The 71,527-nt window shown below is 45.2% G+C and overlaps 1 protein-coding gene across 1 annotated transcript; it reads right to left on the bottom strand.

The window, feature by feature from the left end:
- Positions 1-22,603: 22,603 nt before the first annotated feature.
- ADORA2B (adenosine A2b receptor) lies at positions 22,604-70,677 on the bottom strand. The gene is made up of 2 exons (XM_058163841.1): positions 69,842-70,677; positions 22,604-24,649 (listed from the first exon to the last, which is right to left on the bottom strand). Exons 1-2 carry the CDS (start codon positions 70,675-70,677, stop codon positions 23,950-23,952), a joined length of 1,536 nt encoding a protein of 511 aa, XP_058019824.1. The 3' UTR covers positions 22,604-23,949.
- Between the last annotated feature and the right edge of the window lie 850 nt (positions 70,678-71,527).

Here is a 71,527-nt window from a genome sequence, read left to right as displayed (position 1 = left end):
GGTTAGTCAGAAGCGACCCAGCAATAAAACCCAGTTAATAGAAGCCATCATTCAATCTTGGTTTCACATGAGAACAGCTGCAGAACTCAAAGTCTTGGTTCACTCCATGGGAGGACGTTGTAAGGCCCTAATTCATGCTAAAGGTTACCCAACTAAGGATTAACTGACATGGGGATCATTTCTGTATATCTTGTTTTTTTTCTATGGTGATCATTTTTGTATATCTCGTTTTTTCTACGTGTTTCACTTTTCTTTTTTCTACGGTAACTGCTATTATAATAGCAAATACTTCATAAAAGTTGTTGCATTACATTCTGGATTAAATTATCTTTCCACTGATATATAATTTTATGGTAATATTCCAAAAAATAAGTGGTTTTATTAGCTAGTGTTAGAAAATACACTTTTCCCAAATGGTTTCCACAATTTTGGACATAACTTTATAGTAGCAAAGTCTCAAATTTTTACTCGTTCTTTTCCATTAATCCCAAAAGGAAAAATTCTGGTTTCATTTCGATCTCTTTTCAGGATTTTCTGTATTAAAATACGAATCATACTCCAATATTATTTTTTTTGCTTTGTCACATAGATGATAAAAAGTCCTTTATTCTTACACTTCCAACATTTATTCATCTTAGATGGCTTATCTGGTGTTAAATATCAGCAATATATCATCTTATAAAAGTTCTCTTTTAAATTATAAATGTAAATTTTCAATCCTTCGTCCACATATTTTTCCATTGTTCGAGCATCACATTACATCCAGAATTCCTTGCCCAGGGAAGTAAAAGTAAAAGTAAATAAAAGTATGATTCACACCAATACTTTTGTATTTTATAATACTTTATAACCTAATAAAAATGTGTTTTTTTAAAAAAAATAATGAAGAAAACAAACAAATGACTCATTTAACCACAGAAATTTTGGGCTCGATTGTGGTCATAAGCCAAGGACTACCTGTATAGGGTTTCCTGCTTGAGCAGAGGGTTGGACCAGGCCCCTTGTTATCAGTGGTGGGATTCAACATTTTTTACTATCGGTTCTGTGGGCGTGGCTTGGTGGGCGTGACAGGGGAAGGATATTGCAAAATCTCCATTCCCTCCCCATTCCGGGGGAAGGATACTGTAAAATCTCCATTCCCTCCCCATTCCAGGGAAGGGTTACTGCAAACCCCATTTCCTCCCCACTCCTGGGGGAAGGATATTGCAAAATCTCCATTTCCTCCCCACTCCTGGGGGAAGGATATTGCAAAATCTCCATTTCCTCCCCACTCCAGGGGAAGGATACTGCAAAATCCCCATTCCCTCCCCACTGCAGGGGAAGGTTACTGCAAAATCCCCATTCCCTCCCGATCAGCTGGGACTCGGGAGGCAGAGAATAGATGGGGGCGGGGCCAGTCAGAATTTTTACTACCGGTTCTCCGAACTACTCAAAAATTCCGCTACAGGTTCTCCAGAACTGGTCAGAACCTGCTGAAACCCACCTCTGCTTGTTATGTTAACTCCGGCCAGAGGAAACGGTTCTACCCCACCCAGTGCAGAGAAAGCTGCAAATTCAGATTATTTTTTTTAAATTTTATTTTGCAAAGTCCATTTTGCGGCTTTTGGGGGTTTTTTGTTTTTGTTTTTTTATTAAAAAATGTATTTTATAAACAAACGAACATTTAATACCTCATTCCTTCCTTGAGTATGACATCTCGGTGTTTTTTCCATGGCTCCATCTTTTTGTTCTTCGTTCTTTCTTCATTTCAATTTAATCTATTACAATTTTTTCACAAGTACAATATTCTAATTATACCATAATTAATCATAATAATAATACCATACCATCAATTGCTTATCTATATCTTTTTCTCTAACCAATGGTAAAATTGATCCCATATCTTAAAATATTGTGAATCCTTTCTTTCTATGATCATCAAAGTTTAACCTATTCATTTCTGCACAATTTAGAAAGTTTTTTAATAACTTCTCCTTCCAGGGGTATTTTCTCTATTTTCCAGTTTTCTGCAAAAACAATTCTTGCTGCTGTTATTAGATGTATAATCAAATAAATATTTTCTTTACTGGTTTTCTCTGGGAGGATACCCAATAAGAAAGCGGCTCTTCGTTGTGGCTTCTGCAAAAGACCCTCAGCTGGGGTGTGAAAGTACACAAAACAGGGCTGCAAGCTCTCATTCATGCTGCAAAGTTTTCATTGGTGTATATAAATCCCCGTGTGACTTTCGGTTATTGCGTGCGGCTGTTGCAACGGTAGCGACGGCTTTCGCCCTTCGAGGGTTGTTTTGCGATCAGCAGCTGCACAGACCCACAAACTAGGGAAGCTGTACACGTGGGTTTTAAGGTGCAAAGCGGAGATTGTGGCTTTCTGGGGTGGTCGGTCTCTCTCCGTTTCCTTCCTGGTAGCTCTCTCCTTGCAGAACGTTTAATTTTACGAAAAGGTGAGGTGGACTGAAGAATGTGAGGCCAAGAAAGTCAAGATACTCGCCACACCATTGAGCTTTGAGTGAATCAAGTATATATCTATATCTATCTATCTATTTGTATATATCAAGTGTGTGTACGTATATATGTATGTGTGTGTGTGTATATATATATATATGTAGGTCTTTGGTTATTCGGGTTTTCTCCCGCGTAAAATTGGAAGTGTCTTGGTGACGTTTCGACGAAGTCTCATTTGTCATCTTCAGGCTTCAGCTTCGTGCTTCTGGGAGCAATGTGTGATTGCAACTGTTTCTTCCTTTTTAACTGCTAGTGGGGGTTTGAACTGATTGGGTGGGAGCTTGGCTGTGCTCTGATTGGATGGGGGTTTTTTTGTGCTCTGATTGGATGGAGGTGTGTTCTGTTTGGGTGGGGGCTTGGTTCTGCTCAGATTAGTCTGAGTTGCAGGGGGATTTGAGCTGGTGAGCTGCACTGCTGCTGTTTGGCTTCGTGTTCGTGGTCGTGCTACATCTTCGTAGTGGGTGTCAGTCTGCTGCATGTATGGATTGGAGGGGTTTGAAATGGCTAATGTTGCAGCTGCGGTCTGGCTTCTGGTCCTTGGTTGTGCTTCCTGATCAGTGTGGGTTTGGGTCTGCTTTCTGGGTGGATGTGTGGTGGTGACATCCTGTGTGGACCTCGTGAGTGTGGGTCTGGTGTCATTCCTCGTGTTAGGGACTCGTTTGTCAATAAGGGCGGGTTTCCAAATGGCTGGTAGGCGGGAGGTATCATCTCGTTTGTTCATGCTGTGTGGGCGTTTTTCTATCTCAATGGCTTCTCTGATTATTCTGTTGTTAAAGTGTTCAGTTTTGGCGATAGTTCTGGTTCTTTTTAAAGTCAATATCGTGTCCTGTGGCTTTAAGGTGTTGGACCAGGGAAGAAGTTGGTTCCTCTTTTTTGACTGAGTTCTTGTGTTCTTCAATGCGTGCACTTATTCTTCTGTTGGTTTGTCCAATGTATGGGTGGGGCAGGCGGGGCATGGGATTTCATATACTCCTTGATTTTCTAACTGAACTATGTCTTTGGGGTTTCTTAGGATGGTGGATATTTTTTGGTTTGTGCAGAATGCTGTCTTGATGTTATGTTTGTGGAGGATCTTGCTGATTCTGTCTGTGGTGCCTTTTATATATGGGAGGAGGGCTGTGCCGTTTTCTTGTTCTCTGTCTTGGGTTTTAGTGGGGGGTTCTTTTTGGATTAGTTTGGTAATCTTATTTCTCTGGAATCCATTGGATGTTAGTACGTTTGTGAGAGTGTGTAGTTCGGTTTTTAGGTGTTGTTCGTCAGCTAAGCATTTTGTTCTAGAGATGAGTGTCTTGGCTACGGAGTTGATCTGTGCTGGGTGGTGGCCTGAAGATGACGAATGAGACTTCGTCGAAACGTCGGCAAGACACTTCCAATTTTACGCAGGAGAAAACCCGAATAACCAAAGACCTACATACAAACACCCGCGAAAACCTCAGAAAACAAATATATATATATATATATTCATAGGTTTTCACAGGTATATGTGTGCAGGTTTTGGTATGTTTGGGTCTTTTCCCGTGTAAGGTTGAAAGTATTTAGGCAACGCCAAAGTCTCACTGATCTTCAGGCTGAGTTTTGGCTTTGTTCTTATGTGTGCTTTCTCACATAAGAACAAAGCCAAAAACTCCAGCCTGAAGATGACGAGTGAGACCTCGTCGAAACGTTGCCCAAATACTTTCAACCTTACATGGAAAAAAGACCCGAACATACCAAAACTCGCACTTCACAATTGGGAGGATCCTAGGTAGAGGCAAATATTTCTCTCTCTGGACACAATGAGAATGTATCTGCTGAACAAAACTCCACACTGGCAACAGGAAGGGCATCCGGCCATTAAAACACTCTGCTAGCTCCGTTCAATAGCCCAGGCTCCACCCTGCAAGGGATTATGGGGTCATTAAATAATGATGATGATGATAGGCAGGCAGGCAGGCAAACACATACATACATACATACATACATACATACTGGCCAAAATTGTGGAAACCTTTTGGGAACAGTTGTATTTTTGAGGTTGGATGGCTAATAACACCACGTTTTTTAGGGTGAATTTCAAGATAATCCTATTCCACTGCTGGAATGGCCTGGGAATAGCTCAGTCCTTCACCCCATTGAAAATCTATGGAGCCGACTCAAGAAACTTGTTAGTCAGAAGCGACCCAGCAATAAAATCCAGTTAGTAGAAGCGATCCTTCAATCTTGGTTTCGCATGAGAACAGCTGCAGAACTCAAAGACTTGGTTCGCTCCATGGGAAGACCGTGTAAGGTGTAAGGCCGTCATTCATGCTATAGGTTACCCAGCTATTAACTGACAGGTGATGGTTTTTGTTACCTGATTCTCCTTTGCGACCTTCGCAAAGAAGCTCAAAGTGTTTAAGAAGATGTTGGACAACCATTTGTCTGAAGTGGTGTAGGGTTTCCTGCCTAAGCAGGGGGTTGGACTAGAAGACCTCCAGGGTCCCTTCCAACTCTGTTATTCTATTCTATTCTAAAGCCCCTGGGGAAGCCCGATTCACTGCGTTACTAACTTAACAACCGCAGTGATTGGCTTATCAAATTGTGGCAAGAAAGGCTGTAAAATGGGGCAAATTAACATATGCCTCGCTTAGCAACGGAAACTTTGGGCTCAACTGCGGTCAAAGCAACACTGCAAAAGGAAGGGCATCTAGAGTAAGCTAGGCATTCAACGATGCTCCTTTTCCTCAGCTGTGCAAACCTTGCAAAGCAGGGGATTTTGCTGAATTTCTCAATTCTCCATGCACTTTTCAAAGCAAGACAATGCTGAACTCTCAATTCGGCTGAATTCTCAGTCCTGAACTTTTCGTACAGGAAATTCTCAGTTCTCAATTTGCAGCTGAACTCTTGAATTTCCTAAATTCTCGATTCTTTCTGAGCTTTTCAAGCAGGCAGTTCTGCATTCGGCCGCTTGATTCTAAATTCTCAAGTCCGCTGAACTCCACTGAATTCTCCTAAGTTCTCGATTCTGCCAAACGTTTCAATTAGACAAATTCTCCATTCTGTTGAATTCTGCTGACCTCTCCTTAAAATCTTGAGTTCTGTTTAACTTTTTAAGCAGGCAGTGTTCCTTATGTCCCCTCGCTAGCCCCCCAAAAAACCCCGCTTCTCTAACCTTGCTTGAGTAGAAAAATGGAAGCCATTAGGTAATTCAAACCAACTTCTACATTTTTCTCATCGGTTTCCGGGCCAAAGTTGTTACTCATGGCCAGCCTCCAGAAATATGACTGCATTTCAAACCCAGGTTCCTTCCGGTTCCTTTCCTACCGCAGTATTGTAAGTTCTTTCGGTTCAGTTCCACTTTGCTTACCCCGTTATATCCAAGGGCTCCCCATTAAGGAAATACAATGTGGTCCTTGCACAATCCCAATGCAAAATCCTTCCCGAACTTGTGGGAAGCTCCCCAGCAGAACCCTTAAAACTCCTGGAGAAGAAATTTCTGGAATAACATCCCCCAAGTGACTAAAATAAATTAGTTAGACTAACTTTATTGTCACTTTGAATCAGGGGTGCTATTCATAAGGTTCTGACAGGTTTGGGAGAACCGGTAGCGGAAATTTTGAGTAGTTCGGAGAACCGGCAAATGCCGCCTCCGGCTGGTCCCAGGAGATTTTGCAGTATCCTTCCCCTGCCACGCCCACAGAACCGGTAGTCCAAAAAATTGAATTCCAGCATTGCTTTGAATGTAGAGTAACTGGCATACATTAAAATGAAATTTCGTTGCATACAGTTCTCAAAGAGTAGAGTAGAGTCGCATAGCATAGCGTAGAATGGAATAGAATATTTTGCAAAGCTGGCTGAGGAACTCTGGGAGTTGAAATCCACAAACCTTAAAGTTATTAAGGTTAGAGATCCCTGAGTCCCCAAGGTAGGTAAGACAAAAATCAATTCTGGCCCTGAACCTGTTAATTGGTGGTCCTTGACTTGCAACCACTTGTTTTGTGACCGTTCGGAGTTACAACAGCACTGAAAAGAAAAAGAAAAATACTTTTTCCACGCGTACAACCGTTGCAGAATCCCGATGGTCACGTGATCAAAATTCAGTCGCTTGGCAACCGGCTCCTATTTATGACGCCTGCAGTGTCCCGGGGTCACGTGATCCCTTTTTGCGACCTTCCACGGGGAAGCCAGATTCACTTAACAACCGTGTGACTCACTTAAGAACTGCAGCGATTCACTTAACAATGCTGGCAAGAAAGGTTGTAAAAATGGGGCAAACCGCACTTAACAACCGTCTGGCTTAGCAACGAAAATTGTGGGCTCTCCCCCCGCCCCCCCTTGTGGTTGTAAATCGAGGACTAACTATATTCCGTCGATGATCTTCTTTTTAAATGATGAACATGCATCTTGAAGAAAGGTTTTAAAGGTCTCTTCAGAACAGGAGGAGGGCGGTGTTAAAATGTTGATTTCTCTCTTCTCCCGTCTTCCTAGGCTGAGGTTCGTCTTTGGGACGTCTGTCATCCCTGCCCTGGATTTGGTGGATCGCCAGTCGGTCACACGGTTCGTGTCTCCAAGCGGCAGGATGGTATATCAGGTATGACTCCTTCCTCTACCTGCCAGCCTCTACCTGCCAACATACCTAGTGCACGTCCTTTGAGCCCAGAAACAGAAGAGCAGAAAGTTAAAAACACAACAGAATAGAATAGAATATGAAAATAATAGAATTAAAATATAGAATAAAAAATAAAACAACAGAATAGAATAGGAATAGAATAGAATATGAAAACAATAGAATAGAATAAAAATATAGAATAGAAAATAAAACTGAACAGAATAGAACAGAACAGAATAGAATAGAATATGAAAATAATAGAATAGAATTAAAATATAGAATAGAAAATAAAACAGAACAGAATAGAATAGAATAGGAATAGAATAGAATATGAAAATAATAGAATAGAATTAAAATATAGATTAGAAAATAGAATAGAATAGGAATAGAATAGAATATGAAAATAATAGAATAGAATAAAAATATAGAATAGAAAATAAAACAACAGAATAGAATAGGAATAGAATAGAATAGAATAGAATAGAATAGAATAGAATAGAATATGAAAATAATAGAATAGAAAATAAAACAACAGAATAGAATAAAACAGGAATAGAATATTAATATGAAATAGAAATATGAATAGAATATGAAAATGATAGAACAGAATAAAAATATAGAATAGAAAATAGAACAGAATAGGAACAGAACAGAACAGAACAGAACAGAACAGGTTAGAAGGGACCTTGGAGCAGTGGTGGGTTGCTCCCAGTTCTGTCCGGTTCTATAGAACCGGTAGTAAAATCGGTGGGAGGCTCCGCCCGGATGTCATAAATGACAATCTGCACAGGCACAAAAGCAAGCATACGAGCAAACGACGTGCGTGCGGCCCATCGCAAACCGGTAGTGAAGGTAAGTAGAACCCACCCCTGCCTTGGAGGTCTTCAAGTCCAACCCCCACAATGATAGATAATTTTATTTATTTATTTTGTCACACAGTATGTATAAGCATAAGCATGAAATAACTATACAATATATAAGCATATATATAAGCATAAGTATGTAATAACTATATTAATTGGACATAACGAAAGGAAACAAAAGGACAGGAACGGTAGGCACGCTTGTGTTCTTATGCACGCCCCTTACAGACCTCTTAGGAATGGGGTGAGGTCAATAGTAGATAGTAGTTTTTGGTTAAAGCTTTGGGGATTTTGGGAAGAGACCACAGAGTCAGGTAGTGCATTCCAGGCATTAACAACTCTGTTACAGAAGTCATATTTTCTGCAATCAAGATTGGAGCGATTAACATTAAGTTTAAATCTATTGTGTGCTCGTGTATTGTTGTGATTGAAGCTGAAGTAGTCTTTAACAGGAAGGACATTGTAATAGATGATTCTATGAGTTAAACTCAGGTCATGTTGAAGGCGGCATAGCTCTAAATTTTCTAAACCCAAGATTTCAAGTCTGGTGGCATAAGGTATTTCGTTGTATTCAGAGGAATGGAGAACTCTTCTTGTAAAATATTTCTGGACACGTTCAATTGTATTGATGTCAGAAATGTGGTGAGGGTTCCAGACAGGCGAGCTGTATTCAAGAATTGGTCTAGCAAATGTTTTATATGCTCTGGTTAGCAGTGTAGTGTTTCTGGAGAAGAAGCTACGCAAGATTAGGTTTACAACTTTTAAGGATAATGCAGCCGTCAAAAGTACATGCTAGTTGCCAAGCCTCTGAATTTTGATCACGTGACCACGGGGGCTGCTACAACGGTCCTAAGTGTTACAAACTGCCCCAAGTTGGGTTTTTTTGGTGCCGTTGTAACCTCGAACCGTCCTTAAACTAAGTGTCATAAGTCGAGGACTCTTGTAGCCAGCATCCGAAACCTAACCTCGTTGGTTCAACGGAAGAAACCACAGAGTGGGGACCCCAAACCGGTTCCCCAGCCTTGGGGGGAGGGGGTGCTGTGTTCCTCTTTCGAACTCGGCACTCTCCCTCCTCTCTTCCGACACTTCCCCCCCACCCCACCCCATCCTGGTCCACGACTGGCTGCTCTGCTTCCGTCCATTTATCTCCCTTATTCTATTTGGGATTTCGAGGTGATTTTCATCTTAATTACCCCTTGTTCATATGGCAGCCCACCCTGTAGGGCGGGATTAAATGGATTACATCTGCCAAGCTGAAAAATGAGTAGTCGGTCACAAAGAGAACCTTGGGGGGGTGGGGGGAGCGAGAGAGACGGGTTCGTTTCACGGTGGACGAAAAACACGAGGACCGTGTCGGTCCATGTGCCCAGTTAACTGGAATTCTCTCCCCATCTCTGCTTGAGAAGGGGAGCGCTGGATTATAAGGGGCTGCTAGGGGTCGCTGGGGCCAGTTTTCCTGCACTGATTCACACACACCCCCACACTCTTTGGGGATTCTCCTGTCTCCCCATAGCAATGTTTTCAAGCTTAAGATGGGAGGACTTCCACTCCCAGAATTCCCCAGCAAACATAGGTTGAAGTCCATCTGTCTTAAAGCATGCTGGCTGGGGGATTCTGGGAATGGAAGTCCTCCCCTCTTAAAGCAGGCTGGCTGGGGGATTCTGGGAGTGGAAGTCCTCCCCTCTTAAAGCATGGCTGGCTGGGGGATTCTGGGAATGGAAGTCTTCCCCTCTTAAAGCAGGCTGGCTGGGGGATTCTGGGAGTGGAAGTCCTCCCCTCTTAAAGCATGGCTGGCTGGGGAATTCTGGGAGTGGAAATCCACCCCTCTTAAAGCAGGCTGGCTGGGGGATTCTGGGAGCGCAAGTCCATCCCTCTTAAAGCAGGCTGCCTGGGGAATTCTGGAAGTGGAAGTCCTCCCCTCTTAAAACATGCTGGCTAGGGGATTCTGGGAGTGGAAGTCCACCCCTCTTAAAGCATGGCTGGCTGGGGGATTCTGGGAATGGAAGTCCTCCTCTTAAAGCAGGCTGGCTGGGGATTCTGGGAGTGAAGTCCTCCTCTTAAAGCATGGCTGGGGATTCTGGGAGTGGAAGTCCTCCTCTTAAAGCAGGCTGGCTGGGGATTCTGGGAGTGGAAGTCCACCTCTTAAAGCAGGCTGGCTGGGGATTCTGGGAGTGGAAGTCCACCCATCTTAAAGATGCTGGCTGGGGAATTCTGGGAGTGGAAGTCCACCCCTCTTAAAACATGCTGGCTGGGGAATTCTGAGAGTGGAAGTCCACCCCTCTTAAAGCATGCTGGCTAGGGGATTCTGGGAGTGGAAGTCCACCCCTCTTAAAGCATGCTGGCTGGGGAATTCTGGGAGTGGAAGTCCACCCCTCTTAAAGCAGGCTGGGTGAGGGATTCTGGGAGTGGAAGTCCACCCCTCTTAAAGCATGCTGGCTGGGGGATTCTGGGAGTGGAAGTCCACCCCTCTTAAAGCAGGCTGGCTGGGGGATTCTGGGAGTGGAAGTCCACCCATCTTAAAGATGCTGGCTGGGGAATTCTGGGAGTGGAAGTCCACCCCTCTTAAAGCAGGCTGGCTGGGGGATTCTGGGAGTGGAAGTCCACCCCTCTTAAAGCAGGCTGGCTGGGGAATTCTGGGAGTGGAAGTCCTCCCCTCTTAAAGCAGGCTGGCTGGGGGATTCTGGGAGTGGAAGTCTTCCCCTCTTAAAGCAGGCTGGCTGGGGAATTCTGGGAACTGAAGACCCCTCCTCTTAAAGCATTTAGGCTGGGGAATTCCCAGGCTTGAAGTCCACCCGTCATAAATTCCCCAAACTTGAGAAACTCCCGTGCCAGAGATAAAGGGAATAGGTTTTACACAATCCCAGCAGAAGTGAACCTTTCTGCCCAGGTAATTCCAGCTCCCAAACCACTGACGAAATCGTCTACTTGATGTCTCTTATCTTTGTTGTTGGAAATTCCTTTCCCAAAACGAACCCTCCGTGGCCGCAGAGATAGGACTCCGTTTTCCATGCGCCTATTTTGGACATCTTGATTCCTGTCCCCCCCCACCTCCATCCCCCCATCCTCGCATAGGGTAGCACCCAGAGGTGGGTTTCACATCAGGTTTTACCACCGGTTCGCCGCACGGCTTAGAAAACATGGCTAAATAGGACTGCATAGCGCCAGGGCCGCTACGGGTTCGCCCAAACCGGTCCGAACCTTCTGAATGCCACCACTGGTAGCGCCACTGATCCAGTGGAGCTACCCTATGCTAGGGCGGGGGATGGGATCACTGCCCCTTGGGTGGGTTTTCTTTGTTTGTTGATTTGCATCCCACCTTAATTTTTTTTTTTTTTTGTACAAACAACACAAGGCAAGGAATATATCCGATATTCCTTCTTCCGCCTAGTTTCCTCACCACCACAACAACAACACTTTGAGGTAGGTCAGGCTGAGAGAGAGAGAAGGACTGGGCTAAATTTACCAAGCCAGCTTGCGTGCCTAAGGAGGACTAGAACTCACAGTCTCCTGGTGATTGTCCTAAAAACACCCAGCCGGCTTTCACGGCTAAGGTGAGACTAGAACTCCCTGTCGCCTGGTGATTGTTCCAAACTCACCCACCTGGCTTTCATAGTTAAGGTGGTACTAGAACTCCCTGTCGCCTGGTGATTGGCCCAAAGTCACCGAACTTACCCAGCTAGCTTTCATGGCTAAGGTGGGACTAGAACTCCTTGTCGCCTGGTGATTGTTCCAAACTCACCCACCTGGCTTTCATAGTTAAGGTGGTACTAGAACTCCCTGTCGCCTGGTGATTGGCCCGAAGTCACTGAAGTTACCCAGCTGGCTTCCATGGCTAAGGTGGGACTAGAATTCCTTGTCGCCTTGTGATTGGCCCAAAGTCACCGAACTTACCCAGCTAGCTTCCATGGCTAAGGTGGGACTAGAACTCCTTGTCGCCTGGTGATTGGCCCAAAGTCACCGAACTTACCCAGCTAGCTTTCATGGCTAAGGTGGGACTAGAACTCCTTGTCGCCTGGTGATTGTTCCAAACTCACCCACCTGGCTTTCATAGTTAAGGTGGTACTAGAACTCCCTGTCGCCTGGTGATTGGCCCGAAGTCACCGAAGTTACCCAGCTGGCTTCCATGGCTAAGGTGGGACTAGAATTCCTTGTTGCCTTGTGATTGGCCCAAAGTCACCGAACTTACCAAGCTAGCTTCCATGGCTAAGGTGGGACTAGAACTCCTTGTTGCCTAGTGATTGGCCCGAAGTCACCGAAGTTACCCAGCTAGCTTTCATGGCTAAGGTGGGACTAGAACTCCTTGTCGCCTGGTGATTGTTCCAAACTCACCCACCTGGCTTTCATAGTTAAGGTGGTACTAGAACTCCTTGTCGCCTTGTGATTGGCCCAAAGTCACCGAAGTCACCCAGCCGGCTTTCATAGCTAAGGTGGGACTAGAACTCCCTGTTACCTTGTGATTGGCCCAAAGTCACCCAGCCGGTTTTCATGCCTAAAGCAGAACTAGAACTCACATCTCACATCTAGCCTTAAGCACTAGATCCGTGTTGGCGAACCCATGGAACGCATGTTGAAAGTTGCACGCAGAACCGTCCCACAAGGGATGTGTGGCTCCTCGTCCACATTCCTGTGCACACGCGCGCGCCGGTCACCTGGCTTTCATGTACGCGGGTTCACCAAAACCTGGAAGAGCAACGTTCCGTCGCGCATGCGCGAGCCGGCACCCAAACTTCCGGGTTGACATTGCGCGCACGCATGACGGCCAGCTGTTCGTTGGGCGTGCATCTGTGCCGGAAACTGGAAGTTCGGGTGCTGGCTCGCTCATGCACGACAGAACACTTCTGGGTTTTAGCGATCCCGCGCACACGAAGTCCAGAGAGACTGCGCAGTCCAAGCGGGATGGTTTCACGTGCCATTTCCGGCTCGCAGCCCAGCACGCGGTGACGTAAAAGGTTAGCCATCCCTGCACTAAATCATTCTGGGTGTTGTTTCCACCATTACCGCCTGAATGTGTGAAAATACCTCCGATGCACCCATGCGCCTAGCTATAGAATCGGTTCCAGCCCCACCCTTGTTAATTTTTCTCCATTGTGAATATCCCTTCATCTGTCCAGCCCTCGGCTTCTAATTACACTCCTCTCCTTCCCTTCCCCTCCCCTCTTTCCTTTCGCAGCCGCCAGTCACAGATTATCGTGAATCATCAGCCTCTTAAATCCCCGAAAAAGGGACTAGTTCAAATTGCATTTCCCACTAAATACAATATATTTCTTCCAAAGATTGCCTCCATTAATAGTTCTGATTGGATCATTCCATCCGTTTTGATTTAAGAGCCGAATGTCGGTTTGTGCACTCCGAAGGGATCCTGGTTTTTCTTTTTAAGTTATTTGGTTTGTCAAGGGGTAGGGTACCGTCTCCCCCACTGCCCTAGGATGATGGGAGTTGTAGTCTAACACCTTGGGAGGCCGCTAGTCCATCCTAGGGCGGTGGCGCTTCCTTGTCTGGGCTCCTAGGGATGATGGGCATTGTAGTCTACCACCTTTGGAGGCCACCGATCCGCCTTAGGGTTGCTGGCCTCCAACCCCAAGTTACGTCTCTCCTTCTCTCACCTGGGGAGGATGGGAGTTGTAGTCTTATCATCTTTGGAGGCTACGGATCCACCTTGGGGTTGCACCTCTCCCGCGCCTGCTCTCCTGGGGATGATGGGAGTTGTAGTCTAACACCTTTGGAGGCCACGGATCTGCTTTGGGGGTTGCACCTCTCCCCCGCCTGCTCTCCTGCGGGATGATGGGGGTTGTAGTCTAACTCCTTTGGAGGCCACCGAGCCATCTTAGGGCAGCGTCTCCCCACTGCCCTCCTGGGGATAATGGGAGTTGCAGTCTTCTTTGGAGGCCACCATCATCCTAGGGCAGCGTCTCCCCCGCCTGCTTTCCTATGGATGATGGGAGTTGTAGTCTTCCTTGGAAGACACCATCCTAGGGCAGCGTCTCCTGCCACCTGCTCCTGGGGATGACGGGAGTTGTAGTCCTAACACCTTCGGATGCCACCAGATCGAGGGGAGTCTAGATAAGCGACCCACGTGCAGTTTACAACACGAATCAGGTTCCTGCGCTGAGAGGCGTATTTTCCACTCGGATTGAACGGAATTAATTTTTTTCAAAGATTAATTTTAATGTTTCCTTTTTTAAAAAAAATAATCCACTTTCTTTCCCTCCCCCCCCCAGGTGGTGGGCAGCTCGGGCAAACTCTACACTTGCTACGCCTCCTGTCACTTCTGCAGCTGTCCGGCTTTTGCCTTCTCGGTGTTACGGAAAGGAGACAACCTCGTGGTGAGTCGGCAGGAAAAGGAGGGGCAGGGCAGGGCAAGAGCCGAGCCTGTGAGGGTGGGGGTGGGGGGTCTCTGTCTTGGAGGAAGCTGGCTTGTTCGATGGGGTGGGGTGGGGTGGGAAGACCACATGCTAGATGTCTTCCGATGACTCACCCTTTCCATTGTGTGTCTTTCGCTTCAGTTTGTGCAAGGGAAGAAACGGTGGTGTGTTGAAAGAAGGTGACGTGGTTTTTTTTAACGGGCTCTGGTTACCTGCGGGCAGAGCTTCCTCCCCTGTCGATTCAGACTAGGGCTGAAAGGGACCTCGGAGGTCTTGTAGTCCAACCCCCTCCTCGAGCAGGAGACCCCTAGACCAATGATGGCGAATCTTTTCAGGTGGATCAAACGAGGACCCATGAGGTTGTTGAGGGGGGCAAGAGGCTGACTCTGTAAACCGCTTAGAGAGGGATGGACAGCACTGGGAAGCGGTAGAAGTCCTAGTGTGATTGCCAAGGAAGGAAGGAAGGAAGGAAGGAAAGAAGGAAGGAAGGAAGGAAGGAAGGAAGGAAGGAAGGAAGGAAGGAAGGAAGGAAGGAGAAATGGGAGGGAGGGAGGAAGCAGGAAGGAAGGGGGAAAGGAAGGAGAAAAGGACAGAAGGAAGGAAGGAAGGAGAAAAGGGAGGGGGAGGAAGGAAGAGGGGAAGGAAAGAAGGAGGAAAAGGAAGGAGAAAAGGACAGAAGGAAGGAAGGAGTAAAGGGAGGGGAAGGAAGGGGGAAAGGAAGGAAGGAAGGAAGGAAGGAGAAATGGGAGGGGAGGGGAGGAAGGAAGCAGGAAGGAAGGGGGAAAGGAAGGAGAAAAGGACAGAAGGAAGGAAGAAAGGAGAAAAGGGAGGGGGAGGAAGGAAGAGGGGAAGGAAGGAAGGAGGAAAAGGAAGGAGAAAAGGACAGAAGGAAGGAAGGAGTAAAGGAGGGGAAGGAAGGAAGGAAGGAGGAAAGGGAGGGGAAGGAAGGGGGAAAGGAAGGAAGGAGAAAAGGGAGCGGGAGGAAGGAAGGAAGCCATGGTGGCACAGTGGTTATAATACAGTATTTCAGGCTGACTCTGCCCACTGCCAGCAGTTCGAACCTGACCGACTTAAGGTCGACTCAGCCTTCCCTCCTTCCGAGGTGGGTCAAATGAGGACCCAGATTATTGGGGGCAAGAGGCTGGCTCTGTAAACCGCTTGAAGTGGTCTATACATCTAAGGGCGATTGTTATTGCCAATACAAGAAGTCCTTGACTTACAACCGTTCGTTTAGTGACTGTTTCAAAATCACGACAGCACAGGAAAAAAGTGTCTTTATGACCATTTTTGACACGTGGTCACATGATCTAAATTCAGACGCTTGGCAACCGGTTCCTATTTATGACGGTCGCGGAGTCCCCGGGGTCATGTGATCCCCTTTTGCGACCTTCCGACAAGCTAAGTCCACAGGGGGGGGAGAAGCTGGATTCGCTTAATGGCCTTGCTACTACCGTAACAACCGTGACACAAGGGTGGTGAAATGGAGCACAGCTCACTTACACAACCGCCTTGCTTAACGATGGAAATTTGAGGCTCTTACTATGGCCGTTAAGTCGAGGACTAGCGGCATAAGAAATCTGCTTGTGCTTATACAGGATCCCGCTAAGAAACGGGAAAGGGTTGTTGTTCTGTTCATCGCGGACAACGGAAGCGCCCGTGAAATTTCCTCTAAAAGACAATGGAAGTCCGGAGCTCATCCTACACATAGGAATCCGTGGGGAACTATGGGGCAGCCGCCCTCCGAGGGGGTGTCAGGATGCAGACCCTTGGAGGAAGAGATTCCCACGCTTCCTCCCAGCCTCTCCCCACCTCCCCCCGGGAAAAGGAGCAGGGTGGAGCTGCAGGAGAAGAACCACGGTGACTTTCTGCTCGGACGGCTGTGGTTAGTTTAGGACCGGGGTCTCCAACCTTCGTCCCTTTAAGACTTGTGGACTTCAGCTCCCAGAGTCCCTCAGCCAGCAAAGCTGGCTGAGGAACTCTGGGAGCTGAAGTCCACAAGTCTTAAAGGGACCAAGGTTGGAGGCCCCTGGTTTAGGACAGAGGTGGCCCCTTTATGACTTATGGACTTCAACTCCCAGAAATCCTGAGCCAGCATGGGGGAACAGTGGCTCTTTTAAGACTTAGGACTTCAACTCCCAGAATTCCTGGGCCAGCATGGGGAACGGTGGCTCTTTTATGACATTTAGACTTCAATTCCCAGAATTCATGAGGCAGCAATGGGAACTATGGCCCTTTGATGACTTATGGACTTCAACTCCCAGAATTCCTGAGCCAGCATGGGGAACGGTGGCTCTTTTATGACATTTAGACTTCAATTCCCAGAATTCCTGAGGCAGCAATGTGAATTTTTTTTATTTATTTATTTACATTTATATCCCGCCCTTCTCCGAAGACTCAGGGCGGCTTACATTGTGTAAGGCAATAGTCTCATCCTATTTGTATATTATATACAAAGTCAACTTTTATTGCCCCCAACAATCTGGGTCCTCATTTTACCTACCTTATAAAGGATGGAAGGCTGAGTCCACCTTGGGCCTGGTGGGACTCGAACCTGTAGTAATTGCAAGCAGCTGTGTTTTAATAACAGGCTGTCTTACAGCCTGAGCCACCCAATTATGGCCCTTTGATGACTTATGGACTTCAACTCCCAGAATTCCTGGGCCAGCATGGGGAATGGTGGCTGTTTTATGACATTTAGACTTCAACTCCCAGAATTCATGAGGCAGCAATGGGAACTATGGCCCTTTGATGACTTATGGACTTCAACTCCCAGAATTCCTGAAGCAGCAGTGGGAACAGGGGCCCTTTTAAGACTTGGGACTTCAATTCACAGAATTCCTGGGCCAGCATGAGGAATGGTGGCCCTTTTATGACTTGGGACTTCAATTCCCAGAATTCCTGAGCCAACAGTGGGAACTATAACTTATGGACTATATAACTATAATTTATGGACTCCAACTCCCAGAATTCCTGAAGCAGCACTGGGAACGGTGGCCCTTTTATGACATTTCGATTTCAACTCCCAGAATTCCTGAGCCACATTGATCTAAATACATCAATGTCATTTGAATAGCTTTTATTCTGTTTAAAAAATAAATGTTAAATAATTTTTATTCGGATCAGTCATTCTGTTAAGACAGTGTAGGGTTTTCTGCTCGAGCAGAGGGTTAGATTGGCAGATCTCTTCCGACTCTTATTATTCCGTTCAGCAAATTTTATTTACGGCAAATAAGTATTTTTTTACAAAATTGAAATTCAGTTTCAATTGTTCCAATTTGATTTAAAATAAATTTTACTCCGGTAAAAATCAGTTGGCTGCAAAAGAGGCTTGCTTGTCTCCTAATTTTTTTTGCTGAATCAGTGATGTTCGTGGTATTTTTCTGCGCCAAACCGAGTGACTTTTCCACACCCAGCCACTAACATGGTTGTTCTCTTTTGTTGTATGTGTGCTTTTTTGTGTGTGTGTGTGTGCGTGTGTAGTGTAAGCACATCCTCGCCGTCTATCTGAGCCGAGCGATCGGGGCTTGTCAGGAGCAAAGCATCTCTGACCAACAACTGACAGCCCTGCTGCTCCCGGAGGAAAAATGAAGACAAAAAGAAGTTGAGAAAAAGAAGGAGAAAACATCAGTGGTAACCATGGGTGGCTGGAAACTCTTCTTTTCGCTCTGCCCCGCCGAGTCCTGCTCCTGTTTTCTGCTCAGAAATGACTGATGCCTGTCATTTGTGGGTCCCGTTGGGAACAATTTTATGCAGCTCTGGACTTTGTAAGACTAAAGACAGGACGTGGCGTTCGGAAACGATTAACCCCAAAAGTGGATTTGCGGCAAAACATCTTTAAAGCATCTTTCCGCGAGCATAAAAATGACACCAGTAAATTGGGAGGTCGGGTTTGATTTTTGGCAAGTATTTTATTAAAAAAAAGGAAGGAAGGAAGGAAGGAAGGAAGGAAGGAAGGAAGGAAGGAAGGAAGGAAGGAAGGAAGGAAGAAGGAAGGAGGAAGGAAGGAAGGAAGGAAGGAAGGAAGGAAGGAAGGAAGGAATAAAGGAAGGAGCGAGCTATGGAGGAAGGAAGGAGCTAGGAAGAAAAGAAGAAAGGAAGAAAGGAAGGAAGGAGCTATGGAGGAAGGAAGGAAGGAAGGAAGGAAGGAAGGAAGGAAGGAAGGAAGGAAGGAAGGACCACTTAGAGAGGGCTATAAAGCACTGTGAAGCAGTATATAAGTGCTATTGCTTGGGAAGGAAGGAAGGAAGGAAGGAAGAAGGAAGGAGCTAGGAAGAAAAGGAGGAGGAGGGAAGGAAGGAAGGAGCTATGGAGGAAGGAAGGACCACTTAGAGAGGGCTATAAAGCACTGTGAAGCAGTATATAAGTGCTATTGCTTGGGAAGGAAGGACCACTTAGAGAGGGCTATAAAGCACTGTGAAGCAGTATATAAGTGCTATTGCTTGGGAAGGAAGGAAGGAAGGAGCGAGCTATGGAGGAAGGAAGGACCACTTAGAGAGGGCTATAAAGCACTGTGAAGCAGTATATAAGTGCTATTGCTTGGGAAGGAAGGAAGGACCACTTAGAGAGGGCTATAAAGCACTGTGAAGCAGTATATAAGTGCTATTGCTTGGGAAGGAAGGAGGAAGGAAGGAAGGAAGGAGCTATGGAGGAAGGAAGGACCACTTAGAGAGGGCTATAAAGCACTGTGAAGCAGTATATAAGTGCTATTGCTTGGGAAGGAAGGAGCGAGCTATGGAGGAAGGAAGGAGCTATGGAGGAAGGAAGGACCACTTAGAGAGGGCTATAAAGCACTGTGAAGCAGTATATAAGTGCTATTGCTTGGGAAGGAAGGAGGAAGGAAGGACCACTTAGAGAGGGCTATAAAGCACTGTGAAGCAGTATATAAGTGCTATTGCTTGGGAAGGAAGGACCACTTAGAGAGGGCTATAAAGCACTGTGAAGCAGTATATAAGTGCTATTGCTTGGGAAGGAAGGACCACTTAGAGAGGGCTATAAAGCACTGTGAAGCAGTATATAAGTGCTATTGCTTGGGAAGGAAGGACCACTTAGAGAGGGCTATAAAGCACTGTGAAGCAGTATATAAGTGCTATTGCTTGGGAAGGAAGGACCACTTAGAGAGGGCTATAAAGCACTGTGAAGCAGTATATAAGTGCTATTGCTTGGGAAGGAAGGACCACTTAGAGAGGGCTATAAAGCACTGTGAAGCAGTATATAAGTGCTATTGCTTGGGAAGGAAGGAGGAAGGAAGGAGCTATGGAGGAAGGAAGGAGCGAGCTATGGAGGAAGGAAGGAGCGAGCTATGGAGGAAGGAAGGACCACTTAGAGAGGGCTATAAAGCACTGTGAAGCAGTATATAAGTGCTATTGCTTGGGAAGGAAGGAGGAAGGAAGGAGCTAGGAAGAAAAGAAGAGGAGGACTTCAGATCCCAGAATTCCCTGCCAGCCATGCTTTTAGAGGATGGACTTCAACCCCAGAATTCCCCAGTCAGCATGCTTTAAGAGGAGGACTTCAGATCCCAGAATTCCCCAGTCAGCATGCTTTAAGAGGAGGACTTCAGATCCCAGAATTCCCCAGTCAGCATGCTTTAAGAGGAGGACTTCAGATCCCAGAATTCCCCAGCCAGACTCCTTTAAGGTGGATGGACTTCAACTCCCAGAATTCTTCAGCCAGCAAGTTTTAAGATGGATGGACTTCAACCCCAGAATTCCCCAACCAGACTCCTTTAAGGTGGATGGACTTCAACTCCCAGAATTCCCTGCCAGCCATGCTTTTAGAGGATGGACTTCCACTCCCAGAATTCCCTGCCAGCCATGCTTTTAGAGGATGGACTTCAACTCCCAGAATTCTTCAGCCAGCAAGTTTTAAGATGGATGGACTTCCACTCCCAGAATTCCCCTGCCAGCCATGCTTTTAGAGGATGGACTTCAACTCCCAGAATTCCTGAGCCAGCATGGGGAACGGTGGCTCTTTTATGACATTTAGACTTCAATTCCCAGAATTCCTGAGGCAGCAATGTGAATTTTTTTTATTTATTTATTTACATTTATATCCCGCCCTTCTCCGAAGACTCAGGGCGGCTTACATTGTGTAAGGCAATAGTCTCATCCTATTTGTATATTATATACAAAGTCAACTTTTATTGCCCCCAACAATCTGGGTCCTCATTTTACCTACCTTATAAAGGATGGAAGGCTGAGTCCACCTTGGGCCTGGTGGGACTCGAACCTGTAGTAATTGCAAGCAGCTGTGTTTTAATAACAGGCTGTCTTACAGCCTGAGCCACCCAATTATGGCCCTTTGATGACTTATGGACTTCAACTCCCAGAATTCCTGGGCCAGCATGGGGAATGGTGGCTGTTTTATGACATTTAGACTTCAACTCCCAGAATTCATGAGGCAGCAATGGGAACTATGGCCCTTTGATGACTTATGGACTTCAACTCCCAGAATTCCTGAAGCAGCAGTGGGAACAGGGGCCCTTTTAAGACTTGGGACTTCAATTCACAGAATTCCTGGGCCAGCATGAGGAATGGTGGCCCTTTTATGACTTGGGACTTCAATTCCCAGAATTCCTGAGCCAACAGTGGGAACTATAACTTATGGACTATATAACTATAATTTATGGACTCCAACTCCCAGAATTCCTGAAGCAGCACTGGGAACGGTGGCCCTTTTATGACATTTCGATTTCAACTCCCAGAATTCCTGAGCCACATTGATCTAAATACATCAATGTCATTTGAATAGCTTTTATTCTGTTTAAAAAATAAATGTTAAATAATTTTTATTCGGATCAGTCATTCTGTTAAGACAGTGTAGGGTTTTCTGCTCGAGCAGAGGGTTAGATTGGCAGATCTCTTCCGACTCTTATTATTCCGTTCAGCAAATTTTATTTACGGCAAATAAGTATTTTTTTACAAAATTGAAATTCAGTTTCAATTGTTCCAATTTGATTTAAAATAAATTTTACTCGGTAAAAATCAGTTGGCTGCAAAGAGGCTTGCTTGTCTCCTAATTTTTTTTGCTGAATCAGTGATGTTCGTGGTATTTTTCTGCGCCAAACCGAGTGACTTTTCCACACCCAGCCACTAACATGGTTGTTCTCTTTTGTTGTATGTGTGCTTTTTTGTGTGTGTGTGTGTGCGTGTGTAGTGTAAGCACATCCTCGCCGTCTATCTGAGCCGAGCGATCGGGGCTTGTCAGGAGCAAAGCATCTCTGACCAACAACTGACAGCCCTGCTGCTCCCGGAGGAAAAATGAAGACAAAAAGAAGTTGAGAAAAAGAAGGAGAAAACATCAGTGGTAACCATGGGTGGCTGGAAACTCTTCTTTTCGCTCTGCCCCGCCGAGTCCTGCTCCTGTTTTCTGCTCAGAAATGACTGATGCCTGTCATTTGTGGGTCCCGTTGGGAACAATTTTATGCAGCTCTGGACTTTGTAAGACTAAAGACAGGACGTGGCGTTCGGAAACGATTAACCCCAAAAGTGGATTTGCGGCAAAACATCTTTAAAGCATCTTTCCGCGAGCATAAAAATGACACCAGTAAATTGGGAGGTCGGGTTTGATTTTTGGCAAGTATTTTATTAAAAAAAAGGAAGGAAGGAAGGAAGGAAGGAAGGAAGGAAGGAAGGAAGGAAGGAAGGAAGGAAGGAAGGAAGGAAGGAGGAAGGAAGGAAGGAAGGAAGGAAGGAAGGAAGGAAGGAAGGAAGGAAGGAAGGAAGGAAGGAGCGAGCTATGGAGGAAGGAAGGAGCTAGGAAGAAAAGAAGAAAGGAAGAAAGGAAGGAAGGAGCTATGGAGGAAGGAAGGAAGGAAGGAAGGAAGGAAGGAAGGAAGGAAGGAAGGAAGGAAGGAAGGACCACTTAGAGAGGGCTATAAAGCACTGTGAAGCAGTATATAAGTGCTATTGCTTGGGAAGGAAGGATGGAAGGAAAGAAGAAAAGGGAGGGAGAAAAGGGATGTAGGCAGGAAGGAAGGAGGAATGGAGAGGAAGAAAAAAAGGAAGAAAAAGGAGGGAGGAGGGAAGGAAGGAAGAGTAGGAAAGAAAGAAAAAAAAAGAAAGAAAGGAAAGAAGGAAGAAAGGAAGGAAAGAGAGAGAAGCAATTGTTTAAATCTGGCTTCCTCTTCGCCAATTTAAACCAATAATTTAGTTCAAGCAAAAAAAGACCCCCCTTAAAATTCTCTCCATTGCATTCACAATATTTTAATAAAAAAAAAAAAAAGCACATTACTGGCCTACTAAAAAAGGATTTCCCATACGAGAATACCAGCAGCATCAAATAACTGATGACAAACTTAAATTAATCTTTAAAAAAAAAATAAAGAGTTCAGTGGGTAAAGTTAACAGCTTCATACAAAAACACCAAATTATCACGCGTATTAAATTTCAATTCCATTGCTCCGGTGGTTTTATTTTTGGAGCAAGGCAAGGACCACAAGACATTTAACAGTTCCCACCCACACAGGCAGACAAACACACAAAGAGCAGCGTGGTTTCGAAAACCTGCCCTTCTAATGGAGGCAAAGATTAAAAGTCAGTAAATGTAAATTAAATCTCACCGTCATACAAAGGGCTCAGGTAGCAGGAGAAGCCCTTTAATTGTACACCAGTGTTTCCCAACCTCAGCAACATGAAATCGTGTGGACTTCCACTCCCAGAATTCCCCTGCCAGCCATGCTTTTAGAGGGATGGACTTCAACTCCCAGAATTCCCCAGCCAGACTCCTTTAAGGTGGATGGACTTCAACTCCCAGAATTCCCCAGTCAGCATGCTTTAAGAGGGGAGGACTTCAGATCCCAGAATTCTTCAGCCAGCAAGTTTTAAGATGGATGGACTTCCACTTCCAGAATTCCCCAACCAGACTCCTTTAAGGTGGATGGACTTCAACTCCCAGAATTCCCCAGTCAGCATGCTTTAAGAGGGGAGGACTTCAGATCCCAGAATTCTTCAGCCAGCAAGTTTTAAGATGGATGGACTTCCACTCCCAGAATTCCCCAGCCAGAATCCTTTAAGATATGTGGACTTCAACTCCCAGAATCCCCCAGCCAGCATGGATTGAAGTCCACCCTTCTTAAACATGCTGCCTGGGGAATTCTGGGAGTTGCAGTCCGCATGGCGTCCCATTGCTGAGGTCAAGGAATACTATTGCACTCAAAACAAAACCGAGCACTTGCAGAGCCGTTCTTGTTCCAACACTCCTGCGTATCTCAGGAAGTCACGCAGATTGTCCTTGACCTACGACCAATCAAAATTACAACAAACCTCCCCAGGGTTACCGAAGGCCCAGTTCTGAAGTCACAACGGCCTCATTTTAGATGCTTGTCCACTGGCTCACCTATACGGCCCTTCGCAGCGTCTCTGTTACGACCTTTCTACCCAAACCCAAAACGATTTCGCAAAACCAGCCCTTAACGAACGATTGCTTCGCTTAATGACTGCTTCCCACAAAAAAAAAAGTCGTAAAAGCAGGCCGATCATGTGGGGGGAGGGGTGCCCCGCTTTCCAACCATCACGACTTACAGTCGTAAGGGACGGTCGTAAGCTGAGGACTACCTGATTGTGAACCTCCTGGCAGCTTGTTTCCCACTGGACGGCGCGCGGTGCGTCCTGCCACGATTAAGGGGACGGAACAAAGCTCTACTGTCCGTCCCGCCGACCTCAAACGTAGGTGGGCGATGTGTTCAGGTTGTTCGCCGCCAGGTGACGGCAGCTGCCGCCGCCGCCGCCACCACCACCACCGTTGCTCCCTTTGGGAAAATCCTCGTCCTTGCACAGGACGTAACGCGAGAGGATCTTGCGGAAGGTGTACCGGAAGTCCCGGATGCGATAGGCGTAAATGATGGGGTTGACCACCGAGTTGGTGTGGGAGAGGATGATGGTTAAATACATGATCCAGTCGCGCTTGCTCGCCGCGAACGTCGGGTAGAAGAGCGTCAGGCAGTTGAGGATGTGCAGCGGCAGCCAGCAGAGGGCAAAGAGGCCCACAATGATGGCCAGCGACTTAGCGGCGCTGACCTCCTTCTGCAGGGTCATCCGGCAGTTGCCCACCAGCTCGATCTGGCGCAGCTGCTTGCAGGCCACGGCGAAGATCTTGATGTAGATGCAGAGCATGATGAAGAGCGGCAGGAGGACGCAGCCGAAGAAGTTGAAGTAGACCATGTAGCTCATGGGGACCACGTTCTCGAAGAGGCAGGTCACCAGGCAGTTCCCGCTGGGCGTCCATGTCTCGTTGGTGCAGTTCTTCACCACCTCCATCCTGTTCCAGCCCATCAGCGGCGTCAGGCCGATGATGAAGGAGAGGAACCAGAGGACGGCGATGAGTCCGCGGGCTCGCTTCCCCGTCACCAGGCTCTTGTATCTGCAAACAAACAAACAAACACACAAAGGACAAGAAGGACAGGATCAGAAAAAGGAGAGGGGGGGCAGGATCCCTTTTGTCCTCGGGGTAGGATGGTTGGGCACAGGCGGTCCTTGGCTTACAACCACGATGAACCCCCAACGTTCCTCTTGTCATTTGTTAAGGGAGCTTTGCTCCCGTGTTACAACTTTTCTTGGTTGTGAAGTGAGTCACTGCTGCTGTTTAAGTTAGTAACCCGGCTGTTAAGGGAACCCGCCTTCCCCACTGACTTTGGGTGTCAGAAAGAAAGAATAGAATAGAATAGAACAGAACAGAACAGAACAGAATAGAATAGAACAGAATAGAATGGAATAGAACGGAAGAGAGAGAATAGAATAGAATAGAATAGAATAGAATAGAATAGAATAGAATAGAATAGAATAGAATAGAATAAGAGAGAATAGAATAGAATTAGAATAGAGAGAGAATAGAATAGAACAGAATAGAATAGAATAGAATAGAATAGAATAGAATAGAATAGAATAGAATAGAATAGAATAGAAAATAGAATAGAATTAGAATTAGTCCGCTAGACTTAAAGTTGCCAAGATTGGAGATCCCTGCACTAAATGAACTCTTGTAAATCTGTATACTACAGGTAGCCCTTGATTTACAACAGTCCATTGGAAAAAGTGACTTATGACCGTTTTTCACACTTAGGACTCCTGCAGCATCCGCACGGCCACACGATCAAATTCAGATGCTTGCCAACGGACTCATATTTACGACGGTCTCAGTGTCCTGGAGTCATGTGATCCCCTTTTGCGACCTTCGGACAAGATAGGGCCTCTGTGGCTCAGACTGCTAATGCAGTCTGTTATTAACAGCAGCTGCTTGCAATTACTGCAGGTTCAAGTCCCACCAGGCCCCAGGTTGACTCAGCCTTCCATCCTTTATAAGGTAGGTAAAATGAGGACCCAGATTGTTGGGGGGGCAATAAAAGTTGACTTTGTATATAATATACAAATGGATGAAGACTATTGCTTGACACAGTGGAAGCCGCCCTGAGTCTTCGGAGAAGGGCGGGATATAAATGCAAATAAAATAAAATCCAAGGGGAAGCCGGATTCACTTAATAAGCACGGTATTAACTGAAGAACTGCAGCGGTTCACTTAACAACTGTGGCGTCAAACGGGGAAAACTCACTTAACGGATGTCTCACGTAGCAGCATAAATTTCGGGGCTCGGTTGTGGCCATAAGACGAGGACTACCTGTTGTCTTTTTTTTTCTCGCGGGGACAACAAAAGAGGGCTTAAACCTGCAGGACGCGCTTGGATGCTGGACAAGAACAATGAGGCGATATGAGAAAGCAGGAGGAGAAGGAAGGGTCGCAGCTGGACGTTGGGCCTTGACTGGAACGCCTGCTTCCCCTCCCAAAAATTCCACAAATTCCAAAATGTAACGGACCAAGAACAAGAGCTGCAAGTCGCCCTGAGCCACGGGTCTCCAACCTTGGCAACTTTAAGACTTGTGGACTTCAACTCCCAGAATTCCTCAGCCAGCTCTGCTTTTTTTTTTTTTTTTATTTGCATTTATATCCCACCCTTCTCCGAAGACTCAGGGCGGCTTACACTATGTCAGCAATAGTCTTCATTCTATTTGTATATTTATATACAAAGTCAACTTATTGCCCCCAACAATCTGGGTCCTCATTTTACCTACCTTATAAAGGATGGAAGGCTGAGTCAACCTTGGGCCTGGTGGGGCTTGAACCTGCAGTAATTGCAGGCAGCTGTGTTTTAATAACAGGCTATCTTACAGCCTGAGCCACCACGGCCCTTGCATTTATATCCTGCCCTTCTCCGAAGACTCAGGGCGGCTTACACTGTGTCAAGCAATAGTCTTCATCCATTTGTATATTATATACAAAGTCAACTTTTATTGCCCCCCCAACAATCTGGGTCCTCATTTTACCTACCTTATAAAGGACGGGAGGCTGAGTCAACCTTGGGCCTGGTGGGACTCGAACTTGCAGTAATTGCAAGCCACTGCTGTTAATAACAGACTGCATTAGCAATCTGAGCCACCAGAGGCTTGAAGACTTGTTGACTTCAACTCCCAGAATTCCAGAAGTCTTTATTCATTTATTTATTTATTTATTTATTTTGTCACAACAATATATGTAGGTATCATACAAAAAGATTATATAGTATATAAACACTTATATGAGTAAATATAAGGAGGTATAAGCATATATATATATATATAGGAAGAAGAAAAGAAAAACAATAGGACAGGAACGGTAGGCACGTTTGTGCGCTTATGCACGCCCCTTATGCTCCTCTTAGGAATAGGGTGAGGTCAATAGTAGATAGTCTTTGGTTAAAGCTTTTAGGATTATGAGAAGAGACCACAGAGTCAGGTAATGAGTTCCAAGCACTGATGATTCTGTTACAGAAGTCATATTTTCTGCAATCTAGATTAAAGCGGTTGACATTAAGTTTAAATCTATTAGTTGCTCTAGTATTATTGCAATTAAAGCTGAAGTCTTTAACAGGAAAGACATTACAATAGATGATTCTGTGAGTTAAGCTTAGGTCTTGTCGAAGGCGACGGAGTTCCAAGTTTTCTAAGCCGAGGATTTCAAGTCTTCAAGCAAAGCTGGCTGAGGAATTCTGGGAATTGAAGTCCACAAGTCTTAAAGTCGCCAAAGTTGGAGAGCCCTGGACTAGAACAGAATTGACCCAGAATATAGGTCAGAATCTAGACTAGATTAGACTAGGATAGAATAGATTAGAATAGAATAAAAGTTAAAATAGAGTAGAATAGAATAGGAACCTAGAACTAAGGAGAAATTTGCTGACAGTTAGAACAATTAATCAGTGGAACGACTTGCCTGCAGAAGTTGTGAATGCTCCAACACTGGAAATTTTTAAGAAAATGTTGGATAACCATTTGTCTGAAGTGATGTAGGGTTTCCTGCCTGGGCAGGGGGTTGGACTAGAAGGCCTCCAAGGTCCCTTCCAACTCTGTTATTATTATTATTATTATAGGATAGAATAAAAGTTAACATAGAATAGAATGGAATGGAATACAAAATAATAGAATAGTATAGAATAGAATTAAAGTCAGCATTAGCATTAGAAAAGAATTAGAATAGAATAATAAGAATAGAATAATAAGAATAGAATAGAATTGGAATCAAACGGAATTAGAATACAATAAGAATTAAATAGAATTAAAATTTAAAAAAAAGGGACTTAGGGCTGTTTTTCGAACCGTTGCAGCAACCTCCCAGGGTCACGTGATCAAAATTCAGATGCTTGGCAACTGACTCGTATTTATGACAGTGTCCCAGGGTCACAGCAAGCAAAGTCAATGGGGAAGCTAGATTCACTTAACAATCATGTGACTAAGTTAACTACTTAAAGCAGGCTGGCTGGGGGATTCTGGGAGTGGAAGTCCTCCCCTCTTAAAGCAGGCTGGCTGGGGGATTCTGGGAGTGGAAGTCCACCCCTCTTAAAGCAGGCTGGCTGGGGGATTCTGGGAGTGGAAGTCCACCCCTCTTAAAGCAGGCTGGCTGGGGGATTCTGGGAGTGGAAGTCCACCCCTCTTAAAGCAGGCTGGCTGGGGGATTCTGGGAGTGGAAGTCCACCCTTCTTAAAGCAGGCTGGCTGGGGGATTCTGGGAGTGGAAGTCCACCCTTCTTAAAGCAGGCTGGCTGGGGGATTCTGGGAGTGGAAGTCCACCCCTCTTAAAGCAGGCTCGCTGGAGGATTCTGGGAGTGGAAGTCCTCCCCTCTTAAAGCAGGCTGGCTGGGGGATTCTGGGAGTGGAAGTCCTCCCCTCTTAAACCATCCTGGCTGAGGGATTCTGGGAGTGGAAGTCCTCCCCTCTTAAAGCAGGCTGGCTGGGGGATTCTGGGAGTGGAAGTCCTCCCCTCTTAAAGCAGGCTGGCTGGGGAATTCTGGGTGGAAGTCCACCTCTTAAAACAGGCTGGCTGCGGGATTCTGGGAGTGGAACTCCTCCCCTCTTAAAGCAGGCTGGCTGGGGGATTCTGGGTGTGGAAGTCCTCCCCTCTTAAAGCAGGCTGGCTGGGGGATTCTGGGGGAAGTCCACCTTCTTAAAGCAGGCTGGCTGGGGATTCTGGGAGTGGAAGTCCACCTCTTAAAGCATGCTGCCTGGGAATTCTGGGAGTGGAAGTCCACCTTCTAAACATGCTGCCTGGGAATTCTGGGAGTGGAAGTCCACCTTCTAAACATGCTGCCTGGGAATTCTGGGAGTGGAAGTCCACCTTCTAAACATGCTGCCTGGGAATTCTGGGAGTGGAAGTCCACCTTCTAAACATGCTGCCTGGGAATTCTGGGAGTGGAAGTCCACCTTCTAAACATGCTGCCTGGGAATTCTGGGAGTGGAAGTCCACCTTCTAAACATGCTGCCTGGGAATTCTGGGAGTGAAGTCCACCTTCTAAACATGCTGCCTGGGAATTCTGGGAGTGGAAGTCCACCTTCTAAACATGCTGCCTGGGAATTCTGGGAGTGGAAGTCCACCTTCTAAACATGCTGCCTGGGAATTCTGGGAGTGGAAGTCCACCTTCTAAACATGCTGCCTGGGAATTCTGGGAGTGGAAGTCCACCTTCTAAACATGCTGCCTGGGAATTCTGGGAGTGGAAGTCCACCTTCTAAACATGCTGCCTGGGAATTCTGGGAGTGGAAGTCCACCTTCTAAACATGCTGCCTGGGAATTCTGGGAGTGAAGTCCACCTTCTAAACATGCTGCCTGGGAATTCTGGGTGGAAGTCCACCTTCTAAACATGCTGCCTGGGAATTCTGGGAGTGAAGTCCACCTTCTAAACATGCTGCCTGGGAATTCTGGGAGTGGAAGTCCACCTTCTAAACATGCTGCCTGGGAATTCTGGGAGTGGAAGTCCACCTTCTAAACATGCTGCCTGGGAATTCTGGGAGTGAAGTCCACCTTCTAAACATGCTGCCTGGGAATTCTGGGAGTGGAAGTCCACCTTCTAAACATGCTGCCTGGGAATTCTGGGAGTTGAAGCTCACCCATCTTAAAGCATGCTGGCTGGGGAATTCTGGGAGTGGGAGCTCACCCCATTACGCAGCACTGGGGATTCGAACCACTGAACGGCCGACCTTTCGATCGACAAGCTCAGCGTCTTATCCACTGAGCCACCGCATCCCTACTGGGTATGATCTAGTTTAATAGAAACAAACAGGGGGTGACATGATAGCACTCTTCCAATATTTGAGGGGCTGCCCCAAAGAAAATGGGGGGGGGGTGTTTCAACCTATTCTCCAAAGCGCCTGTTCAACCTTCACACAGGTAGTCCTTGACTTAGGATCACAACTGAGCCCAAGATTTCTGACGCTCGTTAAGTGAATTCTGCACCATTTTGCAACCTTTCCTGCCACTGCGGTGAAGTGAAATCACGGCAGTTCGTAAGTTGATCGCACGGCGGTTAAGTCCGGCTTCCCCCGCCGACTGCTGGTCAGACGGTCGCAAAATGGATCGCGTGGTCCCAGATACGGCAACCGTCATAAATACGAGTCACCTTGCTAAAGGTCTGAACTTTGATCATGTGACCGTCGGGAAGGGTGTTAAACGGTCGTGTGAAAATCGATCATCGTTCACTTTTTTTTCGGTGACTTTCTAACTTTGGTCACTAAATCAGGGGTCTGCAACCTTGACAGCTTTAAGCCTGGAGGACTTCAACTCCCAGAATGCCCCAGCCAGCTTTGCTGGCTGGGGAATTCTGGGAGTTGAAATCCGCTAGACTTAAAGTTGCCAAGATTGGAGATCCCTGCACTAAATGAACTCTTGTAAATCTGTATACTACAGGTAGCCCTTGATTTACAACAGTCCATTGGAAAAAGTGACTTATGACCGTTTTTCACACTTAGGACTCCTGCAGCATCCGCACGGCCACACGATCAAATTCAGATGCTTGCCAACGGACTCATATTTACGACGGTCTCAGTGTCCTGGAGTCATGTGATCCCCTTTTGCGACCTTCGGACAAGATAGGGCCTCTGTGGCTCAGACTGCTAATGCAGTCTGTTATTAACAGCAGCTGCTTGCAATTACTGCAGGTTCAAGTCCCACCAGGCCCCAGGTTGACTCAGCCTTCCATCCTTTATAAGGTAGGTAAAATGAGGACCCAGATTGTTGGGGGGGCAATAAAAGTTGACTTTGTATATAATATACAAATGGATGAAGACTATTGCTTGACACAGTGGAAGCCGCCCTGAGTCTTCGGAGAAGGGCGGGATATAAATGCAAATAAAATAAAATCCAAGGGGAAGCCGGATTCACTTAACAAGCACGGTATTAACTGAAGAACTGCAGCGGTTCACTTAACAACTGTGGCGTCAAACGGGGAAAACTCACTTAACGGATGTCTCACGTAGCAGCATAAATTTCGGGGCTCGGTTGTGGCCGTAAGACGAGGACTACCTGTTGTCTTTTTTTTTCTCGCGGGGACAACAAAAGAGGGCTTAAACCTGCAGGACGCGCTTGGATGCTGGACAAGAACAATGAGGCGATATGAGAAAGCAGGAGGAGAAGGAAGGGTCGCAGCTGGACGTTGGGCCTTGACTGGAACGCCCGCTTCCCCTCCCAAAAATTCCACAAATTCCAAAATGTAACGGACCAAGAACAAGAGCTGCAAGTCGCCCTAAGCCACGGGTCTCCAACCTTGGCAACTTTAAGACTTGTAGACTTCAACTCCCAGAATTCCTCAGCCAGCTCTGCTTTTTTTTTTTTTATTTGCATTTATATCCCACCCTTCTCCGAAGACTCAGGCGGCTTACACTATGTCAGCAATAGTCTTCATTCTATTTGTATATTATATACAAAGTCAACTTATTGCCCCCAACAATCTGGGTCCTCATTTTACCTACCTTATAAAGGATGGAAGGTGGGACTTGAACCTGCAGTAATTGCAGGCAGCTGTGTTAATAACAGGCTATCTTACAGCCTGAGCCACCACGGCCCTTGCATTTATATCCCGCCTTTCTCCGAAGACTCAGGGCGGCTTACACTGTGTCAAGCAATAGTCTTCATCCATTTGTATATTTATATACAAAGTCAACTTTTATTGCCCCCAATAATCTGGGTCCTCATTTTACCTACCTTATAAAGGACGGGAGGCTGAGTCAACCTTGGGCCTGGTGGGACTCGAACTTGCAGTAATTGCAAGCCACTGCTGTTAATAACAGACTGCATTAGCAATCTGAGCCACCAGAGGCTTGAAGACTTGTGGACTTCAACTCCCAGAATTCCAGAAGTCTTCAAGCAAAGCTGGCTGAGGAATTCTGGGAATTGATGGCCACAAGTCTTAAAGTCGCCGAAGTTGGAGACCCCTGGACTAGAATAGAATTGACCAGAATATAGGTTAGAATGTAGACTAGATTAGACTAGGATAGAATAGATTAGATTAGAATACAAGTTAAAATAGAGTAGAATAGAGCAGGATAGAATAAAAGTTAACATAGAATGGAATGGAATAAGAAATAATAGAATAGTATAGAATAGAATTAAAGTCAGCATTGGCATTAGAAAAGAATTATAATATAATAATAAGAATAGAATAGAATAGAATTGGAATCAAATGGAATTAGAATACAATAAGAATTAAATAGAATTAAAAAAATTTTAAAAGGGACTTAGGGCTGTTTTTCGAACTTGCAGCCGTTGCAGCAAATCTGATCAAAATTCAGATGCTTGGCAACTGACTCGTATTTATGACAGTGTCCCAGGGTCACAGCAAGCAAAGTCAATGGGGAAACTAGATTCACTTAACAATCCTGTGACTATGTTAACCACTTAAAGCATGGCTGGCTGGGGGATTCTGGGAGTGGAAGTCCACCCCTCTTAAAGCAGGCTGGCTGGGGGATTCTGGGAGTGGAAGTCCACCCCTCTTAAAGCATGCTGGCTGGGGGATTCTGGGAATGGAAGTCCACCCCTCTTAAAGCATGGCTGGCTGGGGGATTCTGGGAATGGAAGTCCACCCCTCTTAAAGCATGGCTGGCTGGGGGATTCTGGGAGTGGAAGTCCACCCCTCTTAAAGCATGCTGGCTGGGGGATTCTGGGAATGGAAGTCCACCCCTCTTAAAGCATGGCTGGCTGGGGGATTCTGGGAGTGGAAGTCCACCCCTCTTAAAGCATGCTGGCTGGGGGATTCTGGGAGTGGAAGTCCTCCCCTCTTAAAGCAGGCTGGCTGGGGGATTCTGGGAGTGGAAGTCCACCCCTCTTAAAGCATGCTGGCTGGGGGATTCTGGGAGTGGAAGTCCACCCCTCTTAAAGCATGGCTGGCTGGGGGATTCTGGGAGTGGAAGTCCACCCCTCTTAAAGCATGGCTGGCTGGGGGATTCTGGGAGTGGAAGTCCACCCCTCTTAAAGCATGGCTGGCTGGGGGATTCTGGGAGTGGAAGTCCACCCCTCTTAAAGCATGGCTGGCTGGGGGATTCTGGGAGTGGAAGTCCACCCCTCTTAAAGCAGGCTGGCTGGGGAATTCTGGGAGTGGAAGTCCACCCCTCTTAAAGCATGCTGGCTAGGGAATTCTGGGAATGGAAGTCCACCCATCTTAAAGCATAGCTGGCTGGGGAATTCTGGGAGTGGAAGTCCTCCCCTCTTAAAGCAGGCTGGCTGGGAGATTCTGGGAGTGGAAGTCCTCCCTCTAAAAGCAGGCTGGCTGGGGGATTCTGGGAGTGGAAGTCCTCCCCTCTTAAAGCAGGCTGGCTGGGGGATTCTGGGAGTGGAAGTCCTCCCCTCTTAAAGCAGGCTGGCTGGAGGATTCTGGGAGGAAGTCCCTCTTAAAACAGGCTGGCTGGAGGATTCTGGGATGGAAGTCCACCCTTCTTAAAGCAGCTGGCTGGGGATTCTGGGAGGAAGTCCACCTCTTAAAACAGGCTGGCTGAGGATTCTGGGAGTGAAGTCCTCCCATCTTAAAGCAGGCTGGCTGGGGAATTCTGGGAATGGAAGTCCACCTCTTAAAGCAGCTGGCTGGGGAATTCTGGGAATGGAAGTCCTCCTTAAAGCAGGCTGGGGATTCTGGAGGAAGTCCACCTCTTAAAGCAGCTGGCTGGGGAATTCTGGGAGGAAGTCCTCCCTCTTAAAACAGGCTGGCTGGGGGATTCTGGGAATAGAAGTCCTCTTAAAGCAAGCTGGCTGGGGATTCTGGGAATGGAAGTCCTCCTCTCAAAGCAGGCTGGGGATTCTGGGAATGGAAGTCCTCTTAAAGCAGGCTGGCTGAGGATTCTGGGAATGGAAGTCCTCCTCTCAAAGCAGGCTGGGGATTCTGGGTGGAAGTCCACCCTTCTTAAAGCAGGCTGGCTGGAGGATTCTGGGAATGGAAGTCCTCTTAAAGCAGGCTGGCTGAGGAATTCTGGGAATTGAAGTCCACAAGTCTTAAAGTCGCCAAAGTTGGAGAGCCCTGGACTAGAATAGAATTGACCAGATAATAGGTTAGAATCTAGACTAGATTAGACTAGGATAGAATAGATTAGAATAGAATAAAAGTTAAAATAGAGTAGAATAGAATAGGAACCTAGAACTAAGGAGAAATTTGCTGACAGTTAGAACAATTAATCAGTGGAACGACTTGCCTGCAGAAGTTGTGAATGCTCCAACACTGGAAATTTTTAAGAAAATGTTGGATAACCATTTTTCTGAAGTGGTGTAGGGTTTCCTGTCTGGGCAGGGGGTTGGACTAGAAGGCCTCAAGGTCCCTTCCAACTCTGTTATTATTATTATTATAGGATAGAATAAAAATATAGAATAGAATGGAATGGAATACGAAATAATAGAATAGTATAGAATAGAATTAAAGTCAGCATTGGCATTAGAAAAGAATTATAATATAATAATAAGAATAGAATAGAATAGAATTGGAATCAAATGGAATTAGAATACAATAAGAATTAAATAGAATTAAAAAAGGAAGTCCACCTCTTAAAGCAGGCTGGCTGGGGATTCTGGGTGGAAGTCCTCCTCTTAAAGCAGGCTGGCTGGGGATTCTGGGAGTGGAAGTCCTCCCTCTTAAAGCAGGCTGGCTGGGGATTCTGGGAGTGAAGTCCTCCCTCTTAAAGCAGGCTGGCTGGGGATTCTGGGTGGAAGTCCTCCCTCTTAAAGCAGGCTGGCTGGGGATTCTGGGTGGAAGTCCTCCTCTTAAAGCAGGCTGGCTGGGGATTCTGGGTGGAAGTCCTCCCCTCTTAAAGCAGGCTGGCTGGGGGATTCTGGGAGTGGAAGTCCTCCCCTCTTAAAGCAGGCTGGCTGGAGGATTCTGGGAGTGGAAGTCCTCCCCTCTTAAAGCAGGCTGGCTGGAGGATTCTGGGAGTGGAAGTCCTCCCCTCTTAAAGCAGGCTGGCTGGGGGATTCTGGGAGTGGAAGTCCTCCCCTCTTAAAGCAGGCTGGCTGGGGAATTCTGGGAATGGACGTCCACCCCTCTTAAAGCATGCTGGCTGGAGGATTCTGGGAGTGGGAGTCCTCCCCTCTTAAAGCAGGCTGGCTGGGGAATTCTGGGAGTGGGAGTCCTCCCCTCTTAAAGCAGGCTGGCTGGAGGATTCTGGGAGTGGGAGTCCTCCCCTCTTAAAGCAGGCTGGCTGGAGGATTCTGGGAGTGGGAGTCCTCCCCTCTTAAAGCAGGCTGGCTGGGGGATTCTGGGAGTGGAAGTCCTCCCCTCTCAAAGCATGCTGGCTGGGGAATTCTGGGTGTGGGAGTCCTCCCCTCTCAAAGCATGCTGGCTGGAGGATTCTGGGAGTGGGAGTCCTCCCCTCTTAAAGCAGGCTGGCTGGGGAATTCTGGGTGTGGAAATCCACCCCTCTTAAAGCATGGCTGGCTGAGGGATTCTGGGAGTGGAAGTCCTCCCCTCTCAAAGCAGGCTGGCTGGGGGATTCTGGGAATGGAAGTCCTCCCCTCTTAAAGCATGGCTGGCTGGGGGATTCTGGGAGTTGAAGCCCACCCATCTTAAAGCAGGCTGGCTGGGGAATTCTGGGAGTTGAAGTCATCACAGCCTACTTGTCCAAGTCAAGAAACACTGGCATATACTCTCTGGATGCACACAGTTGCAAAAAAATAAAATTAACATCCCCCCCAACCCCAAAAAACAGGTCAATTTTGGAGATGGAGGCTTACAATTCGTTGATGGAGGGGAGCCCTGGGTATTTCAATAAAGTCACAACTAGTGCAACTTTTAAAAAAAGAAAGAAAGAAATATATATATATATTTCTTCAACTGTGGATGGAATCTTGCCAGCAAAACATCATTAGAGAGAAAAACAACTTGGGAGAGACAGAAATCCAAAAGCCCATTTGCCGTGGCCCAAAGGTGCCTTGGAAAATAGAACAGAATAGAATAGAATTTTTTATTGGCCAAGTGTGATTGGACACACAAGGAATTTGTTTTGGTGCATCTGCTCTCAGTGTACATAAAAGAAAAAGGAAAAAAAAATACCTTCATCAAAGGTACAACATTTACAACACAATTGATGGTCAATATATCAATATAAATCATAAGGATTGCCAGCAACAAAGTTACAGTCATACAGTCATAAGTGGAAAGAGATTGGTGACGGGAACGATGAGAAGATTAGTAGTAGTGCAGATTTAGTAAATAGTTAATAGTTAAAAGGCCGCTTGCTTGATGGATAAAGTGAGGAAGAAAGAGGAAGAAGAATAATCATTTTCATATCAAATGATCTAAGTGCCAAAGCCCATTGCAACTACATAGCAAAAAAAGGCTCTAAGAGTTGTAAACCTAATTTTGCGTAGCTTCTTTTCCAAAAACTCTACATTACTAACCAGAGCATATAAAACATTTGCAAGACCCATTCTTGAATACAGTTCACCTGTCTGGAACCCATACCACATCTCTGACATTAATACAATTGAACGAGTCCAAAAATATTTTACAAGAAGAGTTCTCCTCTGCTCCTCTGTAAACAACAAAATACCTTATGCCACCAGACTTGAAATCCTGGGATTAGAAAACTTAGAATTCCGCCGAATCCGACATGACCTGAGTTTAACTCGTAGAATCATCTATTGCAATGTCCTTCCTGTTAAAGACTACTTCAGCTTCAATTGCAACATTACACAAGCACACAATAGATTTAAACTTAATGTGAACCGCTCCAATCTTGACTGCAGAAAATATGACTTCTGCAACAGAGTTATTAACACTTGGAACACACTACCTGACTCTGTGGTCTCTTCTCAAACTCCCAAAAGCTTTAACCAAAAACTGTCTACCATTGACCTCTCCCCATTCCTAAGAGGACTATAAGGGGTGTGCATAAGTGCACAAAAGTGCCTACCGTTCCTGTCCTATTGTTTTCTTTCATTATATGTGCTTGTGTATAATGTTGTGACAAAATAAATAAATAAAATAAAATAAAATAAATAAAAGGGCCACCTAAGAAAAGGGTATTATAGCCCAGCTGCTACTGGTGTTCCCACATTCGGTTCAATGGCACTTAAGGCTGGGTTGGGGTGGGGTAGATCTCCCTTCAAGGAAAAAGCAATCTATGAATTACATTATATTTTTCATTTGGGGGTGGGTGGGAGTCATACTTCTTTGCTCATTTAAGGAAGCTCGGCCGACCCTATTCAAACACCGCAGGGTGCTTCCTCTACACCCCGAATTTCCATGGAAACTGGGCCCCACTATTTCCACAAAATCGCTAGCAGCCAAACTCAGAAACCAGCTTTGAAGAGAAAGATTTAACATCCGTCTGTCTCTCTCGTTCAATTCATTCTGTTGCTTTTCCACTCCGATCCAAATTGAAGGCAGGGTCCTTATCGGTTTGCAAATGGGGTACAACAGGGTGTGTGTGTCTCCTAGCTCGTATTAAACCCACCCCCAGGAATTTAAACCTTTGCCCCCCCCACACACACACACCCAGCAACACTGGAAATGTCAGGCCAAACCCGGAGCAATCTGTCAAGCCAGCCGAGCTGAAAAAGAATTTGCTCTACTTAGAATAATATTTTCCAACCGCACCGATCAAGTTATCGCTGACTGAGTAGGGAGAAAAAACATGGATTAATAATGAGGGGGCATCCTTGCTTTCTTGAAGTTTGTTTTCACGGCAGCAGGAAAGAAAAGATTGGTTAAGATTAAAATTATAATAATAATAATGATAATGATAGGAGGAGGAGGAGGAGGGAAGAAGAGGGGGAAGAAAAGAAGAGGAGGAGGAGGAGAGGAGGAGGAGAACGAGAAGAAAAAGGAGAAAAAGAAGAAAAGAAGAGGGGGAGAAGGAGAAGGAGAAAAGGAGAAGAGGAGGAGAAGAAGAGGGGAAGAAAAGAAGAGGATGGAGAAGAAAAGGAGAAGAAGGAGAAGAAGGAAGAAGAGGAGGAGGAGAAAGGAGAAGAAGAAGAAGAAGAGGAGAGGAGAAGAGGAGAGGAGAAGGAGAAGATTAAAAGAAGAGGTGGAGGAGGAGGAGAGGAGGAGGAGGAGGAGGGGGAAAAAGAAGAAGAAGAAGGGAAGGGGGAAGAAAGGAGGAGAGGAGAAGGAGAAGAAGAAGAAAAGAAGAGGAGGAGGAGGAGAAAAAGGAGGAGGAGGAGGAGGAGAAGAAGAGGAAGAGGAGGAGGAGGAGGAGGAGGAGAAGACGGGAACACCCAAAGAGCTAAGAAAGGTGTCGGTACCAATAAAAGAGAATATAGCTCAGGATTGAAATGTGGGGGTCCCAGGTTCTCTCTGAGCTTGGTGGTTTCCTTTCAGACGTTTCATTACCCAAACCAGGTAACATCATCAGTGCCACTAAGGAATGGGATTTGCTGTAACTAAACAGCAAACAGCACTCCTTGCTAACCCTGATGATATTATCTAGTTAGAATAGAATAGAATAGAATAGAATTTTATTGGCCAAGTGTGATTGGACACACAAGGAATTTGTCTTGGTGCATCTGCTCTCAGTGTACATAAAAGAAAAGATACGTTCATCAAGGTACAACATTTACAACACAATTGATCAATATATCAATATAAATCATAAGGTCTGCAAGGAAACAACCAAGCTCAGAGAGCAACAGAAATTCTTTATTTTCCCGGGCAAGAGGCAGAAACACAAAAAAAAGAGGAGAATATTTGTGGCTCAGGGTTGAAACGAGGAGTCCTTTGGTGCCCTGCGAAGCTTGGTTGTTTTCTAGTAGACGTTTCATAACCCTACTAGGTAACATCATCAGGGCTAAGATGAGCACTGATGATGTTACCTCCAGTCCTACCACTGATGATACTACCTAGTTGGGTAACGAAACGTCTCCAAGAAAACAAGCCAGCTCAGAGGGCTTCTCAAGAGGCAGAAAAACAGAAGCCACATTTCTAAGAAAACAACCCTCTGGCAAAACGCAACCGAAACTCTAAAACCTTTTGGAGCAAGAGGCAGGAAAACCCGAAGCCGCATTTCCAAGGAAACCAAGCCTCTGGCAAAATGCAACAGAAACTCTCCAACCTTCCTGAGTTATGAGGTAGAAAAAAAACTGCATTTTCAGGAAAACAACCCGCCGGATAAATGCAATAGAAAAAAATAAATCAATCCATCTTTCTTAAGCACGAGGCAGAAAAACAGAAGCCACGTTTGCTGGAAAAGCCAAGTTTCTGGAACCTGAAGGTGCTTTTTTTCCAAGAGGCAACTGGACTTTCTTGGGTTTTTTTTCTTTCGAAGACGTTTCGCTTCTCATCCCGGAAGCTTCTTCCGCTCTGACCGGATGGTGGGGAAGGGAAGGATTTTATATATTCCTTGCAGGCAGCTAGTCATTTGCATCCTTTTTAGAGAGACATTGAGGCCACTTGGAGGTTCGTCTCTGTCCTCAGGGTCACCCGAGTGGCGCAAATGGTTCCTGTAGTCTGCAAATTGTTTTTCCTCTGGGAATCCGTTCCTTCTTCCACACCATTCAAAGGGTCTTCATCCCAAATTGTGTAGCTAAAAGTCTGTAGAATGGTGTGGGAGTAGGAACGGATTTCCAGAGGAAAAAATTGTAGACTACAGGAACCATTTGCACCACTCAGGTGATCCTGAGGACACAGGGAAACCTCCGAGTGGCCTCAACGACCTTCTAAAAGGATGCAAATGACCAGCTAGTGTGCAAGGAATATAAATCCTTCCCTTCCCCACCATCCGGTCAGAGCTGAAGAAGCTTCCGGGATGAGAAGCGAAACGTCTTCGAAAGAAAAAAAAACAAGAAAGTCCAGTTCCCTCCTGAAAAAGCACCTTTTGGGACAACCATGGATGACGGAGAATCTCTACAGACTTTTAAATTTTTTGGGGGGGACATAGCTAGAGAGATTTGGGGATTTGTAACCGGTTCCTTTGGAGTAGGGGTCTCCAACCTTAGCAACTCTGCCGCCTTCGGCATGACCTGAGCATAACTCATAAAAATCATCTATTGCAATGTCCTTCCTGTCGAAGACTACTTCAGCTTCAATCGCAACAATACACGAGCACACAATAGATTTAAGCTTAATGTGAACCGGTCCAATCTTGATTGCAGAAAATATGACTTCAGAAACAGAGTTGTTAATGCCTGGAATAAACTACCTGACTCTGTGGTCTCTTCCCAAAATCCCCAAAGCTTTAACCAAAAACTATCTACTATTGACCTCACCCCATTCCTAAGAGGTCTGTAAGGGGCGTGCATAAGAGCACAAACGTGCCTACCGTTCCTGTCCTAATATTCCCTTTGATTGTATCCAATTCGTATGGTTATTTTTTTTTATTTATATAATTTTTGTCACAACAGTATATATAAACATCGTCATAGTAAAAAAGAAAAACATATCATGAAATATAGATAGATAGATAGATAGATAGATAGATAGATAGATAGATAGATAGATAGATAGATAGATAAGTAAAGGATATGCATAGCTATATTAATTAGATATAATAAAGAGAACAATAGGACAGGAACGGTAGGCACTTTTGTGCTCTTATGCCCCTTATAGTCCTCTTAGGAATGGGGTGAGATCAATAGTAGACAGTTTTTGGTTGAAGATTTTGGGATTTTGAGTAGAGACTATGGAGTCAGGTAATAGAATAGAATAGAATAGAATTTTTATTGGCCAAGTGTGATTGGACACACAAGGAATTTGTCTTGGTGCATACGCTCTCAGTGTACATAAAAGAAAAGATACCTTCATCAAGGTACAACATTTACAACACAATTGATGATCCAAGCATGAGTTCCAAGCATTAACAACTCTGTTACAGAAGTCATATTTTCTGCAATCAAGTTTGAAGCGGTTGACATTAAGCTTGAATCTATTTTTTGCTCTTGTAATATTGCCATTGAAGCTGAAGTAGTCTTTTACAGGAAGGACATTGCAATAGACGATTCTGTGTGTTAAACACAGGTCATGTCGAAGTCGACGTAATTGTAAGTTTTCTTATTTCATGCTTATACTTATATATATGAATGTTTTATAGTATATTAAAGTTTTCTTATTTCATGCTTATGCTTATATATATTAATGTGTTTGACAAATAAATAAATAAATAAATAAAACTTTTAAGTTGAAGTCCACAAGTTTTAAAAGTTGCCAAGGTTGGAGACCCCTGCTTTGGAGGGAATGAGCCAGGATCGGTTTTACAAGGGAATAATCCGACATGTGCAAAGGACACTCTGAGGGGAAGCCCAGAAAGGACAGGACAAACACCACATCTGGGAAGGCTCCAAATTCCCAGGAACTCAGGGGCTTGGAGCGGAGGGGGGGTGGGGGTGGGGAGATAAAGACAACACACAACTCCCTTTTCTTAGTTTTTCATCTTGTTTTCCTGCAGTTGCTACAGCTGGGCAGAACACAAACACAACAATTCTTTTTTTTCCCAGCCGAGCTCTTCCCAAGCACTTTACCGTGTACACACTTAAATTATTAATTCTCCTCCTTTATCTCATTTGCCTTGGCATCAATTAATTGATCTATTATTGATCTGGGCGTTAATGCACAAATGCGTCTACACAAACACACACACACACATACACACACACACACACAAATGTTGGCTTTGGGCAGACCAGGCCGCTGATGTGTGAAGGAGGCTTCCTTTTTTACAAGGCTTCCTTCCAACTTGCAAGTGTTAACCTGGAGGGTGGAGGAGGAGCTGGACCTGAACTCGAGTCCCGAATTTCCAGAGAGCCGGCGAAGGAAAATGGGGTGTATCCTCGTTACAGTTTTGTGAGAGAGACTTTGGGTTGTCTGCGTCACGTTTTAGAATAATAGTGTCCTAGCATTGGGAAGTTAGATGGTCAACTTCCTTAGATACTGAATTGTAGCATCTGTCCCAGTGTATCTGAACCTTCTGACGATGGATGGACTTCATCTCCCAGAATTCCTCAGCCAGGTTCAGGGTCATTAAAAGAATGGTTTTAAGTGGAGGAATACCTGTATATTGTATTGTCAACACGTTTGAGAGAGAGAGACACACACACAGAGAGAGAGAGAGAGACACACAGAGAGGGAGATGAACGGAAAGACAGATAGATAGATGACAGATGGATGGATTGATGGATAGATAGATACAAATAGATGAGAGAGAGAGAGAGAGAGAGAGATGATGGATGGATGGACAGATAGATAGATGACGGATGGATGGATTGATGGATTGATGGATTGATGGATTGATGGATTGATGGATAGATAGATAGATAGATAGATAGATAGATAGATAGATAGATAGATAGATATAGATAGATACAGATAGATGAGAGAGATGATGGCTGGATGGACAGATAGATAGATGACAGATGGATGGATTGAGGGATAGATAGATAGATACAGATAGATGAGAGAGAAAGATCCCTCCAAGACAGAGTGGCTGTGGATGCCGGCATCCCGGTACAGTCAGCTAAATCCGCGGCTGACCATCGGTGGCGAGTCACTGGCCCCGATGGAGAGGGTGCGCAACTTAGGCGTCCTCCTGGATGAACGGCTGTCTCTAGAAGATCATTTGACGGCCGTCTCCAGGAGAGCGTTCTACCAGGTTCGCCTGGTGCGCCAGTTACGCCCCTTTCTGGACCGGGAGGCCCTATGCACGGTCACTCACGCCCTCGTGACGTCTCGCCTGGATTACTGCAACGCTCTCTACATGGGGCTCCCCTTGAAGGGCATCCGGAGGCTACAGTTAGTCCAGAATGCGGCTGCGGGTGATAGATGGAGCCCTCGTGGCTCCCGCATAACACCCATCCTGCGCAGGCTGCACTGGCTACCTGTGGCCTTCCGGTGCGCTCAAGGTTTTGGTGACCACCTTTAAAGCGCCCATGGCATAGGGCCGGGTTATCTACGGACCGCCTACTGCGACCAGATACCTCTCACCGACCCGTGCGCTCTCACAGGAGGGACTCCTCAGGGTGCCGTCAGCTAGGCAGTGTCGTCTGGCGGCGCCCAGGAAGGGCCTTCTGTGGGGCTCCGCCTCTGGAACGAGCTCCCCAGGACTCCGCCAACTTCCGGACCTTGAACCTTCCGTCGCGAGCTCAAGACACATTTATTCATCTGTGCAGGACTGGCTTAGATTTTAAATTTTATAGGGGTTTTAAATTGATTTTAATATTTATATTTCTATTTTTAATGATAGGGCACTGGAATAAGTTTTTTAAAGATTATTTTAATTTTGTACACTGATGTTTTATATGCCTGTGAACCGCCCTGAGTCCTTTGGGAGATAGGGCGGTATATAAATTTAAATAATAAATAAATAAAATAAAATAAAAAGATGATGGATGCATGGAAGGACAGACAGATAGATGATAGATGGATGGATTAATTGATGGATATATAGATAGATATAGATAGATGAGAGAGGGAGAGATGATGGATGGAAGGACAGACAGATAGCTAGATAACGGATGAATTGATGGATAGATAGATAGATAGATAGATAGATAGATAGATAGATAGATAGATAGATAGATAGATACATAGATACATAGATAGATAGATGACAGATGGATTGATGGATAGATAGATTGATGAGAGAGAGAGATGATGGATGGATGGACAGGCAGACAGATAGATGACAGATGGAGATAGATAGATAGATAGATAGATAGATAGATAGATAGATAGATAGATAGATAGATAGATAGATAGATAGATAGATAGGGATGGATAGAGATGATAAATAGATAATTAGATAGGCAGAGATAGATAAACTGGTATAGATAGACATACACACACTTGTTTTTGTGACTATAAGGTGTTTTATTAGCGTTGCAGATCAGTGATTGCATGACCTCCGTAGATGCCATACACTAAATAAATAAAATAAATAAGGCACTGGAGGAGTCCTGTGAGGTCATCTAAGCCTTCGACATATTTGGTCTTCCCATGAATCGTTCACATGTCACTCAACTCCACCTTCTTAGCCAGGTCAAGTGCAGGCTTAGCTTATTCCAAGCTTGCTTATTTTTTTGAGTCTCGAGCATCAGGGGTCAAAAAAAAATAATCATCAAAATAACAAGTTGCACGGACCGGGTTAGCGTTGGGCTTGGTGTGTCAGTGACTCTGCGTACAACACACTCAGTGTGGTTATCTCAGCTCTAAACATATTGAAACCAGAAAACGGATTAATCTGAAGAAAGGAAGAAGGGGAAGAAATAATCTTAAATGCCACAGTCGATATTAAACAGATGCCAGTTTTGGGGACGTCTGTATATGGTAGAATTCTTTTTATTTATTTATTTAATGTTTTTAACTTGCGAGTCGCCCAGAGTCAGGGGACCTGGATAGCATACAAATTAAAGAAATACATAAATAAAAGAAGGAGTTTGATTTTTTTTTCTCGTGACCTTGGTTTAATAATATGTTAAAAGGATTAATCTAGTTCTGAAGCAGTGTTTCTCAACCTTGGCAGGGTTAAGATGCGTAGACTTCAAGTCCCAGAATTCCCCAGCCAGCCTGCTTTCAGATGGATAGACTCCAACTTCCAGAATCTCACACCTGACATGCTTTAAGATGCGTGGACTTCAACTCCCAGGATTCCCCAGTCAGCATCTTTAAGAGGGCTGGACTTCAACTCCCAGAATCCCCCACCCAGCCTGCTTTAAGAGGGCTGGACTTCCACTCCCAGAATCCCCCAGCCAATGGACTTCAACTCCCAGTATCCCCCAGCCAGCAATGCTTGAAGAGGGGAGGACTTCCACTCCCAGAATTCCCCAGCCAGCCTGCTTTAAGAGGGGAGGACTTCCACTCCCAGAATCCCCCAGCCAGCAATGCTTGAAGAGGGGAGGACTTCCACTCCCAGAATCCCCCAGCCAGCCTGCTTTAAGAGGGGAGGACTTCCACTCCCAGAATCCCCCAGCCAGCCTGCTTTAAGAGGGGAGGACTTCAACTCCCAGAATCCCCCAGCCAGCCTGCTTTAAGAGGGCTGGACTTCCACTCCCAGAATTCTCTTTTAAAGTCATGCTGGATGCGGAATTCTGGGAGTTAGTCCAACCCTCTTAAAGTGACCACAATTGAGAAACATTCCTTTACAGTAATACTAGAAGGATGAATTTCCTCTTTACTGTTCACTTTTAGCTCATACTTATCTTATAATCTTATCTGAGATAAGATTATATATATAATTATATATATATATGTATATAAATAAATCTTTTTATTGCATGACTGCTATTGGACCATGCTCGTTTTTGTCTGTTGAATTTCTTTCCTACAAGAATAAAAAGAAAGGAGGGAAAAAGGTTTCCTGCAATTGCAGCCAGCAGGATCTTCCCAGTCCCTTTTCCATGGAATTCGCTCAGCATCTCGAGATCAACTGCTCTCTATCAGGAAAAGCCTCTGCTATATTTTCTTCCCCTCCCCGCCTTCTCCTCTCTCAGGAAAACCATCTTGCTGAACTCGTCCGACCGCTGAGCTGCACCCCATAGGAGCCTTGGCAAAGTTGCAGAATCGGCTGCAGAATTCAGCATCCCACTTGGGTTTCGGAATTCCAGCCCTGCATTTCTATCCTTCAGGACAGGAGAGGCCCTTGCTGGACATTCAGAAATCCCAGAGTCATTTGCTGACAGTTGGGAAAGAAAGGAAGGAAGGAAGGAAGGAAGGAAGGAAGGAAGGAAGGAAGGAAGGAAGGAAGGAAGGAAGGAAGGAAGGAAGGAAGGAAGGAAGGAGAAAGAAAGTTGGAAGGAAGGAAAGGAGGAAAGGAAGAAAAAGGAAGGAAGGGAAGGGAAGGGAAGGGAAGGGAAGAAAGAAGAAAGAGAAAAAGAGAGAGAAAGAAAAAAGGAAGGAAGGGAAAGAAAGTTGGAAGGAAGGAAATGAAGGAAGGAAGAAAAAGGAAGGAAGGGAAGGGAAGAAAGAAAGGAAAGAAGAAAGACAGACATAGAAAGAGAGAGAAAGAAAGAAAAGGAAGGAAGGAACAGGAAAGAAGGAAGGAGAAAGAAAGTTGGAAGGAAGAAGGGAAGGAAGGAAGAAAGAAAAAGGAAGGGAAGAGAAGGAAGAAAGGAAAGAATACAGACAGACAGACAAAGAAAGGAAGGAAGGAAGAAACAGAAGGAGGGAAGGGAAGAAAGAAAGAAGAAAGAAAGAAAGAAAGAAAGAAAAAGAAAGGAAGGAAGGAAGGAAGGAAGAAACAGAAGGAGGGAAGGAAGAAAGAGAAAGAAAGAAAGAAAGAAAGAGAAAGAAAGAAAGAAGGGAGGGAGGGAGGAAGGAAGGAAGGAAGGAAGAAAGAAAAGAAAGAAAGAAAGAAAGGGGAGGGAGGGAGGGAGGAAGAAAGGAAGGAAGAAAGGAAGAAAGAAAGAAAAGCAACACAGGTAGTCCTTAACTTTCAACATTTCATCTAGTGACAGTTTGGAAGTCACAATGGCATTGAAAAACGTGTCACATGATCGAAATTCAGAGACTTGGCAACTGGCTTGTATTTACGACGGTTGCAGCCTCCCGCGGTCATGTGATCCGCACCCTTCCCAGCTGACTTCTGACAAGCAAAGTCAGTGGGGGAAAGCCAGATGTGCTTAACAACTACAGGATTCATTTAACAACTGCAGTGATTCGCTTAAGAACGGTGGCAACAAAGATGGCAAAACCCAACTCAGCCACTCTCTTGCTTAGCAACCAGAAATTTTGGGCTCCGCCCTGGCCATAATTTGAGGACTTAAGTAATTGCACATTTGAAAGGGTGGGATGTCATTCAGGTCGCGAATATTTTTTTCTTAAAAAGAAGTTTATTTTTAAAAGCAAGTCGCAGGATGTGGTGTTTTTAGGGCCTCTTGTTTTTCCCCCAAGCCCTCTTCTGGGTGTAACCAATTTTTTTTAATTATTATTTTAACAAGGTTCAGAAATTAGGAGGAAAAGCTGGGTGTTTATACGGCTGATTTTTTGGGGGGTGGGATGAGGTGAGAGACAGAAACTTCGGAAAATATGACTTTGAGTGCTGTGGGGCTTTCAGAGTGTGCTGTGTGCAGTTTTGTTCCGCTTGCAAGAATAGAATAGGAGAGACGAATAGAATAGAATAGAATTTTAGAATGGAATGAAATAGAATAAATTTAGAATAGAATAGAATAGAATAGAATAGAATAGAATAGAGTAGAATAGAATTTTAGAATGGAATGAAATAGAATAAATTTAGAATAGAATAGAATAGAATAGAATAGAATAGAATAGAATAGAATAGAATAGAATAGAATAGAATAGAATTTTAGAATGCAATGAAATAGAATAAATTTAGAATAGAATAGAATTTTAGAATGGAATGAAATAGAATAGAATAGAATAGAATAGAATTTTAGAATGCAATGAAATAGAATAAATTTAGAATAGAATAGAATTTTAGAATGGAATGAAATAGAATAGAATAGAATAGAATAGAATAGAATAGAATAGAATAGAATAGAATAGAATAGAATAGAATAGAATAGAATTTTAGAATGCAATGAAATAGAATAAATTTAGAATAGAATAGAATAGAATTTTAGAATGGAATAGAATAGAATTTTTTATTGGGCAAATGTGATTGGACACACAAGGAATTTGTCTTGGTGCATATGCTCTCATTGTACATAAAAGAAAAGATATGTTCAGAATAGAATAGAATAGAATAGAATAGAATAGAATAGAATAGAATAGAATAGAATAGAATAGAATAGAAATTAGGAATGGAATGGACTGGAATGGACTGAATAGAATAGAATAGAATAGAATAGAATAGAATAGAATAGAATAGAATAGAATAGAATAGAATAGAATAGAATTCTTTACTGGCCAAGTGTGAATGGACCTACAAGGAATTTGTCTTGGTGCATCTGCTCTCAGTGTACATAAAAGAAAAGATACCTTCATCAAGAATCGTAAGATACAACACTTAACGATGGTCCTAGGGTACAAATAAGCAATCAGGAAACAATCAATATCAATATAAATCGTAAGGATACAAGCAACAAAGTGACAGTCATACAGTCATTAGTGGAAGGAGAAGGGCGGTGTGGACGTTGAGAAGATTAATAGTAGTGCAGATTTGCAGAGTGAGTTATAACACTGACGGTGAACTTGTGTAAGAAAGGCAAAGTTTGAAGAAAGAAAACCCACAACATTTGGAAAGAGGATTGTCGTCGCTTGAACTATTACAGTTGGAAACTCAACCCGAATTGGGGTCGAAGAAATATACAAAAGAAAACCTAGTTTGTGGCACTTTGTAAAAGCTTTAGTAAGGCCACACCTGGAATATTGCATACAGTTTTGGTCCCCACATTACAAAAACGATGTTGACGCTTTGGAAAAAGTGCAAGGAAAAAAGAGCAACTAGGATGATTGAAGGCCTGGAGATTAAAACGTATGAAGAACGGTTACAGGATTTGGGTTTGGCCAGTCTAGAGAAAAGAAGGAAAGAATATCTCAGGGGCTGCCCCAAAGAAGAGGGAGTCAAGCTGTTCTCCAAAGCTCCCGAAGGCAGGACAAGAAGCAATGGGTGGAAACTAATCAAGGAGAGAAGCAACTTAGAACTAAAGAGAAATTTCCTGACCGTGAGAACAATTAACCGGTGGAACTGCTTGCCATCAGAAGTTGTGAATGCTCCAACTCTGGATGTTTTTAAGAAGAGATTGGATAACCATTTGTTTGAAGTGGTGTAGGGTTTCCTGCCTAAGCAGGGGGTTGGACTAGAAGGCCTTCAGGGTCCCTTCCAGCTCTATTCTGCTTGGTTAATCGGAAAACTACCGTTAAAAAAAACACCAGATTAGGAACACAAGTTAAAATAGGGGAAAAAATGATAAGTGAACACCTGTCTATCCTAGATGTGTTCAAATTACCAGGACTGGATGGAATACACCCCGAGGTCCTGAAGGAACTGGCAGACGAGATCTCAGAACCACTGAACTGTATCTTTCAAAGATCCTGGAGCACAGGGGAGCTGCCAGAGGACTGGAAAAGAGCTGATGTAGTTCCCATCTTCAAAAAAGGAGAAAAAAAAATAGATGCAGGAAACTACAGACCTATCAGCCTGACCTCAATACCGGGGAAGATTCTGGAAAAGATAATCAAGCAACAAATCACCAAACACCTAGAAGCAAACCAAGTAATAACCAAAAGCCAACATGGGTTTGTCAAAAACAGATCACGCCAGACTAATTTTACTGCCTTCTTTGACAAAGTGACAAAATTAGTGGACCAGAGGAATACTGTCGATATAATTTACTTGGACTTCATTAAGGCATTTGATAAAGTAGACCACAACCTACTACTAGATAAAGTAGAAAAATGTGGGTTAGACAGCACTACCACCAGATGGTTTCGTAACTGGCTGACCAACCGCACTCAACGTGTAGTCCTCAACGGAATTACATCCACATGGAGGGAAGTATGCAGTGGAGTACCCCAAGGCTCTGTGTTAGGCCCAGTACTCTTCCACATCTTCATCAATGACTTAGACGAGGGGATAGATGGGGAACTCATCAAATTTGCAGATGACACCAAGCTGGCAGGAATAGCCAACACTCCAGAAGATAGGCTCAAGATACAGAAGGATCTTGACAGACTTGAAAGTTGGGCGCTATCTAACCAAATGAAATTCAACAGTGAAAAAAGTAAGGTTCTACATTTAGGCAAAAAAAACAAAATGCACAGGTACAGTATAGGTGGTACCTTGCTCAATAGTAGTAACTGCCAAAAAAGCCAACACGGTTCTAGGCTCCGTTAAATTAATCCAGTATGCAGCTTGGCTTATTTTCTTGAGCCATCTGAAATTCTAGATCTCAGTTATCCAAAGAAATCACTGAGTGGGCAGGGAGGGTTGAGGGTAAGAGCCGGGTGGGATTTTTAAGGTCATCAATCTCATCCACTCTATATCACTCTATAAAGCCTTAGTAAGGCCACACCTAGAGTACTGCATCCAGTTTTGCTCACCACACTATAAAAAAGATGCTGAGACTCTGGAAAGAGTGCAGAGAAGAGCAACCAGGATGATGAGGGGACTGGGGGCTAAAACATAAAATGAACGGTTGCAGGAACTGGGCCTGGCTGGTCTAGTGAAGAGAAGGACCAGGGGAGACAGGAGAGCATCTTCCAATATTTGAGGGGGCTGCCCCAGAGAGGAGGAAGGGGGTCAAGCTATTTTCCAAGGCACCTGAAGGCCAGACAAGGAACAATGGATGGAAACTGATCAAGGAGAGACTCAATCTGGAAATAAGGAGAAATTTCCTGACAGTGAGAACCATCAACCCATGGAACAGCTTGCCACCAGAAGTTGTGAGAGCTTCATCACTGGAGGCTTTCAAGAAGAGACTGGACTGCCCTCGGTCAGAAATGGTGTAGGGTCGCCTACTTGGGTGTGGAGGTTGGGCTAGATGACCTACAAGGTCCCTTCCAACTCGGTTAATCTGTAAATCCCTTACTTAATACTGCAACATCCTAATTTAAATCGGGTATGTGGCTTGGCTTATTTCCTTGAGCCATCTGAAATTCCAGATCTCAGTTATCCTAAGAAGGGCTTCTCCTAAGCAACAAAGATGATTAGAGGACTGGAGGCTAAAACATATGAAGAACGGTTGCAGGAACTGGGTATGTCTAGTTTAATAAAAAGAAGGACTAGGGGAGACATGATAGCAGTCTTCCAATATCTCAGGGGTTGCCACAAAGAAGAGGGAGTCAAGCTATTCTCCAAAGCACCTGAGGGTAGAACAAGAAGCAATGGGTGGAAACTGATCAAAGAAAGAAGCAACTTAGAACTAAGGAGAAATTTCCTGACAGTTAGAACAATTAATAAGTGGAACGACTTGCCTGCAGAAGTTGTGAATGCTCCAACACTGGAAATTTTTAAGAAAATGTTGGATAACCATCTGACTGAGATGGTGTAGGGTTCCTGCCTAGGCAGGGGGTTGGACTAGAAGGCCTCCAAGGTCCCTTCCAACTCTGTTGTTATGTTATGTTAATAAAATATATAAATCAGGGGGCATCGCTAACATCAATCCGACAAACGCTAACAATCCAGCTCCCGGTTTGAGAATCTCCAGCCTCTGTCCCTTTCTTTGAATTCTGCACTATTGTTTCCCGTCCTGCCCTCCGCTTCAAAACAGAACATGCTTACTCCTGCACGTAACAGATATTTACAGCCTGTCCTCCTATCTTCATCACCCTCCCCACTGACAAGTGAAACGTGATCGGTCTCTTAAGCTGCTCCTCACTGGACAGTTTCCAGATCTCTGGTGGTGGGTATCCCTTGGAAAGGGGAGGTAGGATGTTCAGATCTGGTGAACTTTAAAGAAGTTGGATAGAAGCTTTGGTGCCGGAGAAGGAAGGAAGGAAGGAAGGAAGGAAGGAAGGAAGGAAGGAAGGAAGGAAGGAAGGAAGGAAGGAAGGAAGGAAGGAAGGAAGGAAGGAAGGAAAGAAAGATGCAAAGATGGAAGAAAAGGAAGAAAAGAAGAGAGGGAAAGAAAGAAAGATGGAAAAAGGAAAAAGAAAGAAAGATACAAAGATGGAAGGAAAGAGAAAGAAAAGGAGAGAAAAATGGAAAGAGAAGGAAGGAAGGAAGGAAGGAAGGAAGGAAGGAAGGAAGGAAGGAAGGAAGGAAGGAAGGAAAGAAAGAAAGAATAAAAGAAAGAAAGAAAGAATAAAAGAAAGTGCAAAGATGGAAGAAAAGGAAGAAAAGGAGAGAGGGAAAGAAAGAAAGATGGAAAAAGAAAAAAGAAAGAAAGATACAAAGATGGAAGGAAGAAGACAGACAGAAAGAAGACATAGGAAAGAGAGAAAGAAAGAAAGAAAAGAAAGAAAATGCAAAGATAGAAGGAAAGAGAAAGAAAAGGAGAGAAAATGGAAGAGAAAGAAGGAAGGAAGAAAAGGAAGGAAGGAAGGAAGAAAGGTGCAAAGATGGAAGAAAAGGAAGAAAAGGAGAGAGGGAAAGAAAGAAAGATGGAAAAAGAAAAAAGAAAGAAAGATACAAAGATGGAAGGAAAGAAAGACAGACAGAAAGAAGACATAGGAAAGAGAGAGAAAGAAAGATGCAAAGATAGAAGGAAAGAGAAAGAAAATGAGAGAAAATGGAAAGAGAAGGAAGGAAAGATGGAAGAAAAGGAGAGAAAGAAAGATAGAAAGAAAGAAAGAAAGATGCAAAGATGGAAGGAAGAAGACAGAAAGAAGAGATAGGAAGAGAGAAAGAAAGAAAGATGGAAAGAAAGAAAAGGAGAGAAAGAAAATGAGAGAAAATGGAAAGAGAAGGAAGGAAAGATGGAAGAAAAAAGAAAAGGAGAGAAAGAAAGATAGAAAAAGAAAGAAAGAAAGATGCAAAGATGGAAGGAAAGAAAGACAGAAAGAAGAGATAGGAAAGAGAGAAAGAAAGAAAACAAAGAAAGAAATAAAAAAGATGCAAAGATAGAAAGAAGGAAAGAAAGAAAAGGAGAGAAAGAAAGAAAGAGAGAGAAAGAGAAAGAAAGAAAGAAAGAAAGAAAGAAAGAAAGAAAGAAAGAAAGAAAGAAAGAAAGGAAGGAAGGAAGGAAGGAAGGAAGGAAGGAAGGAAGGAAGAAAGACAAACCTGGAATAGTGCATCTAGTTTTGGTCCCCACATTACAAAAAAGATGTTTGTGCAAAGAAGAGCAAAAAGAGGATTAGGGGACTGGAGGCTAAAACATATGAAGAACGGTTGCAAGAATCGGTATGCCTAGTTTACTGAAAAGAAGGACTAGGGGAGACATGATAGTACAGTAGTACCTGTGAGAGGGATCTTGGAGTCCTAGTGGACAACCATCTAGATATGAGCCAGCAGTGTGCAGCAGCTGTTAAAAAAGCCAACACAGTTCTGGGCTGCATAAACCGAGGGATAGAATCAAGATCACGTGAAGTGTTAGTGCCACTTTATAATGCCTTGGTAAGGCCACACTTGGAATATTGCATCCAGTTTTGGTCGCCACGATGTAAAAAAGATGTTGAGACTCTAGAAAGAGTGCAGAGAAGAGCAACAAAGATGATTAAGGGACTGGAGGCTAAAACATATGAAGAACGGTTGCAGGAACTGGGTATGTCTAGTTTAATGAAAAGAAGAACTAGGGGAGACATGAGAGCAGTCTTGCAATATCTCAGGGGTTGCCACAAAGAAGAGGGAGTCAAACTATTCTCCAAAGCACCTGAAGGCAGAACAAGAAGCAATGGGTGGAAACTAATCAAGGAGAGAAGCAACTTAGAACTAAGGAGAAATTTCCTGACAGTTAGAACAATCAGTAAGTGGAACGACTTGCCTGCAGAAGTTGTGAATGCTCCAACACTGGAAATTTTTAAGAAAATGTTGGATAACCATCTGACTGAGATGGTGTAGGGTTTCCTGCCTGGGCAGGGGGTTGGACTAGAAGGCCTCCAAGGTCCCTTCCAACTATGTTGTTATGTTATGTTATGTTATGATAGCAGTCTTCCAATATCTCAGGGGCTGCCCCAAAGAAGAGGGAGTCAAGCTATTCTCCAAAGCACCTGAGGGCAGAACAAGAAGCAACCAATCAAGGAAAGAAGCAACTTAGAACTGAGGAGAAATTTCCTGACAGTTAGAACAATTAATAAGGGGAACGACTTGCCTTCAGAAGTTGTGAATGCTCCAACACTGGAAATTTTTAAGAAAAGACTGAACAGCTACCTGTCTGAAATAGTGCAGGGTCTCCTGTTTGAGCAGGGGGCTGGACTAGAAGACCCCCCAAGGTCCCTTCCAACCTTTATGCTATTCTGTTACCATTGTGGCTGACCAAAACCGGCTGCACTGTGCCAACCGTTGGACATGGAGAAACTCCCCAGACGTCCAGATCTCGGACACTGAACGCCCAAGTCCCTCTCTAACTGATCAGGAGAAGTAACATTACTCATCGGTGTGTCTGCAGGAAGGGTGTCAACAAAGACGACAATAACCACACCGACACAATGGGAACCCTGCCCTTTGTTGGGTGCGCTTGTGAGAGAGCATCAGCTTTCCGTTATGCAACCCCCTGCAGATTTTTGCAATCCGACTCAAGGAAGGATTCAATTCAAGAGCCGTTTCCGCTTGAACGAAAATATATATATTAAGACAACACGTTGTACGTTCCCTCCAGCTGCAACTATCGAAAGCATAATATTATGTTAAGAAATGACATTCATACTTTAGGTTCCAAACTTACTTGCATAATCTGAGTAGGGAATATAAACGTGCCAGCAACGCCTGGGATGGATTTAACTCCGGCGTCTAAAATATGTGGAAAGAAATGTTCTCTCCATTAAAAAAACGAAGAACAAAGCAACAAAAATACAGAACAGGTGGGTCCTCGAGTTACGACCACAACGGAGCCCCAATGTCCTGTGCAAGACGTTGGTTAAGTGGATTTCGCCCCATTTTACGACCTTACGTTCTTGCTGGAGTTGTTAAGTGAATCGCCGCACTTGTGAAGTTAGTAACCCCGTTGTTAAGTGAATCCGGTTTCCCCATTGTCATTGCTTGTGAGACGGTCGCAAAAGGGGGAAGACTTGACTCTGAGACAATGCAACCGTCATAAATGTGAGTCGGTTGCCAAACCAGTCAATTTTTGATCACGTGACCACAGGGTGGCTGCAACGGTCGTTAAGTGTGAAAAATGGCCACAAGTCATTTTTTTTCAGTGCTGAACGGTCACTAAACGAACGGTTGTAAGTCAAGGAATCTATGTACCTTAGATTCGGGGGGGAAAAATATCAAGTAGGTAGTCCTTGACTTGCAACCATTCACTTAGTGACTGTTTGACGTGACAGCAGGACTGAAAAAAAGTGACTTACGACAGTTTTTCACACTTACGACCACTGCAGCATCCCCATGGTCACCTGATCAAAGTTCAAGAGCTTGGGAACTAATTCATATTAACGACATTGTCCTGGCGTTACGTGATTGCTATTTGTGACTTTCTCAGCTGGATTCCAACAAGCCAAGTGTGGGGAGGACACCTTGATTTGTTTAACGACCATGTGGTTCACTTAATAACTGCAGTGATTCGCTTAACGGCCGTGGCAAGGAAGGTCGTAGAATCGGGTGCAACAGCTGCTTTGCTTAGCCGTGGAAATTTTGGTCCCTGTTCTGTTCATAAAGGGAGGACTTATTTCCGTGAAACTGACCAAACATGAACTGCATTAGATATTACAATCACGGTATAAAATAATTGGCATTTTTGACAGGACGTTTCCCGCTGCTCTGGAGCAGGAAACATTCTGGGTGGGGGGGAGCAATTTCTGGAAAACCCTCCCTTCCACTCCACTCCAGCAAGATCTCCCGACCTTAGAAGGGGAGGCAAGAGGCAACGGCCCTTAAGTTATTAGCCATGAATCATAGCTTGTTAGCGACATTTTTTATCCCTTCCTGCAAAATTCAAAACAGGAGATAAAAATAATGGCTCCGATCCTAAACAAAGAGACCTCTCTGCTTTCTCTCACTCTTCACCCCCAGCAAAGGCCTTTCCCAAAAATGACAAAGTCCATTGCCCCCAGACCCAGAACAAGCGAGGGGGGGAGGAATTCCCATGGATAGCGAGGGAGGGAGGGAGGAAGAAAGGAAGGAAGGAGGGAGGACGGAGGGAGAGGCCAAGGAAGGAAGGACAGAAGGAAGGAAGGAAGGAAAACAATAAAGGGAAGGAAGGAAGGTTAAAAAAAGGGAAGGAAAGAAAATAAGAAAGTGAAAGGGAAGGAAGGAAGGAAGGAAAACAATGAAGTTAAAAAAGAAAGGATAGGAAGGAAAACAAGAAAGTATAAAAGGGAAGGAAGGAAGGAAAGAAAACAAAATGGACGGCAGGAAAACAAAGTAAAAAAGAAAAGAAGGAAAACAAGAAAAGGAAGGAGGGAAGGAAGGAAGGAAGACAAGGTGAAAGAGGGAAGGAAGAAGTACAAGAAAGTTAAAAAAGAAAGGGAAGGAAGGAAAACAATGAAGTATAAAAGGGAAGGAAGGAAAGAAAAAAACAAAAAGGACGACAGGAAAACAAGGTAAAAGGAAGGAAGGAAAACAAGAAAAGGAAGGAGAGAAGGAAGACAAGAAGGTGAAAGAGGGAAGGAAAGAAGAAAGTATAGAAAACATGAAAGTTAAAGAAAAGGAAGGAAGGAAGGAAGGAAGGAAGGAAGGAAGGAAAAGTGAAAAACAGAAGGAAGGGAGAGAAGAAACACAAAAAGTAAGAAAGTGAAAAAGAGGAAGAAGGAAAGAAAACAGGAAAGCGAAAAAGAAAAATACCCATCAGCCTTCAGCTTTTCTACCTATGTGGGGACCAACAGAAGCCACAACAACGTCACACGCTCACAACATCCTTGTGGACTCAGACGATGGCACCGCGATGCACACAATGTTGTCACAACTCTTCACCACACGCCTGTAGTTTCAAACCTCGCCTCAGTTCAATACCTGGCTTATTATTATTTTTTTCTTGCGTTTATAAAGTTGTAACGTCCCATCTTGGCTTTGACTTCTTTTGACTTCTTAAAAATAAATCAACATTTCCCCCCCTCCCCTTGCTCCCCCTAACTCCCAAGGAAATAACTAATTTTATTCGAGGGGGGGGCTATGGGGTGAAGTAATAAAAACTCATTTCCCATTTTAGGGCATCGGGGAACAGCTGGAATAACAACGGCCCAAGTTCCTGTCTAATAATAATAAGCAAAAACATCTGTTCGTTCAATCAGGCTCGCCAATTTCTCAGCGTATAAATCCATAGGGCCCAGTTTTGACTTCATAAATTCAAGGAGAGATCTGATCTAGAAATTAGTAGAAATTTCCCAACAGTGAAAATAATTAATCAGCGGAACGGCTTGCCACCAAAGGTTGTGGATGCTGGAGGTTTTTTGGACAGCCATTTAATAATAATAATAATATCAGAGTTGGAAGGGACCTTGGAGGTCTTCTAGTCCAACCCCCTGCCCAGGTAGGAAACCCTACACTATCTCAGTCAGATGGTTATCCAACATTTTCTTAAAAATTTCCAGTGTTGGAGCATTCACAACTTCTGCAGGCAAGTCGGTCCACTTATTAATTGTTCTAACTGTCAGGAAATTCCTCCTTAGTTCTAAGTTGCTTCTCTCCTTGATTAGTTTCCACCCATTGCTTCTTGTTCTACCCTCAGGTGCTTTGGAGAAGAGCTTGACTCCCTCTTCTTTGGGGCAGCCCCTGAGATACTGGAACACTGCTATCATGTCTCCCCTAGTCCTTCTTTTCATTAAACTAGACGTACCCAGTTCCTGCAACTGTTCTTCATATGTTCTAGCCTCCAGTCCCCTAATCATCTTTGTTGCTCTTCTCTGCACTCTTTCTAGAGTCTCAACATCTTTTTTACATCGTGGCGACCAAAACTGGATGCAATATTCCAAGTGTGGCCTTACCAAGGCATTATAAAGTGGCACTAACACTTCACGTGATCTTGATTCTATCCCTGTTTATGCAGCCCAGAACTGGGTTGGTTTTTTTAGCAGCTGCTGCACACTGCTGGCTCATATCTAAATGGTTGTCCACTAGGACTCCAAGATCCCTCTCACAGTTACTACTATTGAGCAAGGTACCACATATCCGGTACCTGTGCATTTGTCTGGAATGGTAGAGGGTCTCCTGCTTGAGCTGGGGGTTGGACTAGAAGACCTCCAGAGTCCCTTCCAACTCTGTTATAGACTGTATTCTGAGATTCATACTTAAAAATAAGGAGGGATTTCCTAACAGTGAGAACAATTAACCAGTGGAACAGCTTGCCACCAGAAGTTGTGGGTGCTCCAACAACGGAGGTTTTTAAGAAGAGACTGGTCAGCCATTTGTCTGGAATGGCGTAGGGGCTCCTGCCTGAGCAGGGGGCTGGACTGGAAGACCTCCAGGGTTCCTTTCAACCCTCTGAGTCTAATATTGTATGAATCCCGATTGACCTCAGAATTCAGGTGGGGAAACTAATCAAGGAGAGACACAACCAATTTTTAGAACTAAGGAGGAATTTCCTGACAGGGAGAACCATTAACCAGCGGAACAGCTGGCCACTAGAAGTTGGGGGTGCTTCATCACTGGAGGTTTTCAAGCAGAGATTGGACAGCCATTGGTCTGAATTGGTACAGGTAGCAGTCCTCGACTTACAACTAGTTCACCTAGTGACTGTTTCAAGTTTCAACGGGCCTGGAAAAAAAGGGAACCGTTTTTCGCACTTATGACCGTTGCGGGGACTTGGTTTGCATTCGGACGCTTGGAAACTGACCCGCATTTGTGACGGTTTCAATGTCCCAGGATTGTGTTGATCCTCTTTTGCGACCTTCTGACAAGCAAAGTGAAGGGAGAGCCCAGCTTTTCTTAACAACCATGTTACTAACTGAACCACTGCAACGATACCCTTAACAACCATGGCGAGAAAAGTCGTAAAACGGGGCGAAGGTCAGTTAACCAATGTTTCACTCAGCCACAGAAATTGTGGTCGTTAAGTTGAGGACTACCTGTATATTTGCCACGATTGCAAAGTGCCTGTGTAGGGTCTCCTCTTGATCCGGGGGGTTGGTCTAGAAGACCTCCAAGGCCCCTTCCAACTGTATTATTCACATTATCCTGCCGTGTTCCCTTCGGTCAGGGAGCCGAGCAAATTCCTTTCTCCTGCTTTTGAGAGACCTGGCGACCCATTCCCCATCCCACTCCTCAGAATTATAGCTAGTCCTCGATTTATGGCCATCCGTAAGTTTAACTAGGTCTGAAGTTACGGCAGCCTTGGGAAGAGTTACAGCCTGCCCTTGAAATTGTTCCCGCGGTCACATAATTGATAAGAGTTGCGAGCGTCTCGCAATTCCGTGATTACAATTTGTGACCAAAATGGTAGACCGTCTCTTTCTGGAACAGATGGGGGTTGGACTAGAAGACCTCCATGGTTCCTTCTAACTCTGTGATTTTGTTATTCAGGACTGGCTACCAAGGCGTTAGCACAACCAACTTTCCCTGCAGGATTTCAGCCATCCAAGAAATTTCTCCTAGAAAATGTGAGTTGTGACCTCCCCCCATTCTAGTGCCAATTGTAGAAAGCACCAGGTCCTCCTGGGACCACATTATGGAAAAGCGACCCCCCCCCATTCAAATTAACCCCCCCCTTATTAGGAATGTCCTCCAGAAGCTTTTAAAAACCACTTTTTTTTTGCAAGAGTCTGAGTCTTCTCAAGGCTTTGTGAGGAAAACATATTCAATATTAAATCATTACTCTTGTGGTATATTGCATTCTCTTTATTTATTTATTTTTTGCTGAAGTTATTGATGGGCTGATTATGAGGCCACTGAGTTGTTTTCGATGCAGAGATACGTGATTCAGGGAGGGAGGGAAAAGGAAGGAGGGGGAAAGAGAGAGAGAAAGAAAGAAAGAGAGAAAGAAAGAAAGAAAGAAAGAAAGAAAGAAAGAAAGAAAGAAAGAAAGAAAGAAAGAAAGAAAGAAAGAAAGAAAGAAAGGGGGAGAAAGAAAAATAAAGAAAGAAGGATGGAGAAAGAAAGGAAGGAAGGAAAGAAGGAAGGAAAGAAGGAAAGAAAAAAGAGGGAGGGAGTGAAGGAGGGAGAAAAAGAAAAAATAGAAAAAGAAAGAGAAAGAAAGAAAGAAAAAGAAAGAGGGAGGGTGAAAGAAAGAAAGAAAAATGGAGAAAGGAAGAAAGGCGGGAGGGAGAAAGAAAGAAAAAAGGAGGGAGAAAAGAAGAAAGGATGGAAGGAAGAAAAAGAAAGAAGGAAAGAAAGAGGGAGGGGTGAAAGAGGGAGGAAGAAAGAAAAAATAGAAAAAGAAAGAGAAAGAAAGAAAGAAAAAGAAAGAGGGAGGGCGAAAGGAAGAAAGAAAAATGGAGAAAGGAAGAAAGGAGGGAGGGGGAAAGAAAGAAAAAAGGAGGGAGAAAAGAAAAAAGGATGGAAGGAAGAAAAAAGAAAGAAGGAAAGAAAACAGGGAGGGGTGAAAGGGAGAAAGAAAGAAAGAAAAGAAAGGGAGGCGAAAAGAAAGAAAAATGGAGAAAGGAAGGAAGAAAGGAGGGAGGAGAAAGAAAAGAAGGAGGGAGAAAAGAAGAAAGGATGGAAGGAAGAAAAGAAAGAAGGAAAGAAAGAGGAGGAAAGAGGGAGAAAGAAAGAAAGAAAAAGAGAAAGAGAGAGAGAAAGAAAGAAAGAAAAGAAAGAGAGAAAGAGAGAGGGAGGAGAAAAGAAAGAGAAAGAAAGAACAAAAGAAAGAAAGAGGGAGGGAGGGAGGGAGAGAAGGAAGAAAGAAAAGAAAGAAAAAGGAAGGAAAGAAGGAAAGAAGGAAACAAGGAAGGAAAGAAGGGGGAAAAAGAGGGAGGGAGTGAAGCAGGGAGAAAGAAAGAGAAAGAAAGAAAGAAAGAAAGAGAAGAAAAAAGAGAGAAAGAAAGAAAAAGAAAGAGAGAGGGAGGGAGAAAGGAAAAGAGTAAGAAAGAAAAAGAAAGAAGGAGGGAGGGAGGGAGGGAGGGAGGGAGGAAGGAAGGAAGGAAGGAAGGAAGGGTATATTTTGGCAGATATGTCCAGAGGTCCAGAGTTCTGCGGCCACAGTCTGCCTACATTTTCCCACTGAATTTCTAAGCAGTATTTCTCGACCTCGCCAACTAGAAAGACCTGGGGACTTTTAACTCCCAGAATTCCCCGGGCAACCAGCTGGCTACAGCATCCTGGGAATCTTAAAAGTAGCCAAGGTTGAAAACCCCCAAAGGAGGCAGATGAGGGTCAACGAACAATCCAGGAAGAGCCTTTAATCCAAGCTTTGTCCTCTCTAATCGGGAAATGACCATTTCATCCCCGCTTAAAGGAAACGGTGCCCATCCGATTAACTCCTTTCCTGTCCCCCACATGCGCCAGACGTTCCTTTCCTTCCTGTCATCGGTGCCATCGCAGGTTTCCATTGGCAGGCTGAAACAGCCACTGGGGAAGCACAGCCAGTGGAACTCCCTGCCACAAGATGAGAGAGCTGAACAAATCCTCTGTGTGTGTGTGTGTGTCTGTGTGTGTGCGCTAAAGCAGGGGTCCCCAACCTTGGCCACTTTAAGCCCGGAGGACGTCAACTCCCAGAATTCCCCAGCTAGGATCTCCAACCTTGGACACATTAAGCCTAGAGGATTTCAACTCCCAGAATTCCCCAGCCAGGATCTCCAACCTTGGACACATTAAGCCTAGAGGATTTCAACTCCCAGAATTCCCCAGCCAGGATCTCCAACCATGGCAACTTTAAGCCCGGAGGACTTCAACTCCCAGAATTCCCCAGCCGGGGTCTCCAACCATGGCAACTTTAAGCCCGGAGGACTTCAACTCCCAGAATTCCCTAGCCAGGGTCTCCAACCTTGGCCACTTTAAGCTTGGAGGACTTCAACTCCCAGAATTCCTCAGCCAGGATCTCCAACATTGGCAACTTTAAGCCCGGAGGACTTCAACTCCCAGAATTCCCCAGCCAGGGTCTCCAACCTTGGCCACTTTAAGCCCGGAGGACTTCAACTCCCAGAATTCCCCAGCCAGGGTCTCCAACCTTGGCCACTTTAAGCCCGGAGGACTTCAACTCCAGAATTCCTCAGCCAGGATCTCAACATTGGCAACTTTAAGCCGGAGGACTTCAACTCCCAGAATTCCCCAGCCAGGGTCTCCAACCTTGGCCACTTTAAGCCCGGAGGACTTCAACTCCCAGAATTCCCCAGCCAGGGTCTCCAACCTTGGCCACTTTAAGCCCGGAGGACTTCAACTCCCAGAATTCCCCAGCCAGGGTCTCCAACCTTGGCCACTTTAAGCCCGGAGGACTTCAACTCCCAGAATTCCCCAGCCAGGGACTCCAACCTTGGCCACTTTAAGCCTGGAGGACGTCAACTCCCAGAATTCCCCAGCCAGGGTCTCCAACCTTGGCAACTTAAAGCCCGGAGGACTTCAACTCCCAGAATTCCCCAGCCAGGGTCTCCAACCTTGGCCACTTTAAGCCCGGAGGACTTCAACTCCCAGAATTCCCCAGCCAGGATCTCCAACCTTGGACACATTAAGCCTAGAGGATTTCAACTCCCAGAATTCCCCAGCCAGGATCTCCAACCATGGCAACTTTAAGCCCGGAGGACTTCAACTCCCAGAATTCCCAAGCCGGGGTCTCCAACCATGGCAACTTTAAGCCCGGAGGACTTCAACTCCCAGAATTCCCCAGCCAGGGACTCCAACCTTGGCCACTTTAAGCCTGGAGGACGTCAACTCCCAGAATTCCCCAGCTAGGATCTCCAACTTTGGCAACTTTAAGCCCGGAGGACTTCAACTCCCAGAATTCCCCAGCCGGGGTCTCCAACCATGGCAACTTTAAGCCCGGAGGACTTCAACTCCCAGAATTCCCCAGCCGGGGTCTCCAACCATGGCAACTTTAAGCCCGGAGGACTTCAACTCCCAGAATTCCTCAGCCAGGGTCTCCAACCTTGGCCACTTTAAGCCTGGAGGACTTCAACTCCCAGAATTCCCCAGCCAGGGTTTCCAACCTTGGCCACTTTAAGCCTGGAGGACTTCAACTCCCAGAATTCCCCAGCCAGGGTCTCCAACCTTGGCCACTTTAAGCTTGGAGGACTTCAACTCCCAGAATTCCCCAGCCAACAAAGTTGGCTGGGGAATTCTGGGAGTTGAAGTCCTCCAGGCTTAAAGTGGCCAAGGTTGGAGACCCCTGCGCTAAAAGACGCTTGGGAAAAGATGCCTGTAAAAGCCAAAGGGATCCAATGGGCAGAGAGAGAGAGAGAGAGAGAGAGACGGTTGACCTGGGTACCGGGTGCGAAATGACATCGGAAACATCAGTCACATACCCAAATATTTTGTCTTCCTCCTCCTTCCAAAATTGGGAAAACACAGCAACTTTCTGCCAAATTGTAATACACAAATCTGATTTTCCCACTGACTTTGCTTGTCAGAAGCTTCCAAAACATCACCCCATCATGTGACCCCGGGATACCACAACCGTCGTAAGTACATGTCAGTTTCCAAGCCTTCGGATTGTGATCACGTGAATCTGGGGATGCTAATAAGGAACTATATCCCACATCTTTGCATTCGCTCCAGCGCTCCGATCGGCGGAGTCCGGACCGGGTTTTTCCTCCAGCCCGTAATCCTCTGGGATTACATTGAAAAAGGATAATTTAATTCTAGCATCTCTTATGTTTTTGCTGAAGGGTTTGGAAACCAAGAAGGAAAGGAGCAATTTATGTCTTTTACGTTGTTTCAAATGTAATTATTTACATTTCTTTCAAACTGAATCATTATTCCAATCTATTTAAAATTTTATTACATTTATTTAAAGTGCAATTATTTACATTTATGTAAAGTGTAATTATTTACCTTGATGAACGTATCTTTTCTTTTATGTACACTGAGAGCATATGCACCAAGACAAATTCCTTGTGTGTCCAATCACACTTGGCCAATAAAATTCTGTTCTATTCTATTCTATTCTATTCTATTCTATTCTATTTACATTTATTTAAAATGTAATTATTTACATTCATTTAAAATGTAATTATTTACATTTATTTAAGGTGTAATTATTTACATTTATTTAAAGTGTAATTTACATTTATTTAAAAAGTAATTGTTTAAACTGAGTTGCAACTTCATCCTTTTTTAGAAAAAAAAATATTTAAATGTATTTAAATTTTAAACAACTAAATTTATTTTAAGCCTTGTTTAAATGCATTTAAATCTTAATTGATTAAATGCATCCAGAATGTAATTATTTAAACGAATTCAAAGTACAACCATTTAAATTTATTTAAAATGCAATCGTTTTACATTTATTTAAAACGGCATTGCTTATATTTCTTTAAAATTTCATCGTTCCGGCCCTAATTATTTCAATGTATTCCCGATGTAATTATTTAAATAAATTCCAAATGTAATTCTTGACATTTACTTTAAAATGTAGTTGTTCGTGTTTATTTAAAATGTAACCATTTCCATTTATTTAAAATGTAACTGTTTCCATTCGCCTAAAATTTAATGGTTTCCATTTACTTAAAATGTAATGGTTTGCGCTTTTCACAATTTAATTATTGACATTTATTTTAAAGGTATTTATTTAAATCCAGTTAAAACTTCGTTATTGTTGTGTTTTTTTTAAAAATTAAAATTTTGTGTCACCAGGCCAAAAAAAAAACCTCGTTTGCAAGTCCATAACTGTGTTCCTTTTGCAGAAGTGTGCAATTGTACAATACTTGGCTGGTAGTTAAATGCCCACTTAGTTCTCCTTCCTGGCCTTTTCTGCAGCAAGACAACTCCCAGCCCGGGTTGCAGACTGCCGCCCCCATTATACCCAGCCAGCTGTGGCTCATGGGACTGCTAGTCCCAGCTGCCCAAAAGCAACGTCCAATTTGCAAAGAGATTGCAAGAAACGGTCCTCGAACCCGAACCCATGCACTGCTCCAAAAACTGTTCCCTCTTTGGAGGGGGGGAAAAAAATCTGTGCCCCCCCCATAAACCCCCCTCCCCCTCCATCCTGTAGATAGAAAAAAGGGGAGGGGGATTCTCAGAAAGGAAGAGGAACGGCGACTGAGCTGCACGCAAAGGAGCAACAGGCTTTTAGCCAAAGATGCTGGGGAAAAAAATTTCCCCCAGCTGCTGTATTTGGGACCACGATGTAAATTTTATTTTATTGCAAAAAAAAAATGGCAAGGAGGAAATCATTCCCGTTTATATTTTTGGCAGACCCTCTGGGATGTTGGCCCAAAGCTTTCAATAACAAGGAGGAATTTTAAGGATGGAGCGATGGGTAAGGAGACCACAAAATGGGTGTAGGACAAGTTAAAACATCTGCGAAGGGGGCGTGGGTCCTTGAGAAACAGATGGGGGCGGTCGTTCTTCCCACCGCAGGTAAACAAGAAAGAAGGTGGATCTCCACGAACAGGTGAGCAGAGATGGGGGGGGGAAACTTCAAAACTTGACTAAAGTGACTTTGGTGAGTCGAGGACTCCATAGGTCAAGGGTCTCCAACTCTGGCAACTTTAAGCCTGGCGGACTTCAACTCCCAGAATTCCCCAGCGGGGGTCTCCAACTTTGGCCCCTTTAAGCCTGCAGGACTTCAACTTCCAGAATTCCCCAGCCAGGATCTCCAACCTTGGCCACATTAAACCTGGAGGACTTCAACTCCCAGAATTCCCCAGCCAGGTTGGGGAATTGGAGACCCCTACTGTAGATTATAGAGCAGTGGTGGGTTTCAAATTTTTTTACTACCAATTCTGTGGGTGTGGCTTGGTGGGCGTGGCATGGCTTGGTGGGCGTGGCAGGGGAAGGATACTGCAAAATCCCCATTCCCACCCCACTCCAGGGGGAGGTTACTGCAAAATCCCCATCTCCTCCCGATCAGCTGGGACTTAGGAGGCAGAGAATAGATGGGGCCAGTCAGAATTTTTACTACCGGTTCTCCGAACTACTCAAAATTTCCGCTACGGGTTCTCCAGAACTAGTCAGAACCTGCTGAAACCCACCTCTGTTATAGAGGGAATAGAAAAGGAACTTATCGAATTTGCAGATGCTACTTAAACTGGTAGCCAGCACATAGAGGAAAGGCTCAAGATCCAGATGGCGCTTGACGGACTTGAACCCTGGGCCCTATCTAACAAAATGAAATTCAACGTAGAGAAAAGTAAAGTCTTACACTTAGGCAAGGAAAACCAAACTACACATATAGATTGGGAGAAACCAGGCTTAATAGCAGTAAGTGGGAGAGGGATCTTGGAGTCTTAGTGGACAACCAACTAAATATGAGCCAGCCGTGTGCAGCGACAGCCAAAAAAGCCAATGCAATCCTAAATTGCATGAACAGAGGGATACAATCAAGATCAAGGGAGGTACTAATACCACTCTATAAAGTGGCAGTAAGTCCTTAGTAAGACCAAACCTAGAGTCCTGCATCCAGTTTTGCTCACCACACTATAAAAAAGATGCTGAGACTCTAGAAAGAGTGCAGAGAAGAGCAACAAAGATGATTAGGGAACTGGAGCTAAAACATATGAAGAACGGTTGCAGGAACTGGGTATGTCTAGTTTAATGAAAAGAAGGACTACGGGAGACATGACAGCAGCCTTGCAATATTTGAGGGGCTGCCCCAGAGAGGAGGAAGGGGGTCAAGCTATTTTCCAAAGCACCCGAAGGCCAGACAAGGAATAATGGATGGAAACTGAACAAGGAGAGATTCAATTTAGAAATAAGGAGGAATTTTTCTGACAGTGAGAACCATCAACCCATGGAACAGAAGTTGCCTTCGGAAGTTGGTTGTATATATGATGTACAATGAGAATAAAGGCTATACTATACTATAAATTGTGGGAGCTTCATCACTGGAGGCTTTCAAGAAGAGACTGGACTGCCATCTGTCATAAATGGTGTAGGGCAGGGGTGTCCAAACTTGGTCCCTTTAAGACTTTTGGACTTCAACTCCCAGAGTTCCTCAGCCAGCTTTGCTGGCTGAGGGACTCTGGGAGTTGAAGTCCAAAAGTCTTAAAGGGACCAAGTTTGGACACCCCTGGTGTAGGGTCTCCTGGTTGAGTGGGGGGGCAGAGGTGAAATACTGCCGGTTCGGACCGGATTGCCCGATCCGGTAGCAATGGCAGCAGGTGGTTCGGAGAACCGGTAGCAAAAATCCCTGCCCCACCCCACCCAGGCCCAGCTGAGCTGCGCGATCATCAGAGGTGTGTTTTTTTTTTAACTTTTAAAAGCATTTTTTTCTTCGGTTGAAAAAATGCTTTTAAAAGTTAAAAAAAAAAGCCTCTGATGATCGCATGGCTCAGCTGGGATTGTCAGAATCCTTTAAAAGCATTTTTTCTACAACCTCTTCGGCTGAAGAGGTTGTAGAAAAAATGCTTTTAAAAGTGGGGGGGGAAAGGTTGGCCACGCCCACCCAGTCACATTACCCCCCAAGCCACGCCCACAGAACCGGTAAATGTAACAAATCTTACATTTTACCCCGGTGGGTGGGGGTTGGGCTTGATGACCTTACAAGGTCCCTTCCAACTCTATTAATCTGTTAATCCAGATTGTGTGAATTTGGAAAGTGAGTTCATTCCAAGTGGGTGGGTGAGTGCAGTTGGGATTGTGGATTCAAGGAGCTGGACCACCTGACATCAGGGAGACTTTGGTAGGCGGGGGTCAGACTGGATGACCTCAAGAGAGCGTTTCAACTTTAGGGTTCAACTTTTGTGAAACTGGTTGATAGTTCACAACTTAGCCACAACTTCGTTTTCTGACCGTTCAAAGTTACAACCATAACTGAAAAAAAACAGAGGTTTGATGGGCTTGGTTATACAAACCAAGTCGGTGAATCTAGGATTAGTTTATTGTGTGAACCAAACCATGGATTGCCTGCCTGGCAAGAATGTTGTGAAGTTTTTTTTTTAACTATTTATTCCTCAACTTATTTATTTATTTATTTATTTATTATATTGGTATACCGCCCTTCTCCCAAAGGACTCAGGGCGGTTCACAGCCAGTAAAAACAAAATGCATATAATACAAATTAAAAACAATATAAAAAACTGATTCGATTAGTGGCCTAAATTTTTTTTAAATACAATTAAAACCCCATTTAAAACTCCTAATTATAACTGTTCAATTTAGTGGCAATTGGAATTTACAATGGCACTGGATTTAAAAACAGACTTATGACTGTTTTTCACTCTTACGACTATTGATCACGTGATCAAAATTCAGCTGCTTGGCTACTGACTCACAGTTATGACAGTCTCAGTGCCTCGGGATCAGGTGATCCCCCTTTTGCGACCTGCCGTCAAGCAACGTCAACGGGGTGGGTGGGGGGGGGATCCAGATTCACTTAACAGCGTTCCTAATTTAACAACTGCAGCGATTCACTTAATGACTATGTCAAGGAAGGTCGCAAAATGGGACAAAACTTACTTAACCGCTCTCTTGCTCAGCAACGGAAATTTTGGGCTAAATTGTGGTCGTAAGTCGAGGGCTACCTAATTGGCAAAGACTTCCTGGCCCTCTGGAGTTGCTCAATCCCGTCCCGTGACTGGTATTGAGTTCGTAAATTCCAGTGGCGGTGAATTACACAGCTCCCAAGAGTCCTGCCTGCCTTCCTTTGTTGCCTGCCTTTGTTGCTGGCAATCCTTATGATTTATATTGATATATTGACCATCAATTGTGTTGTAAATGTTGTACCTTGATGAAGGTATCTTTTCTTTTATGTACGCTGAGAGCCTATGCACCAAGACAAATTCCTTGTGTGTCCAATCACACTTGGCCAATAAAATTCTATTCTATTCTATTCTTCCCAATTGAGGGATTCCCCTTCCTGCCCCCCCTCCTTTGCTAAGAAACGTGCAATGCTTCTCTGGGTGGCCTCTTTTCTCCGAGCCTCAGTTTTCTTGTCTGGCAAATGGGCGTAAGGCGGCTCTGGACAAAACTAAATTGAAGAGTGGTGCCCCTTCCTGCAACCTGCACTTAAGAAGACAAAAGCAACACCTCCTTTTGTTCAAATCCGAGAGTTGTGTGCGGCTAATAATAGAGGTTGACTAATGGATGGCTGAGACGCTTTTCAGTTTCTGTTTACGACGATTCCCAAGCCTCCTTGAGAAGATGGCGGTGGCTCTTCTGGTACAGGAGCAGTCTATCTTAGCTTAGTCTTTGCAACTAGGTCTTCTCAAGAGCTTTTCTTTGGCTGAAACCCACTGGGCATTACAGGTAATCCTCGACTTATGACCACAAATTGAGCACAACATTTATTTATTTTTGTTATTAACAAAGACAGTTCATCCGGGGAGTTTTGCTCCATTTTACGACCCTTCTGGCCACCGTTGTTAAGTGAATCACTGCCGTCGTTCAGTTAGTCACACGGTCGTTTGAGTGAGCCTGGCTTTCCCCACTGTTCATCGCAAGGTCGCAAAAGAGGATCGCGTGGCCCCCGGGGACACAAACTGTCGTAACTTCGAGCCAGCTGCCAAGTGTCCAAATTTTGAGCACGTGACGGATGCTGGAACCGTCGTAAGTGTGAAAACCAGTCACAAGTCACTCTTTCCAATGCCATTGTAACTTCAAATAGTTGTAAATGGACAATTGTAAATCTAAGGACTTTATGGGCCTCTGGAATGGAGGGGGGGGCACCCACCCACCCCACCGCTGCCAACATTGTCATGGCTGCCCTCTTGACTCTCTTTACACAGCCCTGGATGTGATTCTCCATCCTATCCCAGTCACCAAATGGAATCCTAGCATGGAAAGGGACCCCTTGAGGTCATCCAGCCCAACCCCGCCCACCAAAGTGTCCAAAATGACTTGGTGGTCCAGTTTTTTTTTTCTTTAACCCAACTCTGGAGGGTGGCCAGCAGGGTGATCTCTCTCTCTCTCTCTCATTCTCTCTATCTGTCTGTCTGCCTCTCTCTCTCTCACACACTCACACACACACAGACACAGAAATCCCCCACCCCACCCTGCCCTCCCTGCCTTTCTCCACCTTATCCCATTCACCAAATGGAATCCTAGCATGGAAAGGGGATCCCCTTGAGGTCATCCAGCCCCGCCCCACCCACCCCGGCCCACCAAAGCAAACCAAGACTGTTGGCCTTCCAGCTTTTCTTCTTTAACCCAATACTGGAGGATGGCCCAGCAGTGCTCTCACTCACTCACACCCACACACACAAGATACACACCCACACCCACAAATCCTCCCTTCCCCTCCCTGTCTTTGCGGAGCAACAGCTGACCGAACCACCGGGTCCGGATGGGGACCCTCCGAGGTCTTCTATCTAGCCCCAGGCAGGAAAGGCGCTCGCAAGCCCAGCCGAGACGCGTGGCTCAAGCCAGCGAGCCCGGCCACACACACACACATACACAGCCCTCTTACCTAAGCGGGATCTTGATGGCCAGGTAGCGGTCGACGGCCACGGCCAGCAGGCTGAAGATGGAGCTCTGGGTCAGAACCAGCACGAAGCAAGCCAGGAAGAGGCAGGCGTGGAAGTCGGTGGTCAAGCCCACGCTGATGGTCACGGCGAAGGGGATGGCCAGCAGCCCCACGGCTACGTCGGCCACGGCCAGCGAGACCAGGAAATAGTTGGTGGCCGTCTTCAGCCGACTGTTCAGCGCCACCGCCCAGCAGACCAGCACGTTCCCCGCGATGGCCAGCGCCGCCATCAGCAGCTCCACCGCGATGTACAGCGCGGGCATCGCGCGGACGGGACCGCCTGCCGCCCGCCGGAGGAGGAGGAGGAGGACGGTCCCCGACCTGGGCTCAGCGGCGGCGGCGGCGGCGGGGCCAGCATCCCCGCGTGGGGAACCCAGAGGCCATGTAGCCGCACCCCGTCGGGGCGCCGGTCCGGCCGCAGGAGGGGGGCTCCACCGGCCAAAACTAGGCTGCAAACCCCGATGGTGGGTTTCGGAGCCCCAGCCGACCGGGCTGCGCGTTCTTCCCCCCCCCCACCCCCGGTTCGGATCGACAGCGGATCCCCCTCTCGACTCCCCGGCGAGGCGCTCGCTCGCCTTTGGCCAAGTCAGGCACTGCTGCGCGGCTATAAGGCACATGGAGCTCGGAGGGGGGGGCGTGGCCGAGGCGAGCGCGGCCCGTGATTGGCCGAGCCCGCTCTCCCGTAAATCCCCGAGTCGGGCGGCGCTGCAATTCGAGAGCGCCCGGCCCGGAGTGCGGAGGAGGGAAGCGGGCGGTGGCCGAGACGCCGGGAAGCTCATCCGTAGCCCGGGTGGGTGGAGGAAGGCGAGTTTCTGGCTCGGCCGGCCTACCTCGCGGGGTTGTTGTTGGAGCAAAGGCTTCCCTCTCTGTAGAGTTTTTGTTTTTGTTTTTTTCTCCCCAGGAGCCCCGCGCATTGGAGCGCCTGGCTGGGATAAGGCAGAGAGGAGAGAATTTCCCGCAAAAAAAGACAGAATTAATAATAATAATTAAATGGCTTTGCAGAAGGAGCGGCAGTTTGGCCATGCTCTGATGGAATTGCGCTTTGTCCATGCTCCGAAAGATTTGCGCTTTGCCCACGCTCAGAAATATTTGCGCTTTGTCCACGGTCAGATGGAATTGCGCTTTATCCATGCTCCGAAAGATTTGCACTTTGTCCATGGTCAGATGGAATTGCGCTTTGTCCATGCTCAGAAATATTTGCGCTTTGTCCATGGTCAGATGGAATTGCGCTTTGTCCATGCTCCAAAAGATTTGCGCTTTGCCCACGCTCAGAAATATTCGCGCTTTGTCCATGGTCAGATGGAATTGAGCTTTGCCCATGCTCCGAAAGATTTGCGCTTTGTCCATGGTCAGATGGAATTGCGCTTTGTCCATGCTCAGAAATATTTGCGCTTTGTCCATGGTCAGATGGAATTGCGCTTTGTCCATGCTCCAAAAGATTTGCGCTTTGCCCACGCTCAGAAATATTCGCGCTTTGTCCATGGTCAGATGGAATTGAGCTTTGCCCATGCTCCGAAAGATTTGCGCTTTGTCCATGGTCAGATGGAATTGCGCTTTGTCCATGCTCAGAAATATTTGCGCTTTGTCCATGGTCAGATGGAATTGCGCTTTGTCCATGCTCCAAAAGAT

This window comes from Ahaetulla prasina, chromosome 1 (assembly GCF_028640845.1).
Source record: "Ahaetulla prasina isolate Xishuangbanna chromosome 1, ASM2864084v1, whole genome shotgun sequence".
Taxonomy (NCBI): Eukaryota; Metazoa; Chordata; class Lepidosauria; order Squamata; family Colubridae; genus Ahaetulla; species Ahaetulla prasina.
Note: the sequence above shows the minus strand (reverse complement) of the source record. Positions and strands in the feature narration are given on the sequence as shown.

What these genes read in the sequence shown, in the direction of transcription:
- ADORA2B (XM_058163841.1), bottom strand. Translation starts at nt 70,677, where the DNA reads ATGAGCTTCCCGGCGTCTCGGCCACCGCCCGCTTCCCTCCTCCGCACT. An exon ending in GCCATCAAGATCCCGCTTAG is followed by an intron (nt 24,650 to 69,841) that starts GTAAGAGGGCTG and finishes GTTTGTTTGCAG; the next exon opens with ATACAAGAGCCTGGTGACGG.